This window comes from Lactuca sativa, chromosome 6 (assembly GCF_002870075.4).
Source record: "Lactuca sativa cultivar Salinas chromosome 6, Lsat_Salinas_v11, whole genome shotgun sequence".
Classification (NCBI taxonomy): Eukaryota; Viridiplantae; Streptophyta; class Magnoliopsida; order Asterales; family Asteraceae; genus Lactuca; species Lactuca sativa.
This window is the reverse complement of record NC_056628.2, coordinates 26,000,249-26,072,337: the sequence shown is the minus strand read 5'-3', so window position 1 is coordinate 26,072,337 and position 72,089 is coordinate 26,000,249. Positions and strand designations below refer to the sequence as shown.

Here is a 72,089-nt window from a genome sequence, read left to right as displayed (position 1 = left end):
AAAATGAATTTCCTTCAAATATATACAACTAAAACTCAAAAAAAAATTACTATGAAAATGGTTGATTCTACAATTAAAAAATATATATAATGTACGAAAAAAATGATTTATTGCTATTTTGTGATCCAATAAATGAGAATTAAAAACGTGCAAACGGAAGCAACTAAAGAAAGAATTATTGTGTCCATAGACTTCTTTTTGTTTATCGCGGATATAATGCTATTCACCTGTGTATAAAAAATAAAAATATTTCTTAAATATTTTTATTAATATAAAGAAATAAAACCAATTAATTAAAAAAAAATTTAAAAAAATGTAAAGTTTTACTTACAGTTGGAAGGCGGCTGCTAACGTTGCTAAGTTTCGAATTCACTCCTCTAAATGTTGACCGTTGAAACACAAGTGCACCGAGGGTTTCTTGTGCTTGGGATATTACACCATCCATCTACACAATAATAAAATGACATTTTTACCCTTATGTAATTATATGTAAAATGACAATTTTACCCTTATCTGGTTTATATCCGGGGATCCCTTTTATGTAAGTACTAAATACAAGCTACAATATATAATTTCAAGTAAAAAATAATAAAAGTTTGGTTTTTGTAACCCATAACCCATGTGAAATGACAATTATACCCTTATCTAATTATTTTATATTGTTTTAGTATTTGTTTAACTTAACTTTGTTATTATATAAAGAGTTGTAATACACGGTGTTTCTTTTCTGTACTTAATAAACAGATTCAATGGTGGTAAATGACCATTTTACCCTTATATGATAAATGACGATTTTACCCTGTATTTCAAAAAACATTCTAGTAATTAGTACCTGTCCTGTGTTTCTCATGAGAGTAGCACGTTCCTTAAGAAGAGACTGTTCGTGGGACCCACCACCCTCTTCTATATCTAATCTTGCTCTATCGAACTCACGAAAATCTTCAAGCAATGATGCATGTTCTCTTTTAGCTCTAAGACTAGAACGAAGTCGATTGAACTCCTACAATTTCATTTCTCGAGTAAGATCATGATGATGAATTTCTTGATGTTTAGATGAAAAAACAGAAGAAGGAAGTGTACCTGAGTGAGATCATGATGAATTTCATGATGACGAGTCAATGTATGAGAAAAGATTTCTGATCCACCTGATGACACCCACGCTTGCATTTGGGAAATTACTTGTTGTAGGTGTTTAAGTAGCTGTTCTATACTTGATCCAAGGTTACTACTCTCATTTCCATCATCGACTTTTGTTGACACTAGTTTACGATATAAATGCATTTGATCATCCAACTCTGCTTCAAGATTTCTTGCCTACAGAAAAGAAGTCAATGTCATACATCATAAACAACTCAATAGTCGACAAGCCAAAAGATGCAGAAAGTTCTTTTCTAGCAGCTTCAGAATGTGTGGAGTATTTTGTAATGGTTAATCAGTTGAAACAATCACGTATAGTTGTGGATCTATGTATCTACATGACTGATATAACAATTTGTTCTTACTATCGATATAGGAAATCAAAATCTGATTAATCATAGAGCACTTAAGCAATCTTTACTTTTTCTAAGAAGATGTAAATCTAAATGTCAAAATGTGAGATTCAACCAGTAAGAAAGCTTCAATCCTGCCACAAATCAATCATTTCTAACACTGACCAATGCTTAGAATCACAATTTATCAACATCCGAACCAAATTGTTCCAGTCTAGATCCCAGTCTGGATCCCGCTAATCGTTGTCTATAAAAACCCTAATTAATTCAAACGTTCCCGTGGACTAACGAATCCTAGAAACAACAAATGCTTGCGCTATACCCAAACGTAGCTCCATTCACACAAAATCGCATAGAATTTATGATAGCAGAGGCACAAAAATCGGAAAATTGAAATTCAACCATCAAAATAAAGATATGTAGAACCAAGAGGATCAAATACATAAAAGAAACAAACCTGTTTTCGCAAGGAATCCCAAGAGCTTGGGGTATCCATTGGGAATCCAAAGAAGGGAGGAAACTGTGTTACTCCCGATCAATTTCGATAACTGTTTTAGAGAGAAAGAGACGAAGAGAAATTCTTTGGAATCGCGAGAGACCACAGACGCTTGAAGACGAAGGAAAGTATTTCATTTGATATTACAAATTTATTATTCATTTTATATGTTTAAAATTGATTACATACGAAATAAATAATTATATATCTATATTTGTTAAAATACAAAATCAATTAGATACTATATTGGGATGAATTATTTTAATATAGTAAATTATAGGAATGGTACCTATATGGGTTGTGGTAATTTATGCGTTTGGTCTCTAATTTATTTTTTTAACTCGGAAGGTCCCTACTATTTGTTTTTGTTACGATAGTCTCTACTGTTTGTTTTTGTTATGCGTTTGGTCCCTATCTTACCTAAAAATACTATTATTTAAATAGGAAAAAATTGTGGGATAGGTAAGGTGAGGAGAGTAAAGTAGGGTCGGTGGTGTGTTTATTTAAATAAATTAAAAAATCAAAGGCAAAATAGTTTTTTTAGGTAAGACATGGACCAATCCCGTAACAAAAAACAAACAGTAAGTACCGTCCGAGTTAAAAAAAAATAGTTAGGGACCAAATGCACAAATTACCCTAAACCCATAGGGACCATTCGTGTAATTTACTCATTTTAATAAGTTATAAGACTACATGTTATAGGCCCGTTGAGGGGCGTTAGAGTCGGCGTGACAAACACTCAATGGCGTGGTAACTATACAAACACTGCCTCCCACTTGTTATGTTATCTCCCGTTGTCATCAAAGCGACTCGTAACAAGTTTATTTTCAATTTTGAATGGCCAAAAGACCTTTGTGAACAGTCAAATTTAAAAATAATAATAATAAATTACATATAAATTTTTACCTATATATGTTATATTTACATAAAAAATTTATTACAACATTCTTCTCTTTATCTCAATATATTCAAAAATCAATTCCTTTTTTCAACTATGGAGAAAAACTCAAATACCCCTCCACCAAACACAAACACATCCATTCCAACCGGGTTCATGTAATATGAGATTATATGAACATCATCAACTCTTAAAAATTACCACAAATATCATTTCAAATAAACTATTTTAATCTCATCTCATCCTCAATATAATTTCTTACATCCCCCTACGTTCAACAAAAACCCAAACCAACAACAACAACAAATTTTCAATACTTTTTCTTCCATGCCACAAACAAGGGATAATGACTTGAAAGAGTAACGAACTTTCGACTTTGTTCACATTTAGTCACTAAACTTTTTTTCATTATCTATTTGCCATTGAACTATTGAAATTATTCACATTTTACCCTTATGACAACCGGTCATAAGGGTAAAATATAAACAGTTTCAATAGTTTAGTGGCAAATAGATAACGAAAAAAAAATTAGTGACTAAATGTGAACAAAATCGAAAGTTCGTTTCCCTCTAAAAAGTTCAATGGCTAAATGTGAACAAACTTCCTATTGTATTATGTTTTAGCAAATTATTTATTTTTGTTTAATTGTAACAACATTTGTTGATGAAGAAATCTATGAAATAAAAAAACAAAATGTGACATCCGGATTTTCAGGTATCATAATTTAAGTATTTTTCTTTTGAGTTAAGAAGAGAGACTCGACGAGTTGACGCCTCAACTCGTCGAGTAAGGTCACGACTGATGACTCAGATTAATGAATGGACTCGACGAGTCGGTGAGGCGACTCGACGAGTCCGTGCTGTTGGCAGAAACCCTAAGTCTTTGGGCCCGAGCCATATTTAAAGGCACTTATGGCCTTCAATTGTGACTACCTTTCCCATAAGTGAGAACCCTAGCGAGCTTCAGTGTGTAGAGTGAGAGGAAGAGCTATCTTGAGCTTTTTGGTGTGATTTTGCAAGAAAAGAGAAGAGTTCCAGCAAGAGGGACCAAGGAAGGTTATTGTAACTACGTATTCATTCGATGATACTCTAACCCCTTACTATGAATTACGAGTTCAGACGATGTTGTAACTACGTATTCATGGGATGTCACAAATTCCACATGCCAAACCAATGGTCATAATTCACATCAGTGAGAATGGTTCATTTTTTTGTAAAACCAAAATCATATTGGAAATTTTGATTTTTTATTTTGGAAAATGTCAAATCATTGGTTTTTTATTTCGGTTTCGGTTTTTTGTTTTTTTTAAATATATTTTCAGGGTTTTGTTTTTTTTTTCATAGATTTCTTCATCAACAAATGTTGCTACAATTTAACAAAAATAAATAATTTGCTAAAACATAATACAAGAGGAAGTTTGTTCACATTTAGTAATTGAACTTTTTAGAGGGAAACGAACTTTCGATTTTGTTCATATTTAGTCACTAAACTTTTTTTCGTTATCTATTTGCCACTAAACTATTGAAACTGTTCACATTTTACCCTTATGACCGGTAACAGCCGGTCATAAGGGTAAAATGTGAACAATTTTAATAGTTCAATGGCAAATAGATAACGAAAAAAAGTTTAGTGACTAAATGTGAAAAAAGTCGAAAGTTCGTTACCCTTTCAAGTCATTATCCCCACAAACAACCACACAACCACCATTCACACAATCTACATGAGATATGGTTGCTGAAACGATAGTGGGAGGTAGTCGAATAAGTAAAGGGAAAAGGGAAAATAAAGGGAAAGCGATTACGGAGAGCGAAGAACTTTCACTATGGTAGACACCGAAGGAGGACTACGCTTTGGCAGTAGCGTGGTGTGAGACTTCCAAAAATGAACTTGTAGGAAACAATATGACGAGAATTGGTTTTTGGGAATTCATGCTGAGAAAATTTCATACTTATGAAGAAACCTCCATACCGCAATACTGATATGCTTACTAGAAAGTAGACTCCAACCAGTCGTAGGTGCACCAAGTTTAATACGATCTACAACAACCTTGCTTAGCAAAAGCAAAGTGGTACGAAAGATTTTGATTTGTTTAAAGCCACGAGGGAGCAATATCGCATCGAAATTGTTCCAATTTTTTAGTATGAAAAAATATGGGAGATTGTGAGAAAGATCCAAAATTGATTAAAACGCCAACATCGTCAGACGTACAATTGTATAATGTTATTTTTAGTTTTTAAATATTATTTTAATTTAGGATTTAATTAAATAGCATGTTTTATTAATTTATATTTGTTTTTATAAATACTATAACATAAAAAAACAAATTGGAAAAAATAGAAAGTAAATAAATCAAAAAAATGATGACATAGAAATTAGTGGGTTTTAAAACATGTCGTTCATTTCCACAATTAATGTTATAACACAATGGTTTACATAACATGTGAGGTATAGGTGGCAATGGGTCGACCTAGGTTGGATTCAGGTTCAATCCATTTAATAATTATGTTGAAATTTTCAATCCAACTCAACCTGTTTATTTAAATGGGTTGATATTTCCAACCCAACCTAACCTTTTAGATAAATGAGTTGTCACCGGTTAACATGATTATGTAGTTTCCGACCCAACCTATTAAATAAATTAGTTAAACTTGGGTTAACCAATTTAAAATCAGTTAAATAAATTATATAATTAAATATTATACCACTTAAATTATAAAACATAAATAAAACTTTATAATTATGAAAAAAGCACAATCTTAATTCATAAATAAAAATAAATTGTTCAAATAACTTTAAAAATATTTAATTTCACAGTAATTTTGGAAAGTGACCAGTATTATCGACGCTAAAAAATGATGAAAATTAGGACTGAATTTTATTAAACATAGATAATAATAATGCAACATTATAATTTACAAATTAATACTTACATGATACTCCCTCTGTCTCATATTGATAGCCCATTTTTGACTTTTGAAGTCTTTTTTCTTCAACTTTGACCTTAAATATTTTTATTTGTATTATATATTACTTGATAAAATTTATAACAATGAAAAAACATTTAAAATATAATTCATTCATATATTTTGCATCAAGTATTATCTATCAAACACAAAAATATTTAACGTCAAAGTTTAAGAAAAAAGACTTAAAAAGTCAAAAATGGATTATCAATTTGGGACGGAAGTAGTAATATTCAAATAATATTAAATTAAATATATAGATTAAAGTTAAATGGGTTGACGAGTTGATAATTTTTATCCAACTCAACCTATTAAATTAAATGAGTTAGACGGGTTGACCCATTTAAGTTAAATGGGTTGAAAATCTCAACCCAACCCGCTAATTTTGAGTTGGGTTTGCGGCTTGGGTCGATTTTTGTCAGCTCTAATGTGAGGTGACAACTTTTTGGTATGATAACATGTCTTAACATGTTGTCCACATCTAGTAACCTAACATATACAAAATTATAATGACTAATATATATATATATATATATATATATATATATATATATATATATATATATGGCTAGGTTATTTTATTATAACTATTTATTGTGTGGATGTAGGGTTGATTGTGAACCAATTATTTTGCTTATTTTAAGATAGTGATTAATAAATATTATTGAATTAAAAATAATTGAAAAAAACCATCTAATTTCAATATAAGTGTATTTTAGACAATTGAGATAAATTTTGAAAAAGAAAAAATCCAGATTTTTGGGGATAATTTATTCTCTTGGTTTAAAAATTCTGATTTTTTTAATTAATTCAATTTGAATTCTAACATAGTTTTTAATTATACCGGTTTTATTCTGTTAGAATGGTATTCTACAAGAATATCAGGATACATATTTCTGATAGAATACATATTTTGATTAAATGGAACTTCTTTAAGAAGACAACATTCTTGAACCATTAGTTGAAAAACAACAAGATCCTTGTATATTCATGGACATCTAAATGTAGATTCATACATATATAATTTGATAAATTTTAGTATAATTAAATATACAATTCTTAAAAAAATAACATACTTAAATATACAATTCTTGAAAAAATGCACTTGATCTTGTTCAATGGTCCAGAGTCAACTTGATTCCAACCATTCTTACAAGAATGGCATTCTATAAGACTAACATCGGACGAGAATTACATTTTATAAGAATATCATTCTATGAGAACACGTTTATCTTCATCATTTAATATATGCAATGCTCATGTATGTGCCAAAAAAATACACATTATCAAATCCGATGATAAAATACCCTTACAAACTTTAATGATTCTGACATAATGCATACAACATGATCATAACCAAAGAATTTTGTATGAGAACCAAAGAATACTATCCTTCCTTATACTAGCATAATATTGGCCTTCCTCATTCTAAAGTCTTCGCCATTCTGAAAGAATAATTACAGGTAAAACCAAGATTCAATCAGTCGTAAAACCAAGGATGTGTACGGTCACGCCTTCGCCTTGCCACGGTCCTCTGAAGTACCTGAAACCATAAACCAAAACTGTAAACACAAAGCTTAGTGAATTCCTCTAATATACCACCACACAAACAAATCGCATGCACAAACACTCATGCCCCAATCAGCCTCAGGTTGGAATACCAGACATGTCTACGATGGGCCCAGTCATCCTCGGGATGGAATACCCTCATATCTTAAGCATGTTTGGTCCAATCAACCATCGGGTTGGAATACCCCTGACCTGTTGATTGATGCACAAAGCAATCCAGTCTCAATATGTACCATAACAAGCATGTCGGGTCCAACCAACCATCGGGTTGGAATACCCCCATGCCCAGTCAACCTCCATGTCTAGTCATCCATCAAAATGGAATACCCCAGGTTGGAATGCCAATATATATAACGGGTCCAGTCATCCTCGGGATGGAATACCCTTGGCCCAATCAACCAGCAGGTTGTAATGCCCCTTATATGTTAGATCACGCACATAGCAGTAAAGCCTCAACCACCAACAATATGTGCCCATATAGCATATAAACATATAAACAGTCTACAGACAGTCAGGCATATCTACATATCACTACGCATATCATCATCTTATATACCAGGATACCAATTTAACAGATCACTACAGCACAATGACACACTATCACATAACATGATATCAAATCCAAAGGGTCGGCCTTGGTGCCTTGGACCTGCAAGTACAGTGAGGAAGGACGCACCTCAATCCACTGATAATCAAATTCATGCTCAGGTTGCTGAACCGGATAGCCTCGCGCCAACTAACAAAATACAATCTTAATCAATAATTATCCCGATAATCCAAAATCCAAGGCCCACTCCATAAACCAACTTCCTAAAGTGTAAAAGTCCATTTTACCCTTTTTCTTATTTGGCCCAAGACCAAGGCCCAACCCAATCACACAAAAGCCCAAGATAGCAACTCAAAGCCCAAAATGGCCCAACATTGCCCAAAACCACATCTCGTCCTGGCCAGCCTTGGTCACGTCGTGAGAGCTCACTCAATCAGATCCCAACTCGTCATGACTCAACCTAGCCAACTTAGCCAAGTGAAAGTCAATGGGGTTGCCCTCACGTCGTGAGAAGCCTTCTCGGGTCGTGAGCCTCAAGTAGATAACCAGAAATGGGACCAAACGCTTCTCACGTTGTGAGACCTTGTGTCTCACGTCGTGAGAATAGGTTGAGGCTAAAAAAATCCAACTTTTAAGTCCTTAATCCATTAAGCTTTCAATCCCAATTCTTCCAGAAGCTAACAGGGACTCCAAAAGCCAATAAAAATGATTACTTGATGGACATGCATGCCCCCAAGAATTATCTAAACCCATCTTAGGTCAAAATCACAAGAAATGGCCCCAAACTCAACGAAGATTCATAAATTATAACCATACTTCAGATCCATAAGACTAAATCACAGAGAATGACTCATTGATCCATAAAGTTGCCAACTTTATGGATTCCAAGCATGTAATACATCATAAACATGCCAAAAAGGAGCTTAGAACTTAGATCTAGCAATTTGAGCTCATAAAGATTGGATCTTGGACACTTATAATGTTGCAAAATGTGTACAAGTTTATGATGATGAAGCATCCTTGTTGAACCAACACTCTAGAACTTCTCCTTCTTCTTATTCTTCTAGCCACCAAAACACAAAATGTATCCAAAATCACCAAGATGGATTAGGGTTAGGGTTTTCTGAGTTAGGGGAAGGTGGAGGCTGAGAAATGAACTCTAAAACCGAGTTAAGGGGGCTTAAATACGTGGGAAACCTTAAAACTTCATGGGCTTGGGATGCATCGATCATCACGTCATGAGCTCTTATTGCTCACGTTGTGAGCCCATTCCCGGATAAAATCTTCATGCGGCCCTCCTCACGTCGTGAGGACCCTTTTTTCTCCAAAAAAATCCAACATTTTGACCCTCTAAAAGCCTAGTTCGATTCATCAAAGAAAACAGATGTTATAAGAATATTTTATGTATATTCCTGTCTATCTTATTTTTATAATTTTATAAAAACAACCTTTATATTTATTAAAATTTTACAAACTCGATCCGTAGCTTAATATATAACTATATAAGTTTTATTATTAAAAATCTATAACCATAATTACTTATTCATATATAATCGTATTATTGAAACAACTCATTACTTAAATAAAACAAAATAAAATTTAACAAAAATCAAAATAAATATCATACATGCATTTTGGAAATATTACACAAACACTTCAATAAATATTACATATTAATGCGATAAAATGTTTTCTCATAATTGGTCGATCAAAGCATTTTGTAGATCGGAATTAGCTTCTTTATCTTTGATGTGTTTATACCGAGCAAACAAATATTAGAATTTGTTATCATTCTTTATCATTGTTTTCAGATCTATAGGTGGTACTTCTATTGTAACTTTAATTGGTACATCAAGATCATGTTCATCATCGATTAGCATGTTATCTAAATACCACATGGAATTTTTTGTTTTTATACTACTAGGATTATAATATATATCATTATGTGTTTTATATAAATCTTGTATTGCATTTTAAACTATTAAATAATAACATAGGTAAAAATATTAAATATAAACTATAATTATATAAAAAAAAAAAAAACTAAAAGTATGTAAGTTCAAACTTTAGATCAAACTTTAACACTAAATTTAGTGTTGATGAATAGTATAACACTATATTTAGTGTTATACTGTTTACCAACACTATATGATATTAAGTTAAAAATAGAGTTGCGAGCATTACACTATATATTTTAATGTAAAAGGTGATTTAATATGTTTTAAGATGCCCTAAATATGTAATAAAAAATAAATAAATATGTACCCAAATAATAAATATAACTGTCCCACCCATCAAAATTCAATAAAACATTTGTACCATCTAACAATACCATAATAAAAATTCTAAACACAATTACTATTCCTTTTCGAACCGGTAGTAATGATATGTTGTTGTATTTAATCTATTATTAAATTATAAATATAATAGAATCTTCTTTTTTGGGAAAGGGAAGAATTTATTAAAAGCCACAGCCAAATAAGAAGAGAGGTGTGACATCTCCATTTTTATGGTCAGAAAATACTGATTTATTTATGTTTATTAAATTAGAGTATTAAATCAGAGTACTCTTTTAAAAAAGATAATTATGCGAAATTTGTCCGAAAAACATGATATTGATATTATTAAAACATTTTCAAAGAAATGTATTTTGTTTAAATTTTAAAACTCGAGATGTCATAACTGATATAAAACATAAGCATAAACGAAAACTTACAATATTTCAATATATTAACGGTCTGCATCTCCTTGAATTTCTCATTGTGCATGTACATTTGTATCGCTACCTGCGATACAAAGAATTCGGGTGAGTCAGGTTGGGGGACCTAGTGAGTATATAGAGATTTCAATCTCACAATGCCATAATATGTGTGTGTATATATATATATATATATATATATATATATATATATATATATCAAAATTCGCGATATACAAATATCTCTCATATAAGCAATCTTCCCTATTTCGTCGATCCTCACACTTTAATCCCATACAATGACATAATTCATACTCTCGGATTAAAAAAATGAATGGCTTTACCTAATCCATGCTCTCGGATCAGGAATGAATGTCGATGTCTAATCCATGCTCTCGGATTCTTGACAAATAACTATATATAATCCATACTCTCGGATTAGGAATGAATGTATATGTTTAATCCATACTCTCGGATCAGTAACAAATGATTATGTCTAGTCCATACTCTCGGATCAATGACAAATGACTATGCCTAATCCATACTCTCGGATCAGTAGCAGATGACTATACCTAATTCATACTCTCGGACCATAGACGAATGTTAGAGTTCCACTTTCCGTGTATATCTCACAGGTATTCTTCTGGAGATACTACCCAATATTAATTTAGGTCTTTTGTGTTAGTCTTATTTTATCTCTAGTAAGACTATGATGCTCTACTCCTGATATTATATTATTATTATCATGAAATTATATATATGTATGCATGTATAACTTAACGCATATAGAATCGTACTTGGTTCGTATATCATATATTATTAAATATGTTCGTAACACATATTCCAGGAAATAAGCATATAGCTCACATATAAACTATTTAACATATATTTAATACTTTAATTAATACGTGTATTAAAATTATGTTCATGAAAGGGACTATGCACTCACTTGATAAAAAGTGAGTGGCGATTTTTTTGGCAGAGCTTTGCTTCGTACTTTGAAAAGACCTAGACGCATAAAGTACTAAGCCTTAGTCTAGTTTCGTAAAGCCCGATGACTATAATAATTATAGTCTAGATTCCTTACTAATCTCAATGTCTACATCAAGATCTATCAAGTAAGGATCAGCCAGGTAATACATTGGGAGGCAGGATCATTTTGGCATAATAGATTTTCTGAAATCTAACAACCAAGCCAACATGACCATTCTAGACACCTCTACCGTAAGTAGATCAATAAATATCATGGCATAGAATTACTGATAAATCTTATTTATAGGTTCATAATAACAACTTATGACTATAAATATAAGTTACATTGAAAGAAATAGAGTGTAGCTTAACTTAAAGAAGTTTTAAGCGAAAACTGGGAAAATACGCGAATAGAATTTCGACACGAATGCTCCTTCTCATTGGGCTCTTAGAGTTCCCGAGACTATACTAAAATATTCTAAAGGTTAGAAAGAAAGCCTATTTTGAGAGCTAGAGAGTTTAGAGAGACGTGTGAAGGAATTGTGTGGATATAAGCAAGAATTCGGAGGTATTTATAGCCATCCAGCAGAGGTGTGTCACACAAGGTCCAGGGCGCGCCGCGCATGGCTTCCTTGTTGGCTCCTTCAGCCTCCTGCCACGTGTCGCGCAGTCGTTCGTCCACCTCACCTCTTTCTAGAATGTGACATGTGTCATGATCTTATGGAGCCACGCCAACATGTCTCTCGGATGAAGCGGCTCCCGACCATGCCATGTGGCGCCCTCTCGTGGTGCCACATCATCAGCGCACGCAACGCACTTTATGCACACAATTTTCCATATTTTCAACAATGTCGTAACTTTTTAACACGAGCTCCATTTTCGAAGTTCTTTATATCCCTTGAAAGCTCTCAACGAGATCTACAACTTTCATTTATACTTCATCGCCTAATTTTGACTTTATTTATTTCACATAGGCTTAAACTGTTAAAGCCCGTATAAAATGCATAACTCTCTCATCCAACGTCTGTTTTCGACTATCTTTATATCGTTGAACTCCTATTAACGACATCTTCGATTCTCGTTTAGATTGTTTTGGCTAAAAATCGACCGATCTAAAATTTGATTTTTATGTTGTATATTGTTATGTTGGATCTTAGAAAAACCATAACTTCCTCTCACGAAGTTATATTTAGACGTTCTCTATATGCACACTATCGATTTAAGGACTACTAAGACTTTCGTTTAGACCACTTAGGCTAAAAAGTAATTTATCGAAAATTCTCTTTTTACGATACGCAGAGTCGTGCCGTTTTAATCACGAAACTTCGAATAAGCATAACTTCTTCATACAAAGTCAGATTTCAACGTTCTTTATATGTAATAAATCATTGTCACATATACTACGACTTTGGTTAAGATTATTTATTCTAAATAATATTTATAAAAATGTCACTTTTATAGTCTATTCTATTTTAATTGACTAGCCCGAATCTGCGAGTGTTACAAGAGGCAAAGTAAAAGAAAAAATAGATGACACTTACAAAATATCAAAGAGAGAACACCAAATTTACCCATATTCTTTAACCAATTAAAAACCAAGGAAAATACATTATCCACGAGTTAGGAAGAGTTGATGTGAAGCCCATTGAACCAATTGAAGATCCACTCGAGGGCATCCGATGCAAGAGGGCAACTAACAAGCAAATGATCCCCATTATCACACATACGGCAAGAAACGGAGTTGATGTGAACACCTCTCCGAGCTAAAGCCATCGTCGAAGGAATACGACCCAAACAAACCCTCTAAGTGAAACAATTACATTTAAGAGGAACAAGATGGGTCCAAACTGTGTGATTATCAGAACCGTCAATTTGTTGTCTATAATAGCCCTTAAACCACTGACAGAAAACTTGTCATCTCTCGGCATCTTTGACCTCCAAGAGTCAGAATCGCCGAAACTCTTAAAAAGTCCGACCAGGTCGTTGAGCAGGTTGAGCTCAATCAACTCATTCTGATTTCTTGGCTGCTTCTTCCGCTCCCAAATAAACTTGTCACCTGCATATCTCTCGGAATTGAAGCACGACTTCCTCTTGTCTAAAGAAAAAACATAAGGGAATTTAGAGGCTAGGTCTCATCTCCTAACCAATCATCAAGCCGAAAGAGTGTTTGAGAAACGTCTCCCACCTGAAAATCAAACCAGAAGAAAAATTAGAAAATTTGATGCCTAAATCGTTTAGCCCATTTATGGTTTTTAAAATATTGACCCAAGTTCCAGGGATTGTTTTTTGGCCCAGTCGTGAAACATAAATGAGTATGCTATCTAGTGTTTATACCGATTCATCTCTCATATAATAAATTACTAGTATTTACCAAAAAATAGTTTCAACTTTGTTTAAACAAAATTTTAATAAGCTTATGTTCCATATGCACCACCATTGTCATAACTCATAAGTATGGTTCTATACACCATCACCCACCATGATCACCACTACCATCATCATCATAACCATAACCACCACAAACCACCATTCCTACTACCATCATCACAACTTAATCAAGAATCCCACATCAAATGTCTCAAGAATTTGACACTATCACAATAACACATCAAGTCATCAACACAAGAAAAAACTGGAATCAAGATGCAAAACATAAGAGAAAAGTTAAGATTGTTATTTAAAACACTAACTGTAATAATTTACAGTACTCAAACTACAAGACCCTTTTCGGCATTTGGTTACATAAAAAGATCCGAAGAAAAAAAAAAGACCATAAAACAAACAACTCTTTCGCCATTTGTGTACACAAGATTGAAACACATTCCCATACTAAATCAAACAAACTTCAACATATCACAAATTACATTTGGTCATTTCCTACTTACTTTTCACCATCTTCAACACCTAAACCATACAAAACACCTGCATATTTCTCTGTGTTTCCATTAAAATAACCTTCTTTCAACTTCTTAAAAGCATGAGAAGTAAGCAAACTATCAGATCCAGCCTGATGACAAACACCAATTCTTTCAACTTCCAAAATCTCCGCAAGCTTATTCAATCCACCATGAAGAGAGTTGCAAAACCTCATCAAATGTTTGATATCATAAATAATTGGGAAATAAATCTTGATTAAATCAAAGAACCCTGTTTGAGATTTAGGCAACTCTTTTCGGGTCAACAATTTAAGCAAGTATCCAAAATCATACCCACTATGGAAAGTTACCCAACAGATATTATCATTCAAAACAACACCTGAAGACATTAAGAGCTCTCCAAATCGATTTGCATCAATACCCATTTCACTGTTCTTCTTGAAATCAATCCCACACTGTTTTAGCATCTCGATTGAATCATTAGCAAAGATGTCTTCGTTCACATTGAACTCGCGGAAATTAAACTGCCAAATGCAAGGCTTATCGGAGCCACAGGTTGGTAGATTCCCATTTTCATCGGAGAAAGTGAGACCCAACTGAATCAACTTCAACATATCGACATTATCCTTCAAAGTTACATAGTTATAGTCGTTAATATTCTTAAATTGTGCCAGTGGACGAAGAACAACACCTGGGAACTCGGTATCCATTGCGATGTAAGGGTAATCGTCGACAATTTCTCGAATCAAAGCAAATTCTTCTTCAAGATTGTCGTTCCATACCTCTCTAATTTGAACCGAATCGGTTTTGGGCAAGAGGATTGACATATTAAAGATTCAATTTTTACAGATGGGGTTTTCGATTTTCTCTATAATTCAACCAGATCTGCAACAAATCAAACAAAAACAACAAAACCCCTCTTTAGATCAAACCCAGAAAGCAATAGATCGAAAAAATCCATCATTTATCAACTGATTTCAAGAAAACTTGAAGATCAAATAGATAGCCAAAGATGGAAAACGGATCTTACCTTTTCTGAACACGATGAAATCTGAGATTTAGTTAATCGAACAGATCTTGAAGTTCCGATTCACTTTGAAACTGTTTCCTTCTTTGAAGATTTGAAGTGTTTAGGGTTTGATATGGGTCAACGAGATTGAACATAGAGCCTTTTGATCATAGAGATGAGAGAGAAGATTAGATGGGGGAGTACAAGGCTCTTAAATCAACTGGAGGAGGCAGTGCCAACAGAGATAGAGAGAAGGGAAAGTGACATTGTTAGTGGTGAAAACTGGCCAAACGATGTCGTTTTGATGCGGTGCATTTCATGACCCTTGGTACCCTAGAGTTGACCATTTGAAAATCAAATAATGTTATTATTTTTAATTTACATATTTACATGACTTTTCAAAGTCTGATTTTTTTGAATGCGTCTTTGGGAATATTAATTTTCCAGAGTGTTCAAAGCAAAATAGAAGACTTTAATGCAAAATTTTATAAGACTATATGATATGATGTTCTTTTAATATAAATAAGATATTGGAATCAAGGTCTCTAATAACCTGGAATTGTTAATTAGAAGGAAGACATTTTTTATTTAGAAAAAAGGGTCCCTAGATTTGTTCTAAACGAGCATATTCTTTACTTATAATTATTTTTAATAGAAATGTGAAGTTGTTTTTGAAGTTAAATTATTGGTTTCAATCTTTATGCAATGGGCACCCGGCTCATGGGCTTACACCGGCGTCCGGACTATTTTAAATTTCTGTCAACCAAGCTAACTAGACTTTTTTTTATTATGAAATTCGTTCAATTTTTAGGAGTGTCTCTCATTGTTGGAGAGTCATTCATGCCTAACAGCACTTTGTTTTGGGCGTGTTTGACACGAAACGTTTGAGAGCGTTTGAGAGCTTCTAGCTTCTAACGTTTGATAAAACGTTCTGTTTTGAACAGAAAATCTCGTTTGGCACTACAAGCTTTTAGCGTTTAGTTTAAACAAAACGCTACAAATCTAAATGCTACTTCATGTAGCGTTTAACAAAACGCTACAAGCTACCCGCTACCAGCTAGTTTTGTCGAACACGCCTGTGTTCGGCAAAATTAGCTGGTGGCTGATGACTTGTAGCGGGTAGCTTGTAGCTTGTAGCTTGTAGCGTTTTGTTAAACGCTACATGAAGTAGCATTTGGATTTGGAGAGTTTTGTTCAAACTAAACGCTAGAAGCTTGTAGTGCCGAACGGAGCTTTCTGTTCGCTAGAAGCTAGAAGCTCTCAAACGCTCCGTACCGAACATGTCCGATATCAAAACATTTTGAAGTGGTATTATTTTACTTGGACGTCTAGTCGGCTTTAAAAAGGTTGCCTACATTGGTTAACTTGGATGTCTAGTTGATTTTGTGTTATTTTACTATTGCTTTTTAGTCCTTTTATTAATAAATCTTTTGTTGTCGTAAAAAAATAATAATAATAATAAACAATAAAAGCTACTTAACATTGTGGCCATGTATTTATTTAATTTTAAGTATGGGACAGTTCTTTATGTAAAAAAAAAATTCCTGACGGGGTCTATTTCACTCATACATTCATACAAATAGATATGCATGAGATAACTGAAAGACACAATATTTTATATCAACAACTATCTATTTAACAAATTCAACTATTTACATACATAATATTTTATATCAACAATAACAACAAGACTCTCAAATGTCAAATGATGTAGATCCATGTCACATGTTATCTAGAGCCGTATGTTAGGTCAACAATCAGGATTCGAGAAGGACCCACATCTACGTGCGCATTGATATTAAGTTCAAAACATACAGTTCAATTTATTGGAACGTAAGTTTTGAGACAATGATATTTTAACCCATTTTAAAACAATATATACAATATTACTTAATCGTATTTTAAAATGTTCCTTGAGTATTTAAAATATTCTTAATTCTCCCTTTCTTTCTTCGACTCTTCATCCAGTTGTTGTTTGGACAATTCAAAAGGCATAGTGGGTTTATTTTACTAATAAAATAGACGGTCAAATTCATTACATACAATATCTACTCCATTAAAGTTACTAAAAGTTTCCAATAATTATTGATATGTAATTCGTTGCTATTTTATATGATGATTAATGTAACATATATTGTTGTGAATAGGGATGAAAGTGGGTCCAAACCCGGACCGGATAGACCCGGACCCGGAAAACCCGGAACCGGTTAACGGGATTTTATAGAACCGGAAACCGGACCGGTATATAGGAATCGGTTCCGGTTCGGTTCCGGGTATGGTTCCGGGTAAAGTGGGTCTAGAACCGGAAAACCCGGAAACATCAAAGTGGGTAGGTTAGAATTGGATAAAGTGGGTTTAGACCCGGAAAACCCAAAAAAACTGAAATTTTTTGGTAATTACTTACTACTTAGTGGGTTGAATTTTGAAAATTTTCATATTGATATCCCGACTTTGGGGGGCTGTAACTTATTGAATACGAAACCACAATTAACAAAATTAGAGTCTAAAATCATGTACAAACTCTAAAATACACTCTGGAAAAACCCGCATGTCAATCCGAATTTAAACGAATGAGATATATTTGTGTTAATATTTTCACATAATATAAAGTACAAAAACAAATAGCTGAAAAGTTGAAAATTTTCAGTTTTGATATCCCGACTTCGGAGGACTGTAAATCATTGAATGTTAAACCAAAAATGACAAAATTATAGTCTAAACTCATGTATAAACTGTAAACTAGAAGTTGGAAAAAACCACATGTCAATCCAACTTCAAACGAATTAGATATGCATATTTTAAAACTTTCACCGAATACAAAAAAAACTAAAAACTAAAAACTTTCAGCTTTGGTATCTCAACTTTTGAGGACTGTAAGTCAATGAATATAAAACTAAAAATGACAAATTTATAGTCTAGAATCATGTATAAACTCTAAACTACATGTTGGAAAAAACCGTATGTCAATTGGAGTTGAAACGAATAAGATATACATCTTGTAAACGTTTCACAAAGAGTGGTTCCAGCCCTAAAAGTGGTTCCGGTTCCGGATTTTAGACCCGGTTTACCTGGACCCAATGGACCCAAACCCGGATTACCCGGAACCCGGATAAAGCCAATTTTTAAACCCGGAACCGGACCCGGTTCCATATATTCCGGTTCTAACGGGTCCGGTTCCGGTTCGGTTCCGGTTTTCTGGTTCTAAATCTCATCCCTAGTTGTGAATGGTCTAATAGGTTCCGTTGAGATTCTGAAAAAAAAAATTAGAGATCTTGAAATTCAAACTTAGTCATATATTTATCATTTGCATATCTAGCGCTCTAGCATATCAGTTTGGCGAGAGAGTTATAATCATCAATAATTATGCAGAACCGCCTGTTTTCCCCCCGCCACTTTCCCCACCACCATAATTGCCACCGCCACCACCACCATTATCACCTCTGCCACCAACCAACCCAACCACTGTCACCTCTGTTATTTATACCACTGTCACCTCTGTCACCACCATCTCATATGTCACCAACCTCTATAATCATATATGATTAATCACTTTGTGAGCATACATATATGTGTAATCATTTATGATTATACATATATGTATAAACATGTATAATCATATATAATTATACAGTTCTGATATATAATCATTTATGATTAAGCATCATCCCGCCGCGTCGGTATGTTAAAGCGTTAGAGCGGCAAATGAGAAATATGTGACTGATGTTGAATCTCAATATATATATATATATATATATATATATATATATATATATATATATATATATATTTTATTGATTCTCAATGGAACAGTCCTATATATATATAGACTAACATATAAGAGGCCCAAGACGGGCGTAACTATACATGATTACATCATATTTATACACAACCATCCCCTCTCCAAGTTTTATCAGGATAAATAGTATGAACATTCAAATTGGATCGAAACTTAAGAAATAGAGATGATTAAGGACTATTAGAGACAATATCAGTATACCTAGAGCTAAAATTGTTAGGTTTCGGAATTTGTTGTGTCAATGATGTAGTGTTCTGAATTGTATTAGGTTGTTCTTTTCGGTGTGTAGATCAATAGTGGTAAGAACCAGAAGTGGAGTTGGAAACGTGAACGAAGACATGAATCAACCACCTGTGATTGAGCGAGTACCTGTTGTAGCGGCAGCACCTGAGCCAATAACAATGGCTGGTGTACAATTAATGATTCAGACGATCTTGGATCGTAAAATGGATGAAACTAGACGTCTGCTTCGGCAGAATCGTGAAGAACTTTCAATGTCGATTGAACAGCCCGAGTTGAATGAAGGGCATTCGGAAGGAGGTAAATTTAATGGGATTGTTGGTCAAGCCAACCCACCTTTGGTCAGACAAAACAAACAAGATGGAGGAATTGATGGACTTGGATGCAAGTACAAAGACTTTTTGACTTTCAAACCATCGACCTTCACTGGGAAAAAGGATCCGATCGGAGTGATGGATTGGATCTCAGAAATGGAGCTAGCCTTCATGACGTGTGGTTGCAGAGGCAAGTTGCTGACCACGTTCGCAGTACGTCAGTTCAGAGGTGGCGCTGTTCGTTGGTGGAACACTCTGGGGAAGACCCTAAGCCCTAATGAGCAACTGCAACTAACTTGGGCAAAGTTCTTGGTGCAATTCAAGCGCAATTTCTACTTGGCCCAAAATCTGCTAGAATTGGAGAACAAGTTTCTGACATTGACAAAAGGCAGCATGCCAATTGATGAATACACTAATGCCTTCACATACAAGATGGAGTTTGCGTTGTGCATCGTCCCAGACGAGCTAACTAAAATTGACCGGTATGTAAAAGGACTCCCATGGGAGTATGCGGTGCCAGTGCGTCATGCACTTACTCTGGAGGCAGTTATCTGGGCTGCCAAGTCTGTGGAAGATATGATTAAGGGAAGAACCGCCAGCAAGATTGAAGTTGGCAAGAACAGAAAGTTTGAAGGATCCTCAAGGTCCGATGAGAAGAGAAAATTTTCGAAGTTTGGTTCGAAGAAGTTCGAAGAAGAAGCACAATGGTGTGATAAGTGCAAGAGGAAGCACATTGGGAGATGCTCTAAAGAAATGACCTGTTTCAAATGCGGGAAGACTGGTCATTATGCCAGCGAATGCACAAACAAAAAAGAAGCTTGCTTTAAGTGTGGTGAAGAAGGACACTTCAAGCAAAACTGTCCAAGAAGGGAAGAGATTACAAAGCCAAATGTGTTGCCAAAGCCAAAGGCAAGAGCATTCCAAATGATCCTTGATGAAGCAGATGATAACGCGAGGAATCAAGGATGAGGATTTTATATCCAAAGATCAAGTTATGAAGTAGCAGTGTGAATAGTAACTTATGGTGTAGCCTATTAGAGGCATAGTATAGGGTCAACTTGAACTTTTGTGTAATAGTTTTAAGAAAATAATATAAACCCTAGTTTTGTTATCTGGTGTGTTGAATGATTATATGATTTTCTTGTATGGTGACTTGGTCGACTGCGAGACAATACTTGGGACGAGTATGAGTAGGTGTGAAAGGTAGTAGATGCATATACTACCGGAAGCATAGGACTCGCACTTGGATCAAGGAAAGTCACAAGGTTACCAAGAAGCTAGTGATTGATTCTGTTTTATTCAGTATGTCATTACCCTTTTTTCGGTAATGACTAGTAAGATGGTTGTTATTCCGACCCTAGTGGTCATATTCAAATTGAGTTCGACTACGATGAGTTTGTTACGTGGTTCTGAGAACCGAGTTCGATGTAACATCTGACTTAAGTCAGAAGGTTGAAATTAATGCGATCGATGGTATCGCGCTCGTTATTAATGAAGTTTGTAGATGGAAATGCTACATGCTAAAAGGTGATTATATCACATTAGAATGTGATGGAAGGTATATTCCATTCTGGAAATTGACTCTAAGAGGCATGATTCTAAGCGTTGCATCATACAATGAGAGGTCAATAGAACATGACCCAACGGTCTGTTACAATAGATAAAGGAAAGTATTTATCCGAAGAAGAAGAAGGAGTCCACATTAAGGACTTATTTTGTAACTTGAGGGTTATGATTGAAATTCCAACATAGTACGAAGAGAGGATGCAAGATTGAGCATCACCTGCGGTCAAGAAGTACAAGAGTTAGATACTCATTCGAAGAAACATAGAAGTTACGATTAATACATAGGATGGAAAGATAACGTATGGAATCATTATACAAGTCCTATTTTCGTTGATGATTCCGGGACGTAATCATCCTAAGGGGGAGATAATTGTAACACCCGTAGATGAGATCCGTGAGTGTAGATCTGATCAAGAGGTTAGTTTTAGATCCATGAGTAGGGATCAGATCAAGAGGCTAGTTTAGATCCATGAGTATGGATTATACCAAGAGGTTAGTTTTAGATCCAGGATTATGGAACAGGTAAAGGGATCAAACTTGTTATTAGTCTGGGAGTATGAATTAATACTAAGTTAAATGTCCCTAGTCCGGGAGTATGGATTGGGTACAATTATTGATCCGAGAGTATGGATCAGATTAGGATTAAGGTATAGTTAATTGTCCCTAATCCGGGAGTATGGATTGGGTACAATTATTGATCCGAGAGTATGGATCAGATCAGGAGGTTAGTTTTAGATCCGTGAGTATGGATCATGTAGTTTAGATCCGTGAGTATGGATCAGGGGAAAAGGTTAGTTTTAGATTCGTGAGTATGGATCAGGTGAAAAGGTTAGTTTTAGATCCGTGAGTATGGATCGGGTGAAGAGGATAGTTTTAGATCCGTGAGTAGGGATCAGGTAAAGAAGAAAATTTTAGATACGAGAGTTTAGATCGTGTCGTTGTGAGGATCGATGGGGTGGGATAAGAGTTGCCTTTATATGGTGAAATAGTACAAGGTTGAATGTTCTATATATATAATATATGATATAATATTGTGGGATGAAAACCCTATATGCTCACCAGGCTCCCAAGACTGACCCACTCAGTTTTCTTTGTATCACAGGTATCAATACGAAGACATATTTCACTGAGAGATTAAAGGAGATGTAAATCACTAGTGTAAATAAATGTATGTTCTGTTTATGCTTATTTGTCTGTATCGGAACATGACATCCCGAGATTTTGTTATATAATGAAAATACATTTCTTTAAGAATTGTTTTGATAAATTCTTATCATATTTTGTTTTGGGAATAAATTTGGCAACCGTTTTCTTTGAAAGATTACTCTGAATTTTTTTTAAAAAAAAAGCATAAACAAATCGGTCTTTTTCTGGCCGTGAAATTGGGGATGTCATAGTGACTATATTGGTCATGGACTCCATATAATGAAGTAAGTTGTACAACTTAGAACTACAAGAGGTGGTTAGACCAAAAGACATATAAAATGATCCTATTTATTCCGAGAGGCCGAGAGAAAATTTGACTCTGAAACTATTTCACTTTCTGATGTTGCCATCAGAGAGTACATATCTCTTGAAAGAATTGAGGATCATACATCATCATACCCATTTTGTTCAGAAAACCATTGAATTTGGTTTTATCGAATGTCTTGGTAAAGACATCAGCAATCTCATCGTCAGATGGAACAAAAATAAGTTCAATGCTACCATTTAAAACATGATCTTTAATGAAATGGTACTGTATGTCGATGTGCTTCGTCATAGAGTGTTGAATTGGATTGTGAGAGATAGCAATGGAACTTTGTGAATCACAATAAATTGGGATTTGTTGAAACTGGTAACCATAGTCCAAGAGCTGTGATTTCATCCAAAGAACTTGAGATATACAGCTAGCAGCAACAATGTATTCCACTTCAACTGTTGAAAGTGCAATGCAATTCTGTTTCTTAGATGCCAGCTAACCAATCGACCAACCAAAAATTGACAGTCACCAGATGTACTTTTTCTATCCAATTGAAGACCATCATAATTCAAATCTGAATATGCTTGAAGGAGGAAACTTTCATTTGCTGGGTACCAGATTCCGAGATTCTTTGTACCCTTGAGGTATGGGAATATTTGCTTAACGGCCAATAGATGAGACATCTTTGAATTGACTTGAAATCTGGCACACAGACATGTTGAAAAGATGATGTCTGGTCGACTTGTCGTAAGGTAGAGTAATGATCTAATCATTTCTCTGTACTTCTTTTCATCAACAGCAACACCTGAAGGGTCCGAAAATATTTTGTGGTCGAAACCCGTGGGTACCTTGGCAGAGGCATAGGTGTCCATTGAGTATTTATTGAGGAGTTCTGAGATGTACTTTTCTGGGTGAATGAAAATTCCTTGATTGGTTTGTTTAATTTGAAGACCGAGGAAAAAACTCAATTCACGATTCATACTCATTTGAAAACGATTGATCATCAGTTTGGCAAAATCAGCAACCATTGATGAATTTGTGGATCCAAAAGTGATATCATCAACATAAATTTAGACAAGCATGAAATATTTTTCCATTTGACCTTCGGAACAGGGTAGTATCGAGAATACCTCTTTGAAAACCTGAACGCTTAAGGAAGTCGGTGAGAGTTTCGTACCAGGCATGAGGAGCTTGCTTGAGGCCATAAACAGCTTTTCGGAGTTTGTAGCAGTACTTCGGATATGAGAGATTAATAAAACTTGGAGGTTGTTGGAGATACACCTCCGTATCTAGTTCACCATTTAGAAAAGCACGTTTGACATCCATATGGTAAACTTTAAAGACTTTGTGAGAAGCATAAGCAAGGAAGATTCTGATGGCTTCAAGAAGGGCAACAGGAGCAAAGGTCTCATCGTAGTCAAGCCCTTCGATATGTGTGAATCATTTGGCCACCAATCTTACTTTATTTCGAATGATCACTCTTGCGTCATCTAGTTTGTTCCGAAACACCCATCTAGTACCAACAATGGGATGGTCCTGAGGAGGAGGGACCAAAGTCCAGACTTCATTTCTATCAAATTCTGCCAATTCTTCCTGCTTGATGTAATCCAGTTAGCATGGTCTAATGCTTATTTTATGGATTTGGGTTCAACCATTGAGATAAATATCGAGAACTGACATTCATTTTGAACACTTGTGGCAGATCGAGTTTGACACCAGCGTTTAGATTTCCAATAACTTGGTTTGGATGATGATCCTTGGTCCATATATGTAATCTCGGAAGCTCTTATGCAGCAGAAGATCCAATATCAACAATATGGTTATGTTGCTCCTCCTGAATAGTTTGAACTTGTGGATGATGCTCCCCCTGAACTTTTGAACCGGAAGGGTTGATATTGTCATCAGATGGGAAATCAAAGAAGTTTGCATCATCATCGTTGTTGATCGGATTAGAGTCAACTTCGGCAGCTACATCTTGGAATCCTTCTACATTTAACTCAAGGGAAGGTTGACCATTCTCCCCCTCAATCTGTGAAGGTTGAAAAGGTTCGGAATCAAATGGAGGAAAAGTGGAGTCGGACCCGAAACAGTTTGAGAAACAGGAGTTGTAGAGGAAGACATTTGTCTTGATCGTGATTCCGAATCAAGAGCTATTTATGAAGGTCCAAAAAGGGTTTCAAAGTCAACTTCATGAATTATTTGAAGGTTGGACAATCCATTGAAGGAACATCGCTCTAAAATGTGAGTTGTAACATGGGTTGGACTAGAATTCCGAACGAAATTTCCATCAAAGGTGACATCAAAGCTTTCTTCTATAACTCGAGTACGTCGATTAAGAACTCGATAAGCTTTTGATTTTTCAGAGTAACCAAGAAAAATTGCTTCATCAGCTTTGGGTCGAAACTTTGTAACCTGATCAAGGTTGTTTTTGATGAAGCATTGGCATCCAAAAACGTGAAGAAAGGAAATACTAGACTTTTCGACCGTTTGAAATAGTCCCCGATTACCGGTTGAAAGAGACCAAAGGGGAGGACAGCACCCATATATGATAAGCAGCTACCGGTTGAAAGAGACTGAAGGGGAGGCCAACACCCATATATGCTAGGCAGTTACCGGTTGAAAGAGACTGAAGGGGAGGCCAGCACCTAGATATGCTAGACATTATGTAATTATATGGTATGTGGTATGATGAGGGAACTCACTAAGCTTTGTGCTTACAGTTTTCAGTTTTTGTTCCAAGTCCTTCTTCTTCGAAGGGAAAGGAGTCGGCACGATAGCAGCGCATCGCACACATGATTTTCCGCACATGAGATTCTTGGGATTTGTACTCTAACATTATTTTACTATGCTATGTTTTGAGATGGATAAATTGTGGTTTTCATGATATGAGATAACATTGATGACATTTTTAGTAAACTGTTTCATGAATCTTTAAATTAAAAATGAAGTTTTTAGTCTTGAAATTTGGGATGTTACAGGTAAGTTTTTCCTCACTGTACTTACGAGTCGAAGGCACCAAGGTCGGCCCATTGGTTTAACAACCTGATATTCGTTGATATGTTGAATATGGAATATATATATATATATATATATATATATATATATATATATATATATGCATGCTAGTTTGGTAGATCTATAGGACTACCTGTGATATTGTATGTTTATCTATGTATGTTTTTATCTGTTATATGTCGACATATTATGTGAGTTGGGTTGAGGTTGTACTGCTCCGTGTTGTAGCCAACAAACCCTAGAGCAATCCTGAAATGAGTTGGGGGTGGGGGAGGGCATGCCATACTCATACTAAGGGCTCATGAGCATTCCAGATGCAAGTTGAGGGCCGGGAAGAACATGCCAGACTCGCACTGAGGGCTTAGTGATATTCAGTCTGATGACTGATCAGGCCGGGGAACAAGCTAGACATAAGTTGTGGGCCAAGGGCAAGCCAAACTTATGTTGTGAGCTCAAGGGTAATCCAATCTATTAGTTGTGGATCCATTTCATGCTTTTATTATACATGTGCTATTTGTTGTGTATTGGTATTTTGGGAGAAACTCATTAAGCTTTGAGCTTACAGTTTTAGATTATGTTTCAGGTACCACAGAGGATCGCGAGAAGACGAATGCATGATCGTGCAGCTCCTCGTGTTTTGTTTTATGATTTTTGGAAAAACTCTAATGTTAAACCTGTTTTGAAAACTATTTGTAAACAATGATAATTTTCGGGTTGTTACAAAAGAGTTCCATAACTAAAATCACAAATCAACACTATTGTTTGTAATATGGAAACCTTAGTTATTTTTACCAACGAGTTAGGATAATTGAAAAATCATCGTGAGTGTTAAATGGGAACAATGTCTTTGTGTTGAGCTAGTGAAACTATCGAAAACTAGTTTCTTAAAGAAGTTATGTGATCATTTCATCCACAACACCACATCAAACCAAAGGTGTTTATGTGGCCAAATTATTAATATACATGGCTATCATTTTTTCCACGTCGCCACATCTTCATGAAGCAATTACCGGGAGACCGCGTACAAAAATTTATTTTCCTTTTTATGGAAGATCATTTGTAGTTTATGGTTCTAGAATACATGTAATAAAATAAAGGAACATTTTTAAAATATTTTATAAGACAATAACCTTATTATTTAATACTAATCTTAGAAACACATACTCCCCTTTCTTTTTCTCCTACTCTTCCTAAAACTCCAAACCTATTTCTAGCCATCAACATTACCACCAAAAACTACAATATCGTTAGTTCCATCAACTTCTCTTATTGGTCCATTCCTATATATCCTCTCATTCGGCAACAAAAAACCTCAATTCCACCATCCCCACTGCTATTTATGCCCAATGTAACCACGCTAGAATAAAGAAATAAAGTATAATGCTTGTGATATTAGTTTCAAGAAGATTCACAAGCAAATAAGTTTGATTGGTAAGTTTCTTCTATGGTTAGGTGGAGACATATAACCACGTGATCGTTTAGGTTTCAAACGATGAGGCAAACAACATCACAACTCCATTTCTTTTTATTTTCCTCCTATATTTATCTTTCTTATTCTTAATTTCAATTAATTTATAGTATTAAAACTTCAGTTTTCCCAACCAAAATGTCGAAACATCGATCTTGAAAGGAATTAACAGTTTTATTTGAGAGAGAAATCAAAGAGAGGAAGAGATGATGGAAGTTATGGCTAACGACGGGGACATTGGGTGGCATTGGAGCTAACAGTGGCGATTTATTTAATATTTTCCATGGAAAAATAAAAGAATAATAATAAAGTCTTATCTCTAAAAAAAATTCAAAAAAGGTCCCCGAAGTTTATAGATTTTATTAAATTAGTTCCAAGGAGAAAAAAAGTATTTTCATATTGGACGTAACAGAAAATTATTAGGATGTAAAGTATGATGCATTTTGAAAGCTATGCTTTGAGCTTTTTTTTAAATATTAAAACTGAGTCAGTTTCTTATATTACAATGTATAACAATATTAATATTTTAATCTACTTAAAAATATCTAATGCACTATAATATTTAATACCAGAAAACTAAAAAAAATGGTGTATTGATATATCTAAATATATTTAATGTTTTTTTTTTTAATTCATCATATATGTGATAAATCGTGCTAAATTTTAAAACTCAGACTAAAAATGCATAAAGGTATAGTGTCAACCAACCACATAAGATCAAACTAGAAATGACTATATCATATGTCCCTTTTCAACTAGTTACCTCATTCCTAGAATGGGTGGAGGCTGGTAGCTTACTAGCTTCACAATAAGGAATTCATAAAAATAGCAAATGTTTTTTCCTGAATATATAACTAAGAAACTTATTTATAAGTAAAAATAAATTGAAAGTAATTGATATATTGATCAATTTATTTAATTAATTATATAATCTCATCACAAATCATAAAATCTAGACGTCAAATAGGGACATTATTTGGTTGTTTGCTTTGAAAACTTTTAGAAAACTTTGGGTTGAAGAATTTTTCTAATTTAATACATTATATTTTAAGTATTGATGAAATAAATTGTCAAGATTTATTATCGTGGTTTTTCCCGAGTTATGGGTCAACTAGCCCATCTATAAATCAAATAAAAAGTTTGGGCCCTTGGGCTAATATTATAACATCTTGTATATTTAGATTTGACACATGGGTACACCTAGACAACCCGATATATTTTTATTTTACTAGGCACGTTTTTTGGATTAATATTTTAATTTAACTCTATCGTTCAATTTGATTACTTTTTATAAAAATATAATTAATAAGATTAAATCATAAGGAACATGGATGACTCCCATCGGTAGCCGAAAGGCCTAAAATTTCGTTTTCATTAGCAAGTGGTGTAGGCGATTTTGTTGTGATGTTTCACTAACACATCAGTAGCAAAAAGACATTGATGATGTTGTGATGTCATAGCAAACTTACACCTAACCATACGAGGTAGGAAGTTGGTGTAACAGTTTGACAAAATCAAGTCACTACATCGTCTCATCGAGTGCGCATTGACAACACCATTCTCCATACCTCTAAGATTTTTTGGAAATGAAATAAACTTGTGCACATAAAGCTCAATATACTGGTGTAGGGAATTAGTCATGGTGGATTGCCAACATTAGTCAATCTTGCCAAAAGGAGCATCGGTTCTACTTTGTAATAGTGGCGTTGAAGATGAGGATCACATATTCATCATCCTATTTACGAAAAAAGTTTGGCATTCAGTGTGCAGTATGTAGTTGATGATTTTTTTTTTCATTACATCACTCTCAATGACCTCGGACCGAAAAAGCACAACTAAAGAACATAATAGATTGGCTTAACATCATGCATCGATCACGCTAGAATTTCTTTTGGTGGTATGGAACTTTTGAAATCTTAAAATCCATATTTCTAATATACACATATGAAGTTGGAAAACGAGCTACAAATTCTCATTTGTAGATCGATGCTCGAAAAAGGAAAGAATATCCACTATATTGGACAAGTAGGTGTTGCAATCCTATTCTCAGAGGCAGAGGCAGAGTCAGTAGGGGGACTATCGGATGCAACTCCCCCAACCATTCTAATTGAAGTGTAAATATACCCATCCAAATTTAAATTTTAAAACAAGTAGCCCACATTGGATGTGAGTAAAGCCCATAACATCCTTTCTTACTTTAAATAAGCTTAAATGCGATGTGTAGGACGTAAGTTAACTTTGACTTGGTGATTACCGCACCCTAATATTATGATTGCTAATTTGAGTTTTTATAATGACAAGGTAATCATGAGAAAAAAAAAACATAAGATGTTCATGATCCACGATTACATTCGGTTAGTGATAATATTAGAAATGATGTTACTATGTTGGATTTAATTTCTTTTTAAAATAATATTGAACCTAAAAAAGTGATATGTTAGATTCAATTTTTCTTATAAAACTTTAGATTCTATTATTTTATTCGGATATAATATTCACCCTTGCCTGTCCTATAATGTAAAGCTCGATTTGGTTGATGTTTAATTAATTTTGTATTTTAAATTTAAACTTATTTTATCGTGTATATTCTAGGTTTTTTCTATTTTTCATTATATTATATTCTATCTGATGTTAAAAAATGATTATAAAAATAAGGGAAATCTCCAGAAAAGTCTTAAAATTTTAGTCTAATTTATGAAAAAATCCCGAACTATTTTTTGTTTACAGAAAAACACAGAGTATCGGCTAAAACTTCAAAAAAACCCTTTTTTGGCCGGTTTCGTAGATTTAACCGGGATTCTGTCATTTTTCGTTAGTTTGCTCAAAATATTAAGACTTTTCTGAAAATTACCCAATAACCAAAATATTGAGACTTTTTTGAAAATTACTATGGAATTAATGGATATTATTATTAACAAATCATTTATAAACATAATTTTTTTTTAATTATAAACAAAGGAAATACATTTGTTGCTAATTTTTAGGAATAGAATTGTCAAATATGTACTTCTCTATTGTTTGTTGACCACTTTAAAGTCTCTATGTTCTTCCTATGTGTCGTTATGCGTGTCATAGTGAGAAGTACACTGTTAGGCGTGATCAATACAGGAGTTGATAATATTTATTTATTAATACACAATCAATAAGTGTTTACTTGCTATTAGGCATGATGCTATATGATCACGTGTTATCGGAAAATATCATTACACGAACATATAGATCATTCATTATGCTCTTAAACCTAACTACAACCTAACCTCCAAACTTTACCTGGTAACAACCATAAAATTACACACATCTATCGAGAGTGAAAAGTAAACTTTGAATGACAATTTAAATAGATACTAACCCTTCACTTGTTTACATATAAATTATCATTCACGGTTCACTTTTCACATTTTATAGATGTGTGTTAGCCGATGGTTGTTAACATGTAAGGTATGAGTGTTAGTTGGTAGTTAGGTTAAACAACATAAGAGAAACATCAACATTAGAGGAATGCTAACTAAGTTCATCTCACCATCATACCCACAACAATGCATAGGAAGAACGTAAAGAGTTTAAGTGGTCAGGAAGCAATAGAGTACTTAGACCACCAATTTATTCCTAAAAATTAGCAACAAACGTATTTTCTTTTTTTATAATAAAAATATTTTTTATGTTTATAAATGATTTGTTAATAATAATATCCATTAATTTCATGGTAATTTTCAAAAAAGTCCAAATATCTTGGTTATTATGTAATTTTTTGAAAAGTCCCAAAATTTTGAGCAAACTAACGAAAAAGGACAAAATACCGGTAAAATCTGCGAAACCGGCCGAAAAGGGTTTTTTCAAAGTTTTAACCAGTATTCTGTGCTTTTCTATAAATAAAATTTAGTTTGGGACTTTTTCATAAATTAGACTAAAATTTTAGGACTTTTCTGGAAATTTCCCTAAAAATAAAGACGAATATACATACAACATGTTTTATTAAATAAAACAACTATAATCATAATCATCGTAAAGTAAAATGCAATAAAAATAGAATAGGATACATAATAAATCATTTTGATCCTTTTTAAGAAAATTTATCCGATTGCACTATAGCTCTTCTAGCATACAAAATCTTCGTAAATATTTTATAAAACATCTTAAAGGATGTTTCAAAACCAACTTTTATGAGTTAGGTTTAACATGATTGTTCTCTTAAAAATACTTAAATAAAGAAAACACTACAATTTATATAAAACAAATTAAGCATTCTCCATCAATTGGGAAATTTGGTGTTCAAAGCCCAACTAAATTTCATAATATTCATATCAACAACATTAGAAGCCAAAACAAATCAAGAATCCAAAGCAATATTGTATTCAAGCGCCAAAATACAAAGAATTAAGCTAAGAATCAGTAGAATCTTCTTGAATGACAATAGCTTCAAAAACTTCAAAATATTGAGCGAGTTGTTCTTTTTGGGTTTCGATTTCATCCTCAGATATTGCTTCAAAATCAATATTCTTCTGCTTAAACACACAACCTCCATCAGTAGACGAAATTACCTTCATTTCACTCAAAGTTGACTCATATTCATTCCCATTTTCCTCTTTAATCATCGCCAAATTGTAAGTAAAGTTCTCTAAATCAATTCCTTTTACTTTGTACTTCACACTTGGAAACTGATCATCCACTGCATTTTCCAAAAAAAAATGAATGTCAATAAAAAGAAAACAACTATTAACATTCGAATTATAAATTTAGAATATAAAAAAGATAATTACAAAAGCTCATGAGTTTGATGGATCCAACTCCTCCATCGCCTTCCAATGTGGTGAACGTTATTCCAAATTCTTTTGGAATAACATTTTGTGCTAGAAATTCAAAAAATTTGAGGATGAATTCATTGAAGACCTTTGAAGCAGCTATTGAACTTTTGATCTCCAATTCCCAACTACTAACATTAGCCATATTTGTTTGTTATGTCAATTTACTTGTATGAACGATATATAAATAGCATTTGAAAGAGATTGTAGATAAGATGAGTGTCGTGGTTGACTTTTTTGTGTGATGTGGGAAGTTGTACATGGTGCTTATGTTGTTGTAATGTTTGGGATTAGGCAGAACACATTTGACTGGTCAAACTTGGTTGTTCAAGTGGCTGCTAATAGCCTAATACCTTTGAAAGTTGAAAGCCTTATGGGCCAATTATATTTCTTTATTAGGAACCTTTAGCATGCCCATTATATGTGTTTTCTTTATTAAGGAGAAAAACTATAGATACGTTTGTGTCAAGTTTTATTGCATTGTAACCAAGATTACACCAACATTATTACATTAACATTAATAGTACTTCAATCCCTTGTGAATAGTACTTAAATGGCTTATCTCATAGATTTATAGATGGAAAGGGTTATATGGAAAACAAAAACAAAAACTCTAAAAATTTTAAAAATACATAAAAAAATAATACTTAGAGATCACAATTTTTTTTGAGTTTATATTCTTATAAATCGCAAGTTTATTATAAATTCGCTGAAAAAAAAATAAAAAAATCATTTTTTTTTCATAAAAAGTTTCAATGAATTTATAATAAAACCTACGATTTTTAACAATATAAAATCAAAAAATATATATATTTATGATCTTTAAGTATTTTTTTATATATTTTTATGATTTTTAGGGTTTTTGTTTTACATGGAACCTAAACCTCTCTTATGGATATGTAAATTATTAGGGGACTATAGTGTAAGATTGAAAACTTTGAAGTGGCAAAGTTATACGTTAAGCAATAGATGGAGGACCATTTGTGTAATTATTTCAAACCGGGTGCTAGTTCCCCTGATCAGGATTTTAGGTCATTTTAGGTAACTGAAGTAAATGATATTCCAGTGGAACACGGCACACGTTCGTAAATGTGCACCCTCAACTTTCGTCGGTTTATTCCCTTCGTCTTCCACTCGTCAAAACAATAACCTTCACAGAGACCCATATCTCTCTCTCTCTCTCTCTCTCTCTCTCTCTTCAAAAACCCTAATTAAAGAATTTCATAAAACTTCGATCGCACCAGAAACCTTAGAACATCCCAATTGCTTAATTCCAATAAAAATAACCCCTTTAATTCGATCAGAGAACCGATCAATTTCAAGGAAAAACGCTTTATATAGATATACGTATAATCGTATCGCATTTAAAGTATATATCTGTATATATTCCATCTGGTTTTCGTGATCACGACTTCGAAGCCTCAAATTTGTTGTGGGGCATGTCGAATTTGGGTCGGAGCCGGGTCCGGGAGGACAGATTTTACAGCCCACCGGCGATGAGAAGGTACAATCAGCAACAACAGAAACATGTACAACAAGAAGAACAGAAAGTACAACCCCAACGACAGCAAGAAAAGCAGCAACAATCGGAGTCGTTGATGAGTAGCAGCAGCAGTAGTGTCGTGACAACTAATTTGGATCGGTTTATGAAGCACACGACTCCAATTGTTACTGCTCAACATTTCCCTAAGGTATCGTATGAACATTCAAGAAAAAAATCAATCACAATGAAGAAATTGAACCTCTCCACTGTCTATCTTGATGCTTTATTACATTGATAATCGACAAAATGTTGAATTCGTGGCTTTAGATTAATCGATAATTTTCAATCTTATTACTTGTTTGCGTTTACAGCCTATTCAAATCCATCATTTTTCTCATTTCCATTTCTGGGTAATTGATAAAATGTGAAACTTACAGATGAATTCATCATTTAGTTTGCGTTTGTTTATGCTTTAACCCTAGTGGATTCTTACTTGTTTTATACTGTATTTGATTAGATTATACAAGAAAGCCGACATTTTGAGTAATTATCGATCATTGGTCATTGACTTAACATGTGATTAGCATTTTAGCCCTAATACAATTCTTAACATCAATTATTTATTTGAATTATGATCTAAGAGATAATGTTCTTGCTATCATGCAGACTAGCATGAAGGGATGGAGGAATCAAGATTCCAATTACCACCCATACTTCATACTTGGTGATCTTTGGGAATCTTTAAAGGAATGGAGTGCATATGGAGTTGGAGTTCCTCTTGTGTTAAATGAAAGTGACTCTGTTGTTCAATACTATGTCCCATTTCTATCTGCTATTCAACTCTATGTAGATCCATCATCACCTCTAACCACCACAAGGTGAGTTTTCTTCTCAATTTCTCATCTCCAATGGCAATATCGTAATTAAAATTTCCACTCATCTTTTGACAACAACAGAAGGCCAATTGGTGAAAGTGACTCTGATTCATCAAGAGCTACAAGTAGTGATGGAAGCTATGAAAACAATGTTGCAAAAAACTTCAATAAACTCATGATTAGAAGTGATAATTTAGAGGAAAACGAGATTAGAAACCCACCTGGGCTTTTAATCTTTGAGTATTTTGAACGTGCTTTACCATATCATCGTGCACCTTTAGCTGACAAGGTAATAAAGCCCTTGAAGGGTATTTATGGTAATTCACTTGATTACTAATGTTATTGATTCATGAGTTTTACAATTGTCATTGATCTCATGATCTCATCAGATATCAGATCTTGCATCAAAGTTTCCAGAATTGAAATCATATCGAAGCTGTGATTTAACTCAATCAAGTTGGGTTTCTGTTGCTTGGTAAATATTCTTTTTTTTTTTTACAGATAATTTGCTATTTCCTTCAATCTTTCCCTAATTTTGATGCACTTTTTTCCAGGTATCCTATATATAGAATCCCTGTGGGCCCATCTTTACAAAATCTTGATGCGAGTTTCTTGACTTTTCATTCTCTTTCAACACCATTAAAAAGTATCCCTCAATCTTTCTATCTATTTATTTACTTACATGGGTCATAGGTTTTTTGTACAAAAGAGACAAAAAGTTGACATCTTTCTAAATTTTTAAAAAAGAAATTGTGTTTGATATTGTGATTCAGGTGTGGAAGGTGATAAGTCAAGTATGATTGAAGTTCATGATGTTGGGATTTCATTACCAATTTTTGGGCTTGCTGTTTACAAGTTCAAGAGTTCTGATTGGACACAAAGTGGGATTCATGGAGCTGAAAAAGTCGATTCTTTGATGCATTCTACTGAGAATTGGTTGAGGAGTTTGAATGCATATCACCCTGATTTTGTGTTTTTTAAAAATCATGACTTTTGGAGGTAGGATTTAGGAAGAAGATGTGGTGAAAGAAATTAGGTAAAAGAAAAAAAGAAAAAACTGACAAATGTTTATGTTTTTGGTTAAAAAAAGTGAGTAGAAAGAGTCCATGTTGGGGCTTTTGGATGATTTGATTTGAAGGGTTTTTGTTTTTGGAATGATGGAACTTTGTTCATATGATATGGATGTTGTAGTGTATAAACTTATATTGTAGGATGTGTAAACTAATGTGGTAAATTTTAAATTAATTTCTAGGAATGATTTGTCTTGTTGGATTTTTTATGTTTGTCATGGTTAGTTTTGTGTCTATGTTGGTAAATTTGTTTCTTGGAAGTCAATTTGAATTTCAACTTTAGATGTAATCTTATTATCAACTTTGTATAATGCTTCTTGAATTTGGTGTGTATTTATCTTTATTTAAGTGTCAAATTTGTTGTGAAGTTGTAAGAGTTGTAGTTGCTGAGCTAACATTGCAGTCTTAAATTTTTCCAAAAAAAAAGTCTCATGTCAGAAAACACATTTAACGAAATTTGGATGTGTCTAAGTAAATTGTACTAATATTATTCCTCACACCTCAATACTTGTCGAAATATCAGATTATTTCTCTTTATACTAAGGCACAACATTAAAAAGAAAAGTCAAACATAAAGCCCGAAAGAATCACATGCTAATAACATGATAAAATGCATATGCAAACCCAATGTTATGATAAAGACATTCACCATGGTAATAACAATGTATACTTAAGGTATAGGTGAATGCAATACATGAATCCATGTCACATGCATCGATGAAACAAAAGTACCATGCATGCCCTAGTGATCATAAATGAAAATGTGATACATATATAACTAATGTTCATCAATGATGAACATATAAAACTTGTAAGTACGAGATATATAAACTCATGTACCAAATATGACTCATGTATATAAAAACTCAGGAAAATGAATTATAAACTCAACGAAGTTGCCAAGCCGTTCAAAAAACCCTAATTATGTTTTGTCTGTTCAAAAAACCTAGCGAACTTAACATTTTGTCTAAAAAACCCAACTAACTTGCACTTCTCATTTAGGGTCAACCGACTAATGAAAGTCAATGACTGACATGGCTTATGACGTGTAATTAAATATCGGAAAATGGGCTTGTAAGACCAACGAAGTTTCAAAACAGTTCACAAAACCCCAATCATTTTTTGTTTGTTGAAAAAAACCCAACGAACTTACGCTTTTGTTCAATTCTCATTTGAGGCAACCAGATTCATTAGGTATACAACTAGTCGACAAATGACATGACATTATATTTAATGATATGAGATAAACATATTAGAATTGCCCTTTATATATCGATTTAGGGCTTGGAGAAGAGAAAATTGAACGATGTATGTATTCGATCTCTTGTAATAGCTACTTCTTCTTCCTCTCAACCGTTGATGTTCAACTCAAGATCTACAAAGAAGATATTTGATGATGCAAACTCTTGTAGATGTGGACGCCCTTATCGGATTTGGACATCTAGAATGGAGGATCATCCAGAGATAATGTTTAGGGCTTGTTCGAACAGATGAGTAGGTGTAATTGAAAGCTTTATTATGTCCATTTTAATAAGGTTTTTTTTTTTTTGAAAAAAACCAAACAAATAGATAGAATATGGACATGATAAAGCTTTATTATCGGATTTGGACATCTAGAATGGAGGATTATCCAGAGATAATGTTTAGGGCTTGTTCGAACAGATGGGTAAGTGTAATTGAAAGCTTTATTATGTCCATTTTAATAATTTTTTTTGAAAAAAACAAACAAATAGATACAATATGGACATGATAAAGTTTTCAATTATACTTACTCATCTGTTCAAACAAGCATGAACTTTTTTCTCTGGATGGTCCTCCGTTCTAGATGTCCAAATCCAAGAAGGGCGTCCACATCCACAAGGGTTTTCATCATCAAATATCTTCTTTGTGGATCTTGAGTTGGACATCAACGATTTAGAGGATGAATAAGAAGTAGTCATTACAAAAGATCGAACACAGACGTCATTCGTGTTTCTCTTCTCTAAGTCCTAAATCGATATATAAAGGGCAATCCTAATCTGTTTATTCCATGTCGTCAAATATAATGCCATGTCATTTGCCAACTAGTTGTATACATAATGAATCTGGTTGCCTCTAATGAGAATTGAACAAAAGCATAAGTTCGTTGCGTTTTTTTCAACAAACAAAACATGATTGTTGTTTTTTGAACGGTTTTGAAACTTCGTTGGGTCTTAGAAGTCATTTTCCGATATTTCATTACACGTCATAAGTCATGTCATTCGTTGACTTTCATTAGCAGGTTGACCCTAAATGGGAAGTGAACGAAAATATAAGTTAGTTGGGCATTTTTAAACAAAATGTTAGTTTGTTGGGTTTTCTTGAACAGACAAAACATAATTGGGTTTTTTTAACGTGTTGAAAACTTCGATGGGCTTTTAATGCATTTTCCTTACAAACTCATGCAATGCATAATCGTAATATATTCAACAAATGCCCTTTACAAACATGACTCATTTGTTGTGTGTCATGTTTAAAACTAGACATGTACTCACTTGGCCTTTAGATCATAATTTTTTTTACCAAATTAAATAAAATAAAATGTATAAAAATGAGATATTTAAAATTTCAAAGTTAAGTAATATAAAAATCACTAAATTAAATTTTAATTGTAATTGATTGGGTGAAAGTTGAAGTAAAATCTCCAAGGTTAGGAATTGAGGAATGACAATTGAAAGAATTCATTTAATTAGGATGTGGACTTATTTGTAAGAAATTTTATCATTGAATTAGAAGATAAGAGGCTAGAAATGTTATTTAGAAAGTCAACTTGGGTTAAATTGAAAATGTAAATGTTAACGGGCTAATCTTGCCAATTATAGAAACTTAAGCATGTCTTTGACTTAAACATGTTAACTAGATCTTAGGACCTTAATTTTTAATTTATTAACTATCTAGGTTTAAGGTAGGAATTGTTAAGTTATAATTTTTTTATTAGGTGTCATTTCAACACCAAGTAAAAATTTAGAATGTAGCAGGACTTAAGTTGCTAACAAGTGAAAGTTTTGAACATTTAAATGCCAACATCTCCTTTTCTACATTAAGTATGGTATTTTACACAATTAAGCATTTGTAGGTGCACATGAACCCTTCACATACCTAAGGGAGATTTTTTTAATGTTATTCTACATTTAAGGTGTTTATGGATTCTTCATATACCTTGATTAGCTTATTGAATGTAGTCTACACTTTGAGTTTGAGATGGGTTCATTAATATGTCCCTATTACATATTTGTACTTTGAAACTTTTTTTTATTTGATTTGGTATGTGCATTTACTATTTGAGATATTATATGATATGTGCACATCCACAAAATGATTTTTGAAAGAGTTTTAAAATTAAGACAAACGCTAGTTTTTAGGTGAAAGGAAAGAGTACTTACTATTCATGAAGTTGATAATTGTATAAAATATGAAATGCTCGACTTTGCAATGTTTTTGGTCCAAATATTAAATCAATATAAATATTATGGTGTTTTGAACTATTGACCTTATCCTTAAGTAAACTCATTATGTAATAATATAGATCAACCATATACTATATTATATATTATATATATTTATATATTTATATATATTTGGATTCTTAATACAATATGAGTAAAGAGATATGCGTTCCTCTGGTTTACATGACTGTAGCTCTCTTCCCTTCATGTAACAAACTGCTTATAAATCAACATTAAAGAAAGTTGACAAAACTAGTCCCTGAACAAACTCACTTCGTCGAATTTTCTCCTCCTTATCTTCACCAGAAACTATACCACCCTTTTGTTTCTCACTCCTGAATATATATACATATATTTAAATCCTCATATCAGTAACAAAATATAAAATTAGTTTACACTTTATTAATTATAAACTATTTTTTTTTCTTTTATTTAGACACATCACATTTTATCTAACAAAAACCTTTTTATTATCATGAATTTTCTTCATCTATTTGTCATTTTTTAAAAGCGTGTCATGTTTTTAATGAGAATGATTATTTCAGAATATAACATTCGTGTCATGTTTTTAATAAGAAAGATTACTTGACAATAACATTTAATGAAATAAATATATTACAATAACGGGAATTTAATAAAGATTTAAAAGCAATGAGCTTTTCTGTAGAAAGATTTGCTATTGAAAATTTGAAATAATTAAAATTGTAATGCAAGAATTGGCATTAGTGGTTTTTACCTTGTCAAGAAATCGTTATTTGAGCCTTCCACTATTGAAACTGCAGCAGTAGAGGAATGAGATAGATCTTTTGACACGTCATCATCAGGGGTATTATTGTAAATAAAAGAAGACAACAATGGATCAGGTTCTGTGTTCATAGATGATGATGGAATCAGAAATGAAGAACCTCCAAGAACAGACTGCAAGTTTCCTTCTCTTAATTCCTTTTTCAAAATTGAAAAAGTTGAATTTGATCCAACTCTACGCAATCTCCTCTTGCGTTGAACGTTTTATTAAGTCAAGAAATAGCAACATAAAATAATTTTAAAGTAATTATTATAAAAAAACAAAAAAAGGAATGAGTTTAATAAAATGTAAAAAGGATATCTTTAGAAGACTTCCATGTTGCATTGTAATATGGCTCACTAAACCAGTTCCCACTTTTTTTGCACATATGGGGCATACCTGTAAGTATATATACAGAAAATTATATAATGAATAACAGTTTTGGGGGTTTATTATGTTTATATGTAACAAGAGAGTGGTGAGAAAGATAATGATACCCCATTCTTTGCTTGAACTGTGTGTTCTTCATCGATGTGACAACAGAGACCTACAATGTCGAAATCTTCAGCACAGAATGGGCATAAGTACTCAGGTCGTGGTTCATCATCGGTTTCTTCTACAAGATGAAATGCGTCTGATTAGAAACATGGATGTTAGAATTGAAACTGATTTCACTGGAATTGGAAACTATAAAGAAGGATTAAAAGATAACGGGAGTTTAATTTGGTTGATATGCTTATATGAGCTTTTATTAGGGTTTGTGTTTGTTTGTGTAAGTTGAGAGATAGATAGTTCGTGAATATAGAACAAAGTAATGGAGAAAAAGGAGAGATTTTGGTTTGTAACGCTAGAAATTGAAAAATCTTAAATTTCTACTTCATCTTTCATCGGTGATTGAGATTTTCTCAAATAGTTTGCAGAAGGATAGATGAGTGATAAGATTATACCGGAAACACAATCGTCGATCACTGCATATGAAATTAGCATCATTTCCCCCAAAAAGCAAAACAGAAAAATGGAACTTTTAAACCCTAACACGCTTTTTAGAAAAACGTCGGTGGATATCAAAATAATTCATAAGCATTTCTTAGTGATTTATCAGAAGAGAGGTAAACCTAACAAATTGAATCAATCAATCGAGTGATCAATTGATCATATCCATGAACTTCAAAATTAAAGTAACCAACAGTGAGTTCCTAAAATCATTGCAATCTCTAACGCGGTTTCTCAAAAGAAAAATCAAAAAAACAAAAAAAACACAAACCTGATCGAGATTGATACCGCCTTAGAGAAGAATTCGAAGTAGAGAAACGAGTCCATGAATTTGTGTCCATTTCCTTTGATCCGAATCGTGAATGTTCAAATTTATCTCAAATAAGAAAAAATACCAAATTTTTTAGGGAAATTCAGATAATCTGTTTGATCATCCGTCGATAAACACAAATTTGTGTATGTATTGGTTTGATTTCAGAGGAGAAAGTTGTGTAATTTCTAGAGATAGAGAGAAAGAGAGCACAGAGGAACTCTCCACCAAACTCCCCCTGCTCAGGGTATGTTAATGTTATATATTGTTAGCTTCTTACAGACCATAAAGTCCCTCATGTTTGTAGGAAAGTTATATTTTACCATTTTAAGTTTTAATGTTGTTTCACTCGAGTCCAATGGCAATTTTAATAGAAAAAAATACTAAAATACTCAAATCCTTTCTAACAAATGATAATAATTAGGGATGAGAATTTGGCCCGAAAATCCGAACCGAATTAGACTCGAATAAACAATTCGATTCGGTTTTCGGGTTATTCGGTCCGGGTTACTAGAATAAGGGCTTATTCGGTCCAAATGGACCGAACCGAATATGAAAAGTCATTTTTTTTTCCTTTGCACAATAGCAGCTATCCGATATCTTATTCTATCTCCTGTTTATATCGAGTATCAACTAAAAAAACCGACGTACTACACCAAAAACCCCACATAATACACCAAAAAAATCAAGGAAATCAAATTCGACCGACTTTGATTTGCGACTTGCGACTTGCGGTTGTTCTATCGACTATCGAGTGTAGACATTAGACAATCGCGGCTGCTGCCCATGCGATAACAGGTCCTGCAGTCAGTTAAATACAATAAAAATTTTGATATTCTACTTTGGTGGAAACAAAATGCATCTCAGTACCCTATTGCATCTTGTATGGCAAAAGGTATAACTTTATTATTTGTATATTGTTTTTATAATTATATTTTAACATTTTGTATGTTTATGTTGATAGATATTTTAGGACTGCAAATCTCTACCGTGGCGTCAGAGACGACATTTAGTACAAGCGGGCGGATATTAGATCTATATCGAACAAATTTGTCTGCGAATATAGTAGAGGCTTTGGTTTGCACTCAAGATAGGGTAAGGAAATCAAGAAAGCCAATTGTGGACAACATTGATGAAATTTTGAAAGACGATGAGGTCGTGAAAGCTTTAGAAGAGGCGATAAAGAACACAGATGGAAAGGGAAAACAACCAATTAATATTTTCGAATAGTTAATTCGTGTTTGAAAAATCTTATTTTGGATATGGATAAAAACTTAGTTTGGGTGTGGAATGTTTAATGTTTAATGTTTAACTTATATACTTTGGGTGTTTTGGATGTTTAATTTGGGTGTGGAATGCTTAATGTTTAATGTTTAATGTTATATTGGATGTTTAATTTGGGTGTGAAATGTTTAATGTTAATTTGGATGTGGAATGTTTAATGTTTAACTTATATACATTGTAAATGTTATTCGGATTATTCGGGTTATTCAGCTCCTTAATCATCTTGTACATGTTATTTGGGTTATTCGGGTCAGAACCGAACCGAACCGAATAATACCCGAACTGAACCGAACCCGTATTGCTTATTTTATTCGGTTTTCGGTTCATACGATTACCCTTATTTGGTTTTCGGTTTATTCGTGATCGGGTCGGTTCGGTTCGGTTCCGACCCGAATAACATCCCTAATAATAATTTTGCATTGTCAATCTATCATAAGTCTTGACATTTATCATTTTATAGTACTTTTGAAATAAATATTACCTACTTGTCACTTTCTGGTTTATTTCAATTTTAAAATTAAAATGTAAAATATTAAATATAATATACTAGTTGTGAGACTCATATATTCTATATGTTTATTAATTAAATAAACAAACATAAAGATCTAACAATATAGAAAATTTAAATTTATAAGAAAAAAAGTAAAATATTAATTATTAAATGGAAGTGCTTATTTATCTTTTAAATTTAAACTAATAATTTAAATAAATAAACAATTAAAATAATTGGATTCAATTTAGAAATTTAGAAATTATAAGAAAAGTTGTATTAATGAATTAGATATACATTTATTAATACATTTATTACATTTAAGTATTATATGAAATTTAATAAAATGGAAAAAAGAACCACAAAATGACACATGGATACAATTTAATTTAAATTCACCACAAAATGACATGTGGTATAATGCATAAGAAGATAACAACTGACAAAATTAGAAAGGATATGAAATTAAATTGCAATGAATACATTTCTTTCTTTCTTATTTTAAAATTTTACATTAAAAAATATTTACTGCTTACACTTTAATGTTTAATTTTTTTTTTAAATTAACCCGTATAATATACGGGTCTCACACCTAGTTTCTTAATAATATGGTATAAACTTTCACATGTTCTTCAAAATATTATCTTATTTTGCAATGGTATATTGTAAAATTTAAATATTAAAAAGATTAATACTTAAATATTTTCTCTGAATCTTGTTCTTATCGGGAAATAATTTATATATTTACAGAAAAAGGATTTTCTAACATAGAACACATATAAGAAACAATAACTATGAGAAATATTATTATAATTAAATATGAAATACATTAATTGTATTTGATATTTCATATTTTTCAATAATGAATATTCTCTATAATTAATTTATTTCACATTTAATTATGTTAATATTTTTTTTCATAATTAATACTTTTCTTATGTGTGTCCTATATGTTAGAAAAATCTCATTTTTTACATTAATTTTTGTAAACTTCTTTCAACATAAGAGTTGTTTGATAGTTACTGATTGAGTCAAGTCAATGTTTGATTGAATCAGACCCAACCTCTATTAGAACAAATAAAAGGTATATCGGTAGTTATAGGAATAAATCATAGGCTTTTAAATATGGTATCAAGCACTTTGAATTTAACCGAGTCAAACTCTTACGAGGCCCAGTAAGAAATATATCAAACAATTTTTTTCGCAATATGAAGTTTGATGGGATTTTCTAACATGTGTTGATATATAGTTTGTTGAGTCTAATAAAAGTTGGGTCCGATTCAATCAAACATTAACTTGACTCAATTAATGACTATCAAATAACCTTTGTGTTGAAAGAAATTTACAAAATTTAATGCAAAAATAAGGAAAATTTAAAAAAATGTCTTAAATATAAGAGACTAATTTTGTATGGAATAGTTTTTTTTATGTGCAATGTGAAATATATGGCTATTTTAAGGAATATCTGAAATTTTGGTTTAAATTTAGGTAATTCAGACATTATCGTACATTTCCTTTTTTTTTATAACAAAATGAACATACACTTATTCCCAAAATCAAGTTAATATTAACATTGTGGGCTAACTTTAATTACATATACATAAAGTGTCGATTTGGGAAAAGAAGACAAATGAAATAACAATTTGATAAAAGAAATGTTACTCATATAGTTCATTGATGGAGATTTATGTTGATTAAGTCGATTAAAATGGACAATAATACTATTGACAATAAGAATATAACTTTACTTGAGTATACAAGTAGGAAAGTGGAAAAGTATGTGACATGCTTATCCACTTTGTCAACTAAATCTTGTTTCAAAGGCAAAATGCATCCAATAAATCAACTTTAACAAATATTCATTTTTGTCATTTTAATCCTAATATTTTTGTGTATACCAAACCTTATTCAGCTTAAAAGTAAGCTATAATGTTGGAAACATTGGAATACTGACTATAATACACCTATAAATTTCAATATCACTTTTACAAATTCAATATCTTAAATCATATTTCATATTTATTACTATTATATTTTATTATAATACACGTATATATAAAATTATTGGAAGATTTATATTAATCGGTCACAATAAGGTCAGTCGGTGCATCCGCAACCGCACATTGGGGCAATGTGAGGCAAACACAACTCCGACCCCCCCCCCCCCCCCCCCCCCCCAACCACACTCAAGGTCCTTCCCGCAAGTGGTGATCTTACCACGATTAATTTGGACCATTTGAGCCTTTTGACCGTTGACAACGGTCAGTTTTTAAATTTTTTTTCCTAATAAATCAACTATAAATTAAAATCATACCTCACACATATATCACACAAAAGACTTTCAATTCTACAAGTTTTCAAACCTCATTCTTCCAAAAACTGAATCCAAACAATCCTCAATTTAACACTCGAGGCAAATCACGTCCAAATGTTCGACCATTGGATACGTCGGTATACCAACCTCGACTTGATCTATCCATGATTTTGCCCCGTCCCCAACAAGTTTACTATTATCCCGTGCAACCTCTAAACCCAAATAACATGTTTCAAAAATTTTCCTTGTTTCCCGAATATATCTTCGATGTTGAATTTGTCCGGGAAACACAACCTGATCTCGAACTGGTAACCGAAAACCAACCCTACGTTGTTCGCGGAACACAAGTCGAATCATCCAACCGCAAAAGACATGGGAAAGGAAATGCGTCGGTTTTGGTAAAAGAGAAGGTCGCGACTCAACAATGGCAACCGGATGAAGAAATGGCATTAGTCGAGTCATGGGTCAACATTTCTGAGGGTTCACAAATCGGAAATGCGCAAAAAGATGAGCACTTTTGGCGACACATTATGGAGTAGTTTCTTAGTGTGATGGCTCATGGGGAATACCATACAAAACACCAATGTTGTAGCAAGTTTTGAGAGATGAACAAGTCGGTTACTAAATTCAGTCGCATTTACAAGAACTTGCTTACTCAACGGAAAGTGGGGAAAACGATCAACAAATTTTCGAGATGATGCTTAAAATATATTTTGTTGATATTAAAAAGTCTTTCAATTTTATTGATATTTGGAGATTTTTATCTGCAGCCCCAAAATGGATAAAAGAGTACAGGGAAGTAGAAGAATGTGGTGAGAAAAGAACAAAAGTTTCGGAGACAAGTTACACTACTTCATCGATGCGCATTTTAGGATTGATTTGAACAGTGTGGATGAGCTCGAACTTGAAGAAGTAGTTCGACAGATGGGACAAGATAGAGCAAAAAAGAATGGGTCTTCATTAAATACATTGGGTGTTGGAAGTGGCTCTAACATTCAAAATGTCGCATGTAGTTTTGAAATTTATAATATAAGTTTCGAACGTCCCTTGAATTTTGAGAAGAAAAGATGGAAGAGAAAAAAAACACGGGATGTGAAACAAAAAATTCGTGAGGAGAAACAAAAAGCACATGATTTTGAATTTTTAACAAAACCAATTGATCATCTCACCTGCAATGAGCTCGATATGGTTTTGAGGGATAGAGCGGATATCATAAAAAATATTACAACTAGTCGTATTTTGTAGTCGTTTTATTATAATCGTCGTATTATTTATGTAGTTGTTTTATTTAAATTATCGTTTTATCATTGTAATCGTTTTAATTAAATTAACGAAATATTTTCTTTTCTTAATTTTAAAAAATTTCATTTTTATTAAAATACATTCAATTTAAAAAATAAATAAATAAAAATTAAAAGTGTTAGGGCTTTACTAATAAGATAGAAGAGGTTTTTCTTGTTTAGTAAAGTCTCGTTTTTTTATAGGAGTAGACACGGCAGAACATTCTTCATTCGTAACTAATGAATGTCAGGTCGAGGCTTTCTGACTTGTTATAAAAAAAAATGGGTTGAGTAAAGCAAACACCCTCCTTGGATGAGCACAGGCTTAGTCAAGTAGAACTGGGTTGCTCTGACGGATGTTCCGATCGAATAGAGATCAATGGGGCCATGTCGATACGACTGAATATGAGTTAGAAAGGTCAATCACTCCCTTAGGAAAAAAAAAGCAGGCCGAACTTCTGGCAGCCTGCCCGCTTCCATAGAAAAATATTGCGACAACATAGACCTAAGTGAAGTGGTCGTATTGGATCCTTGGGAACCATCACAAGTACAACCAACATCTATTTATTTAAACGAGAATGTTTTGTCGTCAAGCGAAGCCTAGAAAAAGATGACTCATGCTGACAGCCGAGTCCTTTTCAATAGAAAAGAATAGTCAAACCAACCCAGCTGGCTAGCCAATCTCAGAAAGAAGATATGTCGGCATACCGGAGGCGTACGACCACGGTCCCAACCTTACCACCGGGGGTGTACTAATTAATGAACCCCCAAAACCTACTTTCTTTTCTGACAAAATCACACCCACTAGTTTTGTGGGGTGAGTAAAAAAGTGATATAGCGATGACGTGACATTGTAGTAGTGTGGTGAGTATGATACGATATCCACTAGTCTTACGAAATGTGATTTAAAACTTTAAAAAATAAACTTAACAATTTTTTCATATGATCTTAAACAGTATTTTTATTCCAATGTATATGAACTATGAAAGTGCAAAAACAATATAATATATCGTAAAAGGAACATGTATAATCAATTGATCACTTATTCCAACAACAAATCGGCTGAGATGTGATTTCAAGACATGAAATAAATAGATAGGAAATAAATAAAAATCTATTAGGTTGAGTAATACTTAGTATTGAATGAAGACATATTATAATAAAAACTTCTAAAATATGAATTTTGATTATTTATTTTTATGGTAAACCTAAAATGTATTAATAAATTGCATGATCTGATAAAAATAAACGTCTACCTCTCGTAGCTCAGTTGGTTAGAGCACCCGTTTAGTAAGCGGGAGGTCTTGAGTTCGACTCTCAACGAGAGCAGGTTTTTATTTTTGCTATTATTTACGACTTACCCTTTGGGTTTTTACTGGCCCAATGAGCTCTATTTTTCATTACTTAAATTATATTTTATTAGCAAACTGAATGTTTACTTAGTTAAGATTACATTTTATGTTTAAAATGTCTCATGTTTTTTTTTTTTTTCAGAATTCGAAAATTACAACACATGTAGATAAAGAACAAATCATTAGGGAGAACTCATCTAGAAAAAACATAATGTTCGTTTCACTTAGGTTTTAAAAGTAAATAATATATAATGTTGGGCATTGTGATAGATCGATTTTGGTAATACAGTGCATTTTATCTTTTTTGTTTCAAATTAAAGTTTTTATATCTAATATAGTAAGGAATTTAGAAACCATGGTAGTGAAAGCATAGAGAATGAAACCCTAGATCGGATTATTTGCTTTATTGAAAGACCAATCTAGGGATTTGATGAATAGTACTTGATTCTTTAATCGGTTACAAAAACATCAATATTTCGTTTAAATCAAAGTTTTTAAAACAATGATATGGTTATTCCTCAATTGGGTGGTGGATTCATGTAGACTTTTTATCCTATACATACTAATTATTACCATTTTGAAAACTCATTAATATTTGTAGGGATGTTTATACTTCGTTACACTTGATTTTTTTATTCCATAACTTATATTTATGATGTTAAAAATTACTACAAGCTGTTGAGTTTTATCTATGTTTTTAAACATTTTTTCTTGGAATGTAACGTGTACTTTTAAAGGAAAAGTTGTTTTATGGTTAAAGTTTATTAGATTTGAATTTATATCAAAAATAAATCTTTTTCATAATGTTTAATTCACAAACAATCATCACTAGGCCCACAACCTTGATTGAAGTGTGTAAGATATTATTTGACTTTACATATTTCTTGGTTCCTTTCGTGGGAAAAATATATGTTTATGTCGTTTCTTATTAGGTCGAGTAAAACTAAAAGACCAAACCAAAACCGAACAACTTAAAATCCGAAAAAAAAGTTTGACACTGCGGCATTGTATACCCTTCACAATGAGGCATTATATACTTTTCATATTCAGACAGTGTGGCATTATATACCCTTCAAAACTATATTCCAACGGTGTTGCATTATACAATGCAATATTATAAACCCTTCATAAATATATTTGAAGGAAATCACTCGACATATATGATTTTTAAGAGTGTTCAACAACAAAATGATTCCATACATAAATATCTACAGAAGAATTAGATGATCGTTCAAGCTTTTTTTACGAACTACTGGTTTTTTTATTAAAAAATGTTACCGTTTAGCTAACAAAGAATTTCAAAAGAATAACCAAAACAGGGTTTAAAAGCCACAAACCCAACTAACAGTGATTCTCCTATTTCAATTCAGGAAGCGATTATAGAAATAATCAATCCACAAGTTCCTTGAGATGTTGTAATCACTAAAACGACACCATTATGGAAGTTCCAGAGAATCCATCGCATGGTCAGGATTATAGATTTCAACGTTATACATCTAACAATCGACATACAAAACTAATCGATCTAATGAACTACTTCTTCCACCCCACAACCCTGAAAATGATATTGTCACATTATCAACCAATAAAACACCATAAATACGATGCCACTTGACTAAAAACAGGAATATGCATCAAGTCTTTCATGTTAGAGAGTGTCACGTTATGAGATGCGACAATTTTATGATAGTATAATGAATATGTGATGCATTTTTTTGGTTAGCATGTCAAACATAGTATGATATAATATTTTTAATTGTTTAAACGATTACACTTTATTATTTATTATTTTTCTTTTCACTATAAAATTGATCGGACAATATATTTCTCTATGTCATATGTATAGACGAAAAAATTATAAATAACATGATTATACTTTCAAATTTAGCCAATTAATAAATATACATTCGTTCATCTTATATCATAAAAGCCACATCTTGGTGTTGAGATGATGTTACCATCTTTTTTTAAAGTGAGGATAGGGGAAGAGGAGGAACTGTATGTAACGCCCTGTTCCGAATCGTTTCCTAATGCGGGATGGTGACCGGAAGACCGAGTATCATCAGGCTTAGGGCCTTTGAGGAAAATATATTTAGCCCCATTAGGGTGTGGGTAATCTAATTTGGATGATCCCAGAGTTCATTTTTTGTTTTGGCACCAAAGGGTATTTCGATAAAGTGTTAGTTCGGGATTTTATGGAAAATTGATTTTTTTTTTATCAGGAAGTTTTAAGGCAAATATAAGTTGATAGAAGTGTAGGGCTTCTCGTTACCTTTCTGTGGATATAAAGAACGTCGAAAATGGATAAAGGATGCAAAAGTTATGACCATTTGAAGTTAGAGGGGTTTTGGGCCAAACCAGGTATGCATGGCGTACCAGGTGGGAACGCATGGCGTTCAAAAAGGAAAATGGATACGGGCCAATTTGGGAATGTTGGGTGTTCTCTAAGAGAACACAGGGCATTTGCGGGGTTGTTTCAAAAACTCGTTTTTATGGTTTAGACCCTTTATAAGCATCATTATGGACCCAAACTTCTTCAATTCTTCAGCCTCCATCCTCTCTAACCCTAAGAGTGAAACCCTAGCCCCCATCTGAATGATTCTTGAGCTTCAAAGTGATTTATGTGTGTTTTTAGTACTTGAGGAGGAAGAATGAACTTCTTGAAGAGTCATTGCTTGACTTGGAGCTTTTGGATCCAGACTCTGTTCACCTAGATCTAACTTCTTGAGGTATAACGTCCCAACCTTGACAACTCTTTCATGTAGATCTAGCTAGGTATTAAGCTCTTAATAGAAAGTTTGGGGATTCAGCAGGAACGCCCCGTGTAGGTAGGAGGAAGGCAGCGCGTTCCGGTCCGAGTTCGCGATTTTGATCAAGGGCTTGAACACCCCGCGTTCAAGCATGGAATGCCCCACGTTCGAAGTGGGCCAGCTCGTTTGAATCTTTTGACCTTGACCCTTGACCAAGTTTGACCAAAAGGGTATTTTGGGTATTTTATGATATTGATTGGATTTTGGTCTACGTCTGGTATTCAGGAAGACTTGAAGAGCTGGTGTTGGAGTAGTGTTTTGTTCAACTATTCATCAGTCTGTGAGGTGAGTTTCTCCTTAAGGTACTTACGAGTCGAAGGCACCAATGCCGACCCTTTGGATTGTTATCCTGGTTATCGTATGGTTGTGTAATGTAGTGATCTTTATATATATATATATATATATATATATATATATATATATATATATATATATATATCCTAGTAGATAAGATGATGTTGTTCTTAGTGAACTGTAAGATCTGCCTGTTTTCTATTGGCTGGTTATATGTTTAGCTGTGTATATGGCTTGTGGTGTGGGTGGGTCGAAATTATACTCATTCGTGTCGTCAGTCAACAAACTCGGTAATGTTTATATCGATATGTTGTTATAGTTTACTGGGCTTATATGTGCTTTGGATTTATATCACGGTATATGTGTGGGTGGGTTGAGGCGGTCTTGCTTTGTGATGAAGGCCAACAGACCCAGGGCGTCCTGGATAGACTGAAGGCCAGTGGGGCGTACCAGTCAGGCCGAAGGCCAGGAGAACTGTCCAGATAGGTTGAAGCCTTGAAGGCCCTGTGAGGCATACCAGTCATGTTGAAGGTTCTGTGAGTGTACCAGATAGATTGTATGCCGGTTGGGTGTTTCAATCAAACTGAAGGCTCTATGGGCGTATCAGATAGACTGTATCCTGGTAGGGTGTTCCAATAATGCTGAAGGCCATGTATGCATGTTGTTTGTTGGTATATGTTATCTGTTTGTGTGGTGGTACTATGGGGGAAACTCACTAAGCCTTGTGCTTACAGTTTTGGTTTATGGTTTCAAGTACTTCAGAGAAGCGTAGCAATGTGAAGGCGTGACCGTACACATCATGATTTAATGTCATTGATTTTGGGAGACACTGATTTTTAAATAATATTTTAGAAACAGTGTTTTGTGAACACTTTTATTAATAAAATGAGTTGTTTTGAAATGTTTTAATTTGTTGAAAATTTTGGAATGTTACACCGTGAATGGGTGAGAATGCAAGTATTTTGATTTATGCATCCAAGATAAATAAAAATACAAATAAAAACAACAATACATATAAAAGTAAAGGTAATATTTTATTTTATTATTAGTTAAACGACAAAAACCGAACGCCGTCAACAAGATGAACAAAATACATAACATACAAACTATTAAATTATATATTTCGATCTAATATAAAAAAAATTAAAAAAAATAAGTAGGCTTAAAAGTACTTTTTTAAATCATATGGACGATTTGTATAATTATTTCTATATAATTAAATAAAATAGTTATTTACAATTATAATAATAATAATAATAATAAATAAAGAAATAAAAATGAAGATGTTGATGGGTTTGTTTTGTTTGGACAGAGAGCAAGCACGTAGGTGATGAAGCATGAAGGTGAAAATTGTGGTCCCAAAGCCCATCACTATAATGGACTTAGCCACGTCAGTGTCCGTCTTGGCCCAACATACTCTGTAGCTTATTGGATCTTTATGGTGTGATGGACCACGTCAGCAAGTAACGACATTAGCACGTGACGGTATTATAGTTTAACACGTCACGTTTCATTTTGCAAGATTTAACTAAAATTTTGTAAAAATTGTCATATTTAGTAACGATTTTTTTTAAACCGCAAACACAACATAGTCTAATTCTAAACTATTTCTTTTACTTCAACCATTAACATTTTTGCAAGAAGTGGTGACCTGTAAAAATCATAATTTTTTGTCACCTTCAAACTTTAATAACTTTTTTTTATATGAATTCTACTTGACTAAATTTTTTTCATAGTATTATTTGTGACAATTGATTTCAATGCACATGTTACATTTCAAATTTGGATGTCCAAAACTTATATTTTTTGAGCTTGAAAGTAAGCTTTTCGGTGAAATTATAGAAAAAAAAACTTTATAATTTTCGCATACAAACATTATAATAACCGTCAGACCATCTGGATTCTTCCGATCACAAGGTGATCTACAAAAATTTCAAAAAAAATCACAGACCACCTCGATTTTTGCAAATGATGACGTGCAAAAACTATGATTTTTGTGGTTATTTTTATAATTTTTTACTATTTTCTGGAAAAAATACTGGCTATTATAGTTATTTTCTCTATTTATTATCATCCACTGGTTTTTTGTTAATATTTTTTATTATTATGTTTGACATATTAACTAATAAACTAATTGTTAATTGATTAGCTAGATAGTAGGTAAAATAAAACTAATTGATAAATTAACTTTCAATATGTCATGTTTTTTAATTTTAATTAGTTTCAAAGTGTAGCAACAAAGTTAATTATTTATAATGAACGAAAGTCCTACTTAATCAAACTCGGTCAAACTTAATTTGTAATTTCTATTTCGGTACTAATAGAAATTTATATTTTGTATTGTTGAATATATGTTCACTAACTATGATCCATTACTACGTTGTACCACCCGATGTTTCCGTCGTGCGACCGGGGGTGTGGCATATTGATTTCAGAACTATTGACTATAATGAACTAGTACTTTCTTAGGAAAGTACAACTATAGTCTATGACTTAAGCTCTATAAATAGGTTTATTCCTATAAAACTACGACACCCTATGCTTAGATTTATTCTTTAGACCTACGAGACTCTATACGTAAGTTTATTCCTCTAAACCTACAAATACAAACTAATATTAATTATACCACTGAAGGACTGCTTACAGGAACGATGACAGAATAAACACGTCGCTTGGGTTGCTGGATTTCAGAAAACCTATACACCAAAATGATTTTGCCATCAGACAGTCCTAATTGGTCGATGTCTTATCAGCTAGACCTGAAGTAACAAACAAAAATTAATAATACACGTAAACACAACAAAACACAAAATATTAAGTTATATATAAGACTCTGACCCATGATCAGAACATAAATGTAAAACCCAAACAAAGTTGAATCCTCGATGAGAATACAACGTAAGGTTTTAAGTCAAATACGTTAGCTAAGTTTTGTTGCACATGATCATAATCACAACTAAACGTAGACTGATCACATATGTTTAATTATGGTTAGACCGATTCACAACTAAATTTTGATACGGTAGTTGATAAACTAAAATAGTTGGAAATTCTAGGAGATTCAAGGAAGATCACAGTTTAAACTACTTAGAAACTCTCGAAATTTCTGGTGAACACCTTATAAATATTTGGTAAATTTGAAATAGAAATTTGTATGCTTTTAGACATTGATCTTAGCACCCTTTATTCTCTTGTAAACCAAATGACCTAGTTTTGATTAGGTTAACCTTGAATTGGTAATCTTAGGTTAAAATCTTAAACATATATATAGCATTCTTAATTGTTATACCTTAGGCTTATAATGTAAATTTAAGATAATATTGAAATTAATCTTTTATTAAAACTAATTAATCAGATCTCTAAAGATGGTAACAACTTGACGTCACGGTCGGCATGTCGGAAATGAGATTAGCGAGGATGTTACTCAGAAGCAGGAAATGCCAACTTCATTGGAAGAGATTTGACCCATGTTGGATGACCGATGAAACAACAAGAAGAAAGACGTTTTCAAGACGTGGGAGAACTTAAGGCCTTGACGAGTCAATTCAAGAAGAGTCAAAGAGATTATTACAAGGGGACTTGGACATCTTTCAAAGGAACGACAGTTATGGAACTCGGTGCAATAACTTGTGAATCGGTAAACTGGATGGTGAAGTCAAGACTTGGTGTGTATAGTGTGTATGCAGGTTATGACACACGTAACATTGTTAACATATAGTACTCACTATGGCCTGGTGGAGTCATGCAACTTCCTGTGAATCAAGATTTGTAAAAAGAGTCATCTTAAGGGGTGGATAACCACCCATGGGATCGAGGAACATTGGAGAAATGAATTTATATTCAAGGAAAGTAAACTTCAGGTGCTTAAGAAGATTTGTGATTCAGATAAAGATGATTCTTTGCGGTCGGAGTAAAAAGAGACCATCATGAACCATTATCCCAACCCATGATTGATGATCTCATGGTGGTAAGATAAGAGTAATCCTCTGTGGCAGGCCTTGGAAGCAAAATAAGAAATTGCATCAAGTTGTGAGTTGAAATGCCATCCCCTACACTGGTGGATCCACGCGCGTTATGAATCAGAGAATTTGATTAAAGTTAATCACGATAGGAGATTTCTGATACTTCAGGTTGGAAGTTCGCGACTTTTGTTTCCCTTACTGATTTTGAGGATAAAATCATCTTAAGGCATGGATAATTGTAACATCCCATCTTTTAGGCTAGAAGTTTTGGGGTTTTTAGTAAAACTAAATTTTATCTTAAATTAAAATAAAATAAATTGAAGTGCAATAAATAAATTAATGGAATGAATCTTTTAGAACAATAAAAATAATAACGTTGTCATTAATTTAAACAAATATATTATAAAGAATTTGACATTAAATAAGACTTCGGTAAAAAGGAAACCAATAGTGTCTACTTAAAGAAGTTTTTGTATACAGACAAAATATTAATTTAACGACTCAATTAAATAGTGTAACTTAAAGAGTTAAAAAGTTTTAAATACGAGAATATTGTTCATATGTATACAAAACATTTCAATTAACCAAATAATAATGATGCATAAGTTGAAGAATAGGAACTTCAAACTAATATGATTCAAGATAATGATCTATTTTGATCATTTTCATAAAAGATAGTGAATAATGATTTTTTTTTTTTTTTTTTTTTATAAAAGATAGATATATACAAATATATAAATATTCGATATTATACTCGTACTTTCATCAAACATACAAGGATTTTAGTTATAATCTTTATATATTCCATTCAAAAGGTTCATATGCAACACAACTTAAAGGACATATATGTAAAATTAATGAGTAATTGAATACACATTCATGTTTTATAATCATATATTATTCGATATGATATGATTAAGTATGTTATTAATACTAACATATTCTATATAAAGAAATTCAACATAACGTATTCAAATGCACAGTAGATTCCCGTATATCCATGTCTATGACTTACTTTTTACTTTAGTTTTATTTTATTGTATTTACTTTACTTTTTTACTTTTTGAAAAGGTTTTGGAAGTTGTAGAATATTAATACTATAACATTATAGTATATATGAATAATTCTTTTAAGGTGGTTAGCCAGAGAATTTTGTTTAATTCCATAAAAGAAATAACATGCTTAGGATATTTAATTATTTTGAATGAAAAGCTTTTGTGATCATCCAAAGTTACTTCATTTTCATGTTAAAAATTCGTACATATTTTTTTTTATAACAGATGTAATAAGACAATAAGTAATTAATAAAATGCCTTTACAAGACAATCATTTAATACAACACTTAATATATATATATATATATATATATATATATATATATATATATATATATATATATATATATATATATATATATATATATATATATATATATATATATATATTAAATGGGGATGCATATCCTCAATACCTTCATATTTGTATATACAATACATCATGATTTAAATAACTAATATAAATAAAATGGAATATATGTTTAATTATTTGTAAGCAATGTACAAAAAAATCCATATTCTTAGTTTAATAATATTTTAAAAAATAGCTGGTGTAGAAAATCTGTGCATAACAAGCAATCAAATTACATTTCTTAAAGCAAAAGATGATTGTTGATCAAATATTTTATTAGTCCTAAGTCAAAATAAATATAATGATAATATATTGTTACATACCTAGATTTCATTTACGCCCGTGTTCAATACAAACGATATTAATTAGAAACAAGTATATGTATGCATACAAAATCAATCAACCTAAATTAAATATTTGGAAATGAATTCTTTCAAAGTTCCAAATATAATTAAAATCAGAAATATTGTTATACTGCTTTTTATTTATGAGATGGATATTAATTATCATATCAATTTAACAACCATCATTTAAACATAAGTGTTGGGGTATGTGAGGATTCTAATGCGTGAACACCGTCCCTTCCGGTGTTGTGTTAGAAGTCTACATTCGTCGACCACCGGGAAGGGACACAGGGAAACGGGTGACATCTTCATCCGGAAAATCATGTACCGACGAAGTACTTTTGGAAAAAATAGGAAAAACTTTATTTTTTTCTCGAAAAATAAATATGAAACAAAACGAAAGAAGCTCGTCGTAAAAAAAAGCACTTACCGATCTTCAAATTATAAACACAAATTAACGGATCTCGACCCGGAAAATCTAGCAATATTCTTAAAAAGTCAACGACAAGTCATGAAAAATATGGCAATTAGGTTCTAAGGTTTTTAATATTTATGTTTTAATTTCTATTTATTTTTAGTAATTTAGGTTTAAATTTCTATGTTTTTATGTTTTTTAAGCAATGTAGGTTTTAAATTTCTATGTTCTTAAGTAATGTAATGGTTTTTATTAGTAAAATGTAATTTTTTTTATTTGTAAAATATTTATGTATGTTTAATATTTATGTTTTTTTTATTTAATCTAATGTAAAAAAAAAAAAGATAAATATTGTGGAGTGGTAACCATTTCCAAGACATAGTAGTGTGGTAGCGAACATGTAGTGAAAATGACGTGGTGTGATGGGCAACACTTTTCTAGTGGAGATGTACTCACCATACCTGCAACATCCCAAAAACTATGATAATTTTTTTTTTCATTTTTATAAAACAATTCCACAAGAAACCATAGATAACCAACCATTGTTTTCGAATCATATCCATGAAATTCAGAGTATCAAAATAATATCCCAAAACATAAAACAATAGGAGGATGTGTATGATCACGTCTTCGTCGTGCCCCGATCATCAAAAGTATTTGAAAACATTTAAATCAACAACTATAAGCCAAATCTTAGTGGGTTCCCCCAAAATACTGCACACAACAATATATATAATGCATGCACACCGGGCTTACAACATAAGACTGGATTGCCCTTCTGGCCCTCAACTTATGTCTTGATTTCTCCCGAGTTTGTTGGCTTACATCACAAAATAGTATTGCCTCAACCTAACCGCATCATGTTGACATATACAAACAATAGTCATTAGCCAACAAGTACATGTAATCATACATATCTACCAAATCTAACAGATCAATACAGTATACCAACATTCTACACACAAGGACAGATATTGAAATACAAAGTATAGTGAGAAAACTCACCTTGTAGTCTAGAAGATAACAGTAATGATCACATATCTGAACACCGACTCTACAACTCATCTATACAGCAAAAAAATGACCCATCCTCAAACTACAACCCAAAACCCTAAGTTTAATGACTCTATACGTTATCTTTTCATCCTAGGTAATAACTGTATCTTCTTAAATTCCTTCGAATGAGTATATAACTCTTGGACTTCTTGACTGTAGGAGGTGCTCAATCTTGCACCCGCTCTTTATCCAATGTTGGACTTTCAATCGTAACCTTCGAGTTACAAAATCAGTCCTTATTGGAGACTCATTCTTCTTCTTGACATACTTAAGATAAGTTCTTTCATTTGATTACCGTAATAGACCGATGGGTCATGTTCTAATGAATTCTCATCGTATGACGCAACGCTTAGACTCAGGTCTTTTAGAGTTGAACTCCAGAATGGAAGTTTCCTTCCTTCATGTTCTAATGTGATGTAATCACATTCTAGTATGTAGCACTTCTAGCTACAAGTTTCTTACTTTCTCGGTGATTGTGATACTTTTATTGATTGCTTCAATTATCTTTCACTTCGATCTTTTGGCTAAAGTCTGATGTTACATCGAACTTGGTTCTTTGAATCACGTAGCATACTCATCTTAGTCGGACTTGATTTGATACGACTACTAGGGTCAAAATAACAATCATCTTCTTAGTTACTACCGAAACAATGGTAACGACATACATAAATCAAACATAATCAATTACTAGCACCTTGGTAACCTTGTGACTTTAACTGATCCAAATGTGAGTCTTGTGCTTCCGGTAGTATAGGCCTCTACTACCATTCACACCTACTCATACTTGTCCCAAGTATTGTCTCGCAATTCTCCAAGTCACCATACAAGAATTTCACATAATCATTTAACACCTCAGATAACAAAATGGAAGTGTTTATATTATTTCTTGAGACGATGACATAGACGTTCAAGTTCAACCTATACTATGCCTCTAATAGTCTACACCTCCTAATACTATCTGCATGGCTACTTCATGACTTGATCTTCGGATATCAGTCCTCACTCTTGATTCCTTGCATTGTCAGTTGGTTCGTCAAGGATTGTATGGAATGCTTTTTCCTGCGGCTTTGGCGGTGCATTTTGCTTTGTAGCTCCTTCCCTCTTTAGGCAGTCTTGCTTGAAAGTGTCCTTCTTCATTACATCCGTAACACACCCTTTTGTTGAATGTACACTTGTCGGCATAATTCCCAGACTTTCCGCACTTGAAACATGTCACCTTCTCGCCACATTTTCCAAAGTGTTTCTTCTTGCACTTATCGCACCATCTTGCTTCACCTCCTCCTCCTTATAACTTCTTCGAACCAAACTTCGAACATTTTCTCTTCTCGTTGGACCTTGAAGATCCTTCAAACTTTCTCTTTTCGCCAACTTCGACCTTGTTGTTGGTTCTACTCTTGATCATTTCTTCAACAGACTTAGCAGCCCAGATAGCCGTCTCGAGGGTAGGTGTTTGGCGTACTGGCACAACATATTCCCATGGTAGTCCCTTTGTATACTTATCGACTTTCGTTAGTTCGTCAGGGACGATGTGCAAAGCAAATTCCATGTTGTCGGTGAAGGCATTGGTGTACTCGTTAATAGTCATGTTGCCCTTCTTCAACATCAGGAATTGGTTCTCTAGCTCTAGCAGATTTTGGCTTGAGCAAAACTTTCGTTTGAAATGTACCGGGAACTCTGCCCAAGTCAGTTGCAGTGGCTCATTGGGACTCATGATCTTTCCCAAAGTGTTCCACCAGCAAACAACGCAACCCCTGAACTGACGCACTGCATATGTGGTTTGTAGCTTGCCTTTGTATCTACATGTTATGAAAGCCAACTCCATTTCTGAGATCCAGTCCATAACTCCGATTGGATCCTCCTTCCCCGTGAAAGTTAATGGTTTTCAAGTTGTGAAATCCTTATACTTGCATCCTTTTCTCTCGATCCCTTCCTCTTGGTTATTCCTCCTAACCACTGGCGGTTCAGCTTGACCAATGGTTCTACTGTAATTCCCTTATTCTGATTGTCCGTCATCTAGTTCTGGTTGTTCAACGGGCATGGTAGGTTCATCCATATTAAGCAACATTTGCCTCATCTCCCCCTTTTGTTCAGCCATCATAGCCTAAGTCATTGCTTGGACTCCTGTCATTGTGATTGGCTCGGGTGTAGCTTCTACCTCTGGTGCACTTTCAATCATATGACGTTGATCAACATTTCCATTAGCGTTTCCTAATCCGCTTCGAGTTCTCACCATGTTGATCTATACACCAAATCAGACATTCGGTGTGTAATGACGAGAATTAAGATAGGAAAGATTTTATTTACGGTCGACGTGTAAATCTCCTTACTACTCTGAAAAGTTACATGCCAGTTCTAATACCATAATTAAAATTTAGAAATCTGAACACATAAAGTTTCCAAATCCGGTCGAAAACAGACCATAGATTCGACCAAACGATAGCATCATAAAGCATCACAAATCATTTAGCACATAAAAGCATTTTAGGCATCTTCCCTAAATAAGCTAGTGCTTGTGTCTATTCAGGTGTACTACCTAAAATATATTAGACACACTCAACTCACGATCATTACTTAGCATTCTAAGTTTAAGTCTATAAATAAATCTTTATTCCTAGTTCGCTTAAACTAATGCTCTAATACCAACTGTGACATCCCCATTTTCACGGCCAGAAAAGACCAATTTGTTTATGCTTTATTTAAAAATCAGAGTTCAATCTTTTTATAAAAATGTTGCGGAATTTGTTCTAAAAAAACATGATAAATGTGTTATCAAATCATTCCGAAGAAATGTATTTCATTCCTTTTAAAACTTTAGGATGTCATCGTGAATACAAAAACATAAGCATAAACAGACCTTACATTCATTTACACTAATGATCTACATCTCCTTAATCTCTCGGTTTAAAGTAGCTTCGTATCGACACATGTGATACAAATAAACTTGAGTGGTTCAGGTTGGGAAACCTGGTGAGTACATAGGGTTTTCTACCCACAATAATATAATTATGTTTAATCATTAAACAATCAACCCAGTTATCCATCCCCATTATCTTCTTTATTCTCAAGGATCTATCCTAAGAATCATTTATCATCAACGCATTCATTCCTAAGGATTGTCCTAAGGAATAGGCACGAAGTCCATCATTTGCCTAATAACACAGTTGTCGATGTTATCTATTAAGCACAACTGCTAATATTATCATTTAGGTGCAGCTGCCAGAATTATGACATTCTTTATTAGGCGCAGCTGCCGATATTATCCTTTGGGCGTAGTTAACAGGGTTATGATGTTTTCTATTAGGCGCAACTGCCAATATTATCCTTTGAACGCAACTGCTAGGATGTTTAGAGTACATCGTAGATCAAAACATCTACAGGTTGTGGCACAACTGCCAATGCTCATCTATAGGGTACTAAGTCCATTGCTGCCAATGTTCACCTATAGGGCACTATGTCCATAACTGCCAATGTTCCTCTATATCAGCTTTCATCCTTTATCATTCATCTACCCATGTTTTACCTACCATATTTTGTAGATATAAAATACATATACAGTTTAAATCATTTAAAACATATATACAATCGTTCATCTAGAATATATATCAAGTGAACAGATACTATGCACACATAGCACGTAATTTATATAAAATACTTCATATCTACGTGTAAGATGAAAGTAACTATGCACTCACTTGTTAAGGTGGTGATTCCGAACTTAGAGAACGCTTCACTTCTGTTAATTTACTTTCCTCTGACGAAACCTAGTATCATTATCACCAGATTTTAGTCTAATATTTACCGTGACTAATTATTAGTCATATTATTATTATTATTATTATTATTATTATTATTATTATTATTATTATATAAGCTTTAAACAATACTTTCCAACCACTATGTACAGACATGAGTCATACATGAAACAGCGGAGGGCATACCATTTTAGCATTTAAGCCGTTCTGAAATCCAATAACCCTATGCGGTCCTTCAAACCAGATTCCCCGTACCGCGAGTAGTTAAAAAGATATTATAACGACACTTATATAAGTCACAATACTAGCCCAAATATTTATTACAAGTTCATAATAACAATACTAGTTTTACATATAAACTACACTTAAAGTAGGGTAGACATATCTTACTTGCAAGGGGTTTAGCTAGGAGTCGGGCTCTGCAGGGGCAAAACTTCGTCGCCAAATATTTCTAAAAAAGATTCTTGTAGCGCTTCAACACTCACGTTACTATACTAAAACTATAGAAAAACAAGTCGAATCACGAGGGACCGAAATGCTCGGGGGATAAGAAGAGAAATACTCTTGAATCAAGAGAATTGTGCAAGAAATATGAGAGTCTAGAGACTCTTATTTATAGTAGTTGAATTTTCAAAAACTACCCACTATAGTTACTTAATGACCTTATAATTATATAAACGACTAAACACCCCCTTATAATACTATTTTAGATAGATTTGACGACATTTGTAATAAACTAATATTGAAAGTACTCACACACTAGTCTTATAATGACCGCATTGTCGATACCTTTCTAATAATATATACATATGTATATATTATTTATACTTTATTTTTGATACGTAAATATATTATTATAATTTATAACTCGTTCATATAAACTCCGTTTTTGACGTTCTTTATATCCACGCTTATCTATCGACGAGATCTACAACTTTCATTTAGACTCCGTCGGCTAATTTTGACTTTATTTTTCGATATTTTTATAAAATTAAATGATTTTGCTAAAATCATATCTCTCTCATACGAACTCCGTTTTTGACATTCTTTTTCTCAAATTTCCTATTTTAAGGAGCACTACGATTTTCGTTTTGGTGGAATTAGCTAAAAGTTAATCATTCTCTTCGTAGCTTTTTACGTCATACATTCGTTGTGCACGACTGACTTTTATATCTTATAAAAATCATATATGATTCATACGGAGTCGGATTTCTACGAAATTTATATTTTCGGGATCGTGGAGACGTGTACTTTCTAAATATATAATAATATATATGTTTTGGCGCACTTATTTTTACAATTTACGGACGATCCGGCTGATTTTTTTCTATTTATATTATAATAATCATGAAACACATATATTCACATAATTCTTCTTTATTACGTGAAATATGTTACAACTGTTGACCTTAACTATTACTTTGGTTAAGATTATTTATCCTAGATAATAAAAAAAAATCATTTTAATGCTTATTATTGACTAGCCCGAATTTGCGGTTGTTGCACATCTTAACGGATAAAGTCTCTGACTTTATCCATTTGCACGGTCACTAAGAGCACAAAATCAAAACCTAAGTTCCCAAAGTTATCTATTTCTCAAGAACCCACGCATGGATGGATAAGAGTGACAAAGCTCTCATTTTTATGACTTAACAACCTCAAAAATGTATGGAAATGATACTCAAATGGTCTGGCGTAGTTCATACTCATGAAGACCAAGGTTATGGGGACAAAACATAGAAATTTCAAGAGTAACTAGATCTAAAATGAAACATCATCAAGGTAGAAACTTTATACCTTCTAGAGGAGGATTATGAGATGCAAATTCCATATCCACAAGCTTGGAACTTCCCAAGTGCTTCCCAAAATGAAGCTTCTCCTCCAAAGATGAACACAAAACACTCTAAGGTCACAATATTCTCACAATCTGGCTAGGGTATCGAGGTGGTTGCTTAATAGGGTGGAGGTTGAGTATGAAAGGGGCCTTAACAGGCTAGAGCCTTTAAATAGGGATCACAAACCTAAGGATTATGGTTTTGGTGCTACTCACCTACACTCGGTGTAGCTTAACCTATACCCAACGTAGGTCACTAACTCCCTGGATCCAATCTCCCACCTACACTCAACGTAGGGGACTATCCTATCCCAACTTAGGGTAAAGTTATTGAATTAAAAATTAAACATAATAATAATACCTATAAGGATCAAGTGTTACATGTCTCCCTCACTTGAACTATATTTCTTCCTTGAAATCCTCCGTTGCAAATAGATTTGGATAGTGCTCACGCATCTTCACCTCGGGCTACCAAGTCCACTTGGAACCCTTCCAGTGTAGTCACCGAACCTTGACTAAGAGCACCACCTTGTTACACAAGGCCTTTGTTTTCCTATCCACAATACCCACCAGCCTCTCCACATAATTCAGGCGCTCATCGACCTAGATATTGTCTAATGGAACCACTTCAAGATCATCAATCAGGCACTTCCGAAGCTGAGAAACATGGAAGGTGCTATGAATCTGTCTAAGTTCCTCAAGTAGTTATAACTGGTAGGCCACCTTGTCTACACTAGCCACTACTCAAAAAGGTTCTATAAACCAGGGGTCCAACTTGTCCTTCTTCCTGAAGCATATAACACCCTTCTAGGGCGATACCTTCAGCAAAACCATGTCCCTAACATGGAACTCCAACTCAAACCATCACCTATCAGCATAACTCTTGTAAGTCCCTAATCTGCTTGTGTATCAGTCAGATCCGTTTGATGGTGCGGAATCCCAATCAAACGGATGATGTCAGATCAAATAGAAGAGAATGAGAAGAAGATGATGATGAATCTTGTATGTATTGATATGAATGAAGATCCGGATATAAAATTTACACACACTAACACACACTCTCTTTTCTCTCTCTCTAGAACACCTTCAAATGCACACACTTAAGCTCTCCACTAGTGTTCATCAATCTACTCCTCACACCCCTCACCCATATATATATATATATATATATATATATATATATATATATATACACACACACACACACACGAGAAACATGGGCCTTTAAATGGGTTTACGACCGGGCCGTTAACACCCACCTGGCCGTAAACTCATAAAATATTACATAAAAATACAATTTCCTAGAAAAGCAAAGTATAAACCATAATATTGACCCAACAACTCTTCGTTCAAGTTAGAGCTGTCTGTAACCCCTGTCGGATTGTAACACCCATAAAATTCATGAAAATTTTTATACTTTTAAACAAACCCAAAAACATCATTGTTTACAAATTGTTTTCAAAATGAGTTCAATATCAAAGTAATCCCAAAATCATCAAAACAAAACACGAGGAGGTGCACGATCATGCCTTCGCCTTCCCGTAATCCTCTGAGGTACCTGAAACATAATCCAAAACTATAAGCCCAAAGCTTAGTGAGTTCTCCCAAAATACCAATATATAACAAATAGCTCAAATATAATAACAACATACTATGGTCCCAATCAACCATCGGGTTGGAATACTGTAGACCCCTCAACCATCGGGTTGGAATGCAATCATACTATGGGTCCAATCAACTGTCGGGTTGGAATACCCCAGGCTCTCAACCATCGGATTGGAAAGCCAACATACTATAGGTCCAATCATCCTTGATATGCAATACCCTAGGCCTTTAACCATCGGGTTAGAAGGCTCTGGCATGTTGGCTTACGCACAAAGCAGTGAAGCCTCAGCCACCAACCAATCATGTGCACATAATACAGATAGCCATATTATTAACCAGCTAGCAAACAAATAAACAAATCTTACAGATCACTAAGCATAGCCTCATCCTAACTGCCATGATACTGATTTACTAGATCACTATAACATAATATGCACAACACGATATCAATCCAAGGGTTGACATTGGTGCCTTCGACCTACAAGTACAGTGAGAAAAACTCACCTTACAAGCAACACAGAAATGATAAGGCCTAACTTCGAATCTCAGCTCACAACTCAAATGCCTACAACCACCATGTGACCAATTCCATCAAAACACAATAATACCCAAAGTACCCTTAAAAGTCAAACTTGGTCAAACATGGTCAACCCAAGGTCAACTGGTTAAAATCCATAAACCTACTGAGTCAACCCATCCGAGTCAACCCAACCGAGTCAACCCGGTCGAGTTAACTCGAAAATGGTTGAACCGTACGAGTACGCGGGGTGTACTCCGGAGGTACGCACAGTCCCAGACACAAATTAAATTTACACCCTTGTCACGTCGTGACCTCCCAATGGTCACGTTGTGACACTTGATTTTCTCCAAAAATCAACCTTTTGACTCATTAAAACCATAAATCGATCTATCTTGAAAAGCGGGTGTTACAGTAGGTGTGTCTTTGTCTAATTATTTGTAAAACGCACTTTTTAAGCAACACCCATGCAAATTGATTGGATACACATTCGTACTAATTCAAACTATTGCTTCAGATTTCAAACTAATTCGAAAAATTTGTTTGCATACAAATCACTATTGCTTATTAAAAATAATAGACCACTATAATATTAACAAAATTTTTTCTCTAATTAAAATAAAAATTCAATCTAGAGAATTCTTCGAATTCCGAAACACGTCATGTTATTCTAGAAAAATATTGCATTATAGGGTGTATTTTTCTGGTTGCTTGGGTTAAAAACATGTTACCAAGACGCAAATGACTAATCTAACAAAAACATTCGGGAAAATGGAATCTAGGCAAATAAAAATAGACAAAATCCTTAAAGACTTAGCTATTTTTAGCAAAACAAATGAGTTTTTCAAAATAGTCATCAAAATCGTAGGTGGCTAAGGCCACTTGTGATCCACCCTATGCAAGCTACGATTTGCGCTTAGTGGGCTATGAAATCAGCCCATGTCTTACCAATATTGAGTAGGTATAAAAAAAATCTCATTTTTCTGATTTTTTTTATAAAATCACAAATGGCTTAGGGCTACTTGAGATTTCCATCTTATACACTTGCGATTTTAGTTGTTTTTATTTGTGAATGTATGACTCACTAATGGAGAACGTATGCATGACTTGTATATTCACATCTGAGATTAGAACACTCGTGATTTGACATACGTTACATGTGATTTAACCTCTAATACGTATGATTTCCTTTAAAAAAACTCAAACACCTCCATTTTCTACTAAAATTCATATATAAATTTATCATGAATATATAAAACCTATAAAAAGATGAGTTAGGGGTTGTTGATGGTTGCTGATTGAGTCAGATCTGATTGAGTTAGAGGCCCGACTAGGTTCGAATTCTAACTGAGTATACTTCCAATTGAAATCATGATGTTTGATTATGCGTTTGACTGTTTGTGCTGAATGATATAAATAAACATGCTACCCTTCTGCTATGTTTAGCTTATACCAATTAACTTTTATAATCGTCACTTACCATTTTGTATCTTTCATAATAAAAAAATGTCTTGTACTTATGTATGTGTATCTTTTGTTTTCAATATTTTTTGCAACAATCACATGAACAATGTAATACATCACTTCAATAAAATTTCTAATGTTTTAAAAGAAAACTACAACAATTGCTTATCATCTAGTAGAAAGAAAACTACAAAATGTGCATCAAATATTACAAAAGAAAATATCAACTTTAATCTCTTATTAATTGAAACCAACAGATGTCAATTGATTAAAGTTCAACAAATTATCAATAAAAAGATGTTAACAAACTCCTATTCAAGCACCACATATCTTAAAATATCTTGTTATTTCTTGCTTTAGCCTTCAATTGTATAACCAAAATAGGCCTAACGGACCTACCTCACCCAATTAAGATCTCTATACAACTTTATGAACGCAACTCGGGGATCACTATTTGATAAAGACAAATATTATTGGGCAGTACCATCATCAACCTGCATTATTCTCCTCAATGAGTCTATTATCCTTCTTTTCCCTTGTTTAGAGATCACTTTATTCAACACACCAATCATTGTTCTCTCAAGTGTAGCTTCCAGATACAAAACTGCCACTTCCCTTTTAGCATAAGTATCTAATTTTATAATCTAGAGGAAAAACAGAGGTAATTATCTGTATAAATAACCAAGGAATAGGTAGGAAAAATGGAGTGATCTAATAAGAATCAAAATAGGAACTTTTAGTTCATTCAAAAAAGCAACCTTATAAATAGAAACAATGGCTTAATCACTTAATGACCGTACACGAATAGACACTTAAAACAAAAACATTGACTTAATCATTTAATAGCCAAACACCATTGTCACTCAAAAGGAAAAAAAACAAGAGCATTATAGATAGTAGAAGATATCGATGGCGGTGAAGAAGGATTGTAAAAGATGATTTGAAAATGAGTATTCAATATATATTTATATTAATCATAATAAGAAATCGAATTGTCAGTGTGTAAGATGGTTCAGTATTTCAGTGAATCAGACGAATTGAGTCATTATGACATTCTAAGAGTTGAGAATTTACTACCATTCCAAAATCAACGTACCAATTATAGAAATTGAACTCAGAATCACATTTTGGAACTATTGGAACATCGAACCAAACTCATTTTAGGCAACCTGAGAGAATTATGTGTCTATGCTAGCAACATTATCATTGCGAACCAACCTATGTGAAATAGTGAAACGACACCAAAGGGTTAACATCAATGGGATCAGTCACTGGAGGGTCGACATCGATGAGAGGAAAGGCTGGAAGGGTGGCTCTGATGCATTAGTTTCGACTGGTAACAGTAGCATCAATTTACCTAAGTGAAGGAGAAAGTAAGATTAGGAAAAGGGCTATTAAGTCTACGTTTTCAGTCAAGGATTTTTTGAGATCTGTTTCAATAGAGGTACGAGAAAGGGTTGGGGGCAATGAAGTAGGTGAAGTGGTTGGATTTTGAGAGCTGTTCCCACCACTGATAAACAAAAAAAACAAGGAAAGCGGATTCTCTTCTCGGGTAGGCGGTCCTCTCTTTCGTATAAGCCCTTTCTTAAGTAAGGTTATGACGCCTTGCCCTATGTTAGCCAGTTTCAACTTTGGACCATTAAGAACACCTTTCAAATAAGACCAAACCTGAGAGGTAGTTTCACCTTGACAAAACAAATGAAGTAAAGAATCCTGCTAACTTCTAATGCAGAAATTCAATTTATAAGGCATTTGAAAGCCCATGAATCTGAGTCTGTCATCCATAGGAAGAGCATTCCTGAGGAATCTCCAGAAGAAGAGAATAAACCCATCTTAGGAGGAAGCCACTGGTTCCATAATAGAGACAACCAAGGACTTTTTTGGCCATGAATTCTGGAAAAATGCCAATAGGAAGCAGACGAGAAAAGACCTGAAGGGGAATGATGCCAAACTAGTCTATCTGGGATGTCAGAATCTAGAGAGATCCTGAGGAATCTTGAGAAGAAGAGAATAAACTCATCTGTCGCAACGATGTGGGGCGTCAGAGGTTGTTGCCCCGTGGCCAACTCGAAGGATTGAAAAGATCGAGGGTAATTTTTGAGTCTTGCGAGTAAGAGCTGGCCAAGTCAACGGTAACTTCTTACTCAACTCAATAAGAATTAAACCAAACACCCCTTTAAACATGAAATATTTACGTAACTTATAAAAATTTTCGAAGAATATTATTTTTGGGCCATTAGAGAGCCTGAAGAAAATTTACTCATCCTGCAAGTATGAAAGTAATAAAGTTAGTTTAAATGTTTAATTAATATCCCCAATATAAATTGAAATCAATCCTTTTCTTAAGACGTAATATCGTTTCTGGTGGCATGGGGTTATTTGGGCTGTTGCAATCAAATACTCAAAGGAAGGGACCCACCATTTACTAATCGACAAAATTATTTAAAAAGGAAATCAAAACATAAAAGAGGAAACTCGACTTTCATAACAAAAAGAAGCAAACACATAACATAAAACCCACAAATCTTCTCAAATTAAACACTTTCAATCGCAAAACGGTTTTTTGAATTCCCATATTATCATCCATCTCTCATCCGAACCACAAACAGATACAAATCGAAGCTTTCGAGCATCTCTCGTTTGTGTTTTAAACTTTTCTTCAACTGCGAATTTTTTACTTTAATCAACCATGTTTATTTCTGGGTTGATTGAGGTTTTCTCTTGATGAATCTTGCGATTAAACGATTGATGATGCTTGGTTCAAGTTGTGCTTCTTGGAAACCCGCCGGCGCCGGCGCCGGAACTGTACCTGACCAGTTTCCGGCAGGTCTCCGGGTGCTTGTTGTTGATGACGACCCGACTTGTCTCATGATTTTAGAGAAGATGCTAAAAAACTGCAATTATGAAGGTACATACAGTGTTTTACCCTTTTTAATTTCTCTCTTCAATCAATAGAACAAATCCAGTTAGATTTAGGGTTCTTAACCAGATCAAACACATACACACAGATTCGGAAACATGTCATCAAAATCGAACCGGATTTCTAGGGTTCTTATCGCCCAATTTGACATACTATCTCCTTGTTTCAATGAATTTTATCTTTCATTGCTAATCGAATTGTGTTTTGATTGCAGCAACGATATGCAATAGAGCTGAAATCGGTTTATCGTTATTGAGAGAAAACAAAAACGGACATGATATAGTTCTAAGCGATGTTCATATGCCGGACATGGATGGATTCAAACTCCTTGAACATATCGGACTCGAAATGGACCTCCCCGTTATCAGTAAGTCACCAGTTTATCAGTTGAAATCCATGTTTTTTCTGGTTTAATTTCTTCAACAATTGGTGAATTTTTACAGTGATGTCGGCCGACGACAGCAACAGTGTGGTCATGAAAGGCGTCACTCATGGCGCCTGTGATTATCTCATAAAACCTGTTCGTATCGAAGCTTTGCGTAATATATGGCAACATGTCGTACGAAAACGAAAACACGAATGGAAAGATTTCGAGCCGGAAGCAAGTCCCGACGTCGCCGCCGCTGATGCCGCTGACCAACACCAAAAAGTACCAGAAGATATTGACTATTCGTCATCGGCAAACGAAGAACGTAATTGGAAAAATTCAAAGCGGAAGAAAGATGATGAAGATGAAGCTGAAGCTGATGCAGAAGAACGAGACGAATCTTCTTCTTTGAAAAAACCTCGCGTCGTGTGGTCCGTCGAGCTTCATCAACAGTTCGTCGCCGCCGTTAATCAGCTCGGAATCGACAGTAAGATCATTTTTCTTCACCCAATTTCTCGATTCAATCTCCATGATTTCGTTTTCTCTAAGACATTTATTGAATCTAATAACGATTCAGAAGCTGTCCCGAAGAGAATCCTGGAGCTGATGAACGTTCCCGGCCTAACTAGAGAAAACGTCGCCAGCCATCTTCAGGTAACTTCAAAACTCAAAGTCTCCTCGATTTTTCATCTAATCATCTAAAATTCTCAATTTTCAATCTCCGATTTGGTGTAGAAATACCGGCTTTATCTCCGGCGACTCAGCTCTTCGCAGCATCTGGGGTCGACGTTCCTCGGCAGCCCTGATGGAGGCTTTGCGTCAATGACGTCATTCACCGCCGGCCAATTCCAATCGGCAGTTCTTGCTCGATCAAATAACACAAAATCTCCGATTTCTGTGCCGATGATGGATCAAAGAAACATATTTAATTTCGAAAATCCGAAATTACTTCATGGAATTCCAACAAATATGGAACCGAAACAATTCGTGGGTTTGCAACAATCACAGCAGCAGCAGCAGCTATCATATAATAATCAAATCCTGATTCCAGTCGGTGGTCAAACTCGGTCAAACGGAAACCGGCAACCTGGGAATTACCGAAACGACGACCTTTTGCAATATCCAGAGCAATTCAATCAAGATGACCTCCTAACAGCGATTCTTAAGCAGGTTTTTTTTTATGATTTATATTTATCAATTTCTAATATTTTGCTTTGTTATAGTTGTAACTTGTGCATTAACGTTTGTACAATTGGGATTTTGTGATATGCAGCAACAGCAAGAGGCGTTTGGATTGCCGGAAAATGAGTTTGGGTTTAACGGACACGGTTTGGATGATCTTCCGGTGTAACTGAGGTGGCGTTTTTTTTTTTTTTTAATTTTAATTTTTTTTTAGTTATCTTAGTGACTATTTTATCTTTTTTTGTGTTATTAAGATATATGGGGTTTGAATTTTTGACTGTTT

General features: G+C 33.6%; 6 protein-coding genes and 1 non-coding gene across 9 annotated transcripts in view; 3 read left to right on the top strand and 4 right to left on the bottom strand.

The window, feature by feature from the left end:
- The window catches only part of LOC111895221 (Golgi SNAP receptor complex member 1-1), a 2,206-nt gene extending 79 nt beyond the window's left edge, over positions 1-2,127 (bottom strand). The window contains exons 1-5 of the mRNA XM_023891326.2: positions 1,948-2,127; positions 1,081-1,314; positions 833-1,000; positions 332-445; positions 1-227 (exon numbers count right to left, since the gene is read on the bottom strand). The exon at positions 1-227 is cut by the window's left edge and continues 79 nt beyond it. Coding sequence (XP_023747094.1) covers positions 114-227; positions 332-445; positions 833-1,000; positions 1,081-1,314; positions 1,948-1,986 — 669 coding nt within the window. The 5' untranslated portion in view covers positions 1,987-2,127 and the 3' untranslated portion in view covers positions 1-113. The remainder of the gene's footprint in view (positions 228-331; positions 446-832; positions 1,001-1,080; positions 1,315-1,947) is intronic.
- A 12,159-nt stretch (positions 2,128-14,286) lies between these two features.
- On the bottom strand, positions 14,287-15,776 carry LOC111895155 (probable CCR4-associated factor 1 homolog 7). The gene is made up of 2 exons (XM_023891251.2): positions 15,540-15,776; positions 14,287-15,394 (listed from the first exon to the last, which is right to left on the bottom strand). The coding sequence occupies exon 2, from the start codon at positions 15,334-15,336 to the stop codon at positions 14,515-14,517; it is 822 nt and encodes a 273-aa protein (XP_023747019.1). The 5' UTR covers positions 15,337-15,394; positions 15,540-15,776; the 3' UTR covers positions 14,287-14,514.
- A 15,856-nt stretch (positions 15,777-31,632) lies between these two features.
- Positions 31,633-32,342, bottom strand: LOC111895167 (major strawberry allergen Fra a 1-2). The gene is made up of 2 exons (XM_023891266.3): positions 32,137-32,342; positions 31,633-32,045 (listed from the first exon to the last, which is right to left on the bottom strand). The coding sequence occupies exons 1-2, from the start codon at positions 32,321-32,323 to the stop codon at positions 31,759-31,761; spliced, it is 474 nt and encodes a 157-aa protein (XP_023747034.1). The 5' UTR covers positions 32,324-32,342; the 3' UTR covers positions 31,633-31,758.
- Positions 32,343-33,276: 934 nt separating this feature from the next.
- On the top strand, positions 33,277-35,791 carry LOC111895169 (uncharacterized). The gene is made up of 6 exons (XM_023891268.3): positions 33,277-33,869; positions 34,328-34,539; positions 34,618-34,825; positions 34,926-35,011; positions 35,091-35,182; positions 35,310-35,791. The coding sequence occupies exons 1-6, from the start codon at positions 33,618-33,620 to the stop codon at positions 35,537-35,539; spliced, it is 1,080 nt and encodes a 359-aa protein (XP_023747036.1). The 5' UTR covers positions 33,277-33,617; the 3' UTR covers positions 35,540-35,791.
- Positions 35,792-39,147: 3,356 nt separating this feature from the next.
- On the bottom strand, positions 39,148-41,408 carry LOC111895187 (protein DEHYDRATION-INDUCED 19 homolog 4). 2 transcript variants are annotated; one of them, XM_023891285.3, is made up of 5 exons: positions 41,119-41,408; positions 40,352-40,488; positions 40,176-40,253; positions 39,807-40,075; positions 39,148-39,405 (listed from the first exon to the last, which is right to left on the bottom strand). In XM_023891285.3, exons 1-5 carry the CDS (start codon positions 41,186-41,188, stop codon positions 39,291-39,293), a joined length of 669 nt encoding a protein of 222 aa, XP_023747053.1. In that variant the 5' UTR covers positions 41,189-41,408; the 3' UTR covers positions 39,148-39,290. The 2 variants fall into 2 exon arrangements, with proteins under 2 accessions (XP_023747053.1, XP_023747054.1); XM_023891286.3 differs by having other exon boundaries at positions 40,352-40,470; positions 41,119-41,407.
- Positions 41,409-47,780: 6,372 nt separating this feature from the next.
- On the top strand, positions 47,781-47,854 carry TRNAT-AGU (transfer RNA threonine (anticodon AGU)). Its single transcript has one exon. It is a non-coding gene; the product is annotated as a tRNA-Thr (tRNA).
- Positions 47,855-69,817: 21,963 nt separating this feature from the next.
- Positions 69,818-72,089, top strand: part of LOC111895220 (two-component response regulator ARR2) — a 2,406-nt gene continuing 134 nt past the window's right edge. Inside the window, exons 1-6 of one of the 2 annotated variants that reach the window (XM_023891325.3) lie at positions 69,818-70,245; positions 70,472-70,624; positions 70,701-71,111; positions 71,205-71,278; positions 71,360-71,794; positions 71,898-72,089. The exon at positions 71,898-72,089 is cut by the window's right edge and continues 134 nt beyond it. In XM_023891325.3, coding sequence (XP_023747093.1) covers positions 70,062-70,245; positions 70,472-70,624; positions 70,701-71,111; positions 71,205-71,278; positions 71,360-71,794; positions 71,898-71,975 — 1,335 coding nt within the window. In that variant the 5' untranslated portion in view covers positions 69,818-70,061 and the 3' untranslated portion in view covers positions 71,976-72,089. Of the gene's footprint in view, positions 70,246-70,471; positions 70,625-70,700; positions 71,112-71,201; positions 71,279-71,359; positions 71,795-71,897 lie in introns of both variants that reach the window. The other variant, XM_023891324.3, reaches the window with a different exon arrangement.

What these genes read in the sequence shown, in the direction of transcription:
- LOC111895155 (XM_023891251.2), bottom strand. Translation starts at nt 15,336, where the DNA reads ATGTCAATCCTCTTGCCCAAAACCGATTCGGTTCAAATTAGAGAGGTA.
- LOC111895187 (XM_023891285.3), bottom strand. Translation starts at nt 41,188, where the DNA reads ATGGACACAAATTCATGGACTCGTTTCTCTACTTCGAATTCTTCTCTA. An exon ending in CAGTTCAAGCAAAGAATGGG is followed by an intron (nt 40,254 to 40,351) that starts GTATCATTATCT and finishes ATATACTTACAG; the next exon opens with GTATGCCCCATATGTGCAAA. An exon ending in AATAACGATTTCTTGACAAG is followed by an intron (nt 39,406 to 39,806) that starts GTAAAAACCACT and finishes ATATATATTCAG; the next exon opens with GAGTGAGAAACAAAAGGGTG.
- LOC111895169 (XM_023891268.3), top strand. Translation starts at nt 33,618, where the DNA reads ATGTCGAATTTGGGTCGGAGCCGGGTCCGGGAGGACAGATTTTACAGC. An exon ending in CTGCTCAACATTTCCCTAAG is followed by an intron (nt 33,870 to 34,327) that starts GTATCGTATGAA and finishes GCTATCATGCAG; the next exon opens with ACTAGCATGAAGGGATGGAG. An exon ending in TCTTTCAACACCATTAAAAA is followed by an intron (nt 35,183 to 35,309) that starts GTATCCCTCAAT and finishes ATTGTGATTCAG; the next exon opens with GTGTGGAAGGTGATAAGTCA.
- LOC111895167 (XM_023891266.3), bottom strand. Translation starts at nt 32,323, where the DNA reads ATGGCTAATGTTAGTAGTTGGGAATTGGAGATCAAAAGTTCAATAGCT. An exon ending in CATCAAACTCATGAGCTTTT is followed by an intron (nt 32,046 to 32,136) that starts GTAATTATCTTT and finishes TGGAAAATGCAG; the next exon opens with TGGATGATCAGTTTCCAAGT.